The sequence below is a fragment of the Abramis brama genome (genome assembly GCF_963993115.1).
Source record: "Abramis brama genome assembly, chromosome: 5".
In the NCBI taxonomy this organism is placed as follows: domain Eukaryota; kingdom Metazoa; phylum Chordata; class Actinopteri; order Cypriniformes; family Leuciscidae; genus Abramis; species Abramis brama.
Genome location: NC_139967.1, coordinates 32,880,184 through 32,941,131, shown reverse-complemented (window position 1 = coordinate 32,941,131; position 60,948 = coordinate 32,880,184). Strand labels below are relative to the sequence as shown.

The window sequence follows — 60,948 nt, the reverse complement described above, 5'->3', positions numbered from 1 at the left end:
GTATGCTTTCTCCAGTTCAGAGAACTGTTTTTCTTTTGGCCTGCTGTACATGAGACCCCTACAAACCCCTGAGGTTTTCCCAAGGGCCAACCCTTTTCGCACAATCAAGGTGCCTTCATTCATTGACCATGTGAAAGAAGCCTTGGTTCCTATCCCAGGGTCCAGTCCTGGGGGCATTAGGGTTGGGTACCGTTCACATTTTAACCTGAAATGCGGTGCAGGTACCCAACGGTATCTTTTTTCTGTAATTTAGGCATGTTTACCTCAATAACTGTAAAGAAACTAAGTCATTTGTAGGGGTGTTATTCACATTATGCCAGAGCTGCCTTGATCGCTGTCTGCCATTGTTTGTGATGCTTGAATATTAATAAAAACAACCATTTTAGTAATAAAAAAAATAATTTCTATGAAATGTTTTGTTTTCCACAAATTCTGTTATGAATTTTCTAGTAATCAAATGAAGACATAAAACATTAATCCGTGTGTTAATGATATAACGATAGTTTTTCTTAAATGAAACTGTAAAATGCTGATGAACTTCAGTGACTCTCAGAGCGGCTCTGGAAATGAAGATCATGCATTCATGCATCCAGATGTGTTCTCAGGTACCGAAATTTGGCACCGATTGATTTAATGTGAATCGGTACTCGGTATACTGACGTAATTTGGTTGGTGCCATTAAAAGTACTGAGTTCGGGACCCGGACTTGGCCACGATTAAGTTCATTGCTCTAAAGATGCCGTTTCTGTTAGCAATTACATCGCTTAAGGGAGTAGGAGATCGCAGGCCCTTTCGGTTTCCTCCTCCTGCACTGAGTTTGCCCCGGGTAGGGTGAAAAAGTAATTCTCCACCCGAGGCCGGGATATGTACGTAAAGTACCCACCAATGTGGCCCCTGTCAACAGTCCTTCAGGCCTTCTATCCTCCTCCTCATGTGTTGGCGGAACAGGCAAAGCTACTTTTACTTTGCCCTGTCAGAGCTCTTGAGGTCCAAATAAGCAAAACTTCTCAGTGGAGGAAAACTGACCAGCTGCTGGTTAGCATTATTGTCAGGGGCATCCCTGCAGGAAGTTTGTGATGCGGCGGGGTGGTCGGGACAGCTTCACACCAGGACAGGCATGTGTCAGCATGGCGAAGTGGGTATTTAGTTCCCCAAAGCTTCAGCTGGGACGCAGCATGAGTTTTCAGGTTACGTTAAGTTAGAAATTATCAGCGTAAATGTCTCAGGTTACGCCTGTAACCATGGTTCCCTGAGAGGGGAACGAGACTCTGCATCCTCTTGCCATACTTCCTGCATGCCTGGGAGTGGCTTGATTCAGCCTATCAAAAGCTGATGCTGATGTCTTCCCTTTATAGGCAGGTGACACGGCATCAATCAAGACTGGACTAGTTGCACACATGCTTCAGACACGCTGAAGGCGCTCCCCAAAACATCAGCTGGGACGCAACGCCTCGTTCCCCTCTCAGGGAACCATGGTTTCATGCGTAACCTGAGACGTTTTGTTGAAATAAAATTAATTATTTAAGATTGCTGATTATGAAAAAAAAACAAGGTTTTACTGAACTGTCACTAGATATAACCTGATTTCTCCAGCAAGGTAAAATTACTTAAGTTTGATGTAATCTTTTTTGTTTTATAAGATTAAATTAATTCCTTGTGTATTTGTTTTATGATGTCAATTATGATTTTCACTTTGATGCAACATAATGTGTATAATGACCTTAAATCACAATTTTCGCCGATACAAAATTCGCCGATCAGCAAGGAGCAGCCAAACGCAAACCTTTCCTTCTTCCTTGTCCTTCAGAGCAGAAGATGTCATAGCTGACACGAGTTACGACTATACTGCCTCTAAGTGGAGTTTGTGAAGGAACTGCAGGGGGTTCGTAAGTTAATAAAGCAAACAATTCATTAAAACTGTAAATTTAAACATAAATGTTTTTTAACGAACATAAAAATGTACAATTTAAAAGATTTGAGCATATATAACTTTTTGAACATATAAAAATGGTAAGATTTTTAAAATATAAAAGATTATTTAGGGAAAATCAATAAATTATGAAAAAATACTTCCATTGAGAGTAACATGTAATCAATAAAAAAGTAACTGTAATCGGATTATGAGCATTTTAAAACATAATGTAATATAATTACAAGTAATTTTTGTAATTGAATTACAATCCAGATTACATATTATCAGTTACCCACTATAGAGTTAAGATCATTTAAACTTAAATCAGTATTTGAGATTTGATGTATTTGGTAAGTAACTTTGTGTCAGAGTCCTGATCACCTTGCCTGGGTTTATTGACCAGCTGTTACTGACCAGGGGACAATAACCAGCTGACTGTATCCTTTAATAAATGTGCAACAATCAATGTACTGAAAACAGACAAACATGCATCTGTCAACATCTGTCTCACACCTCTCTGTGTGTTTTGACAGAATTGTAAGAATATGTGTCTAAGGATGTAATGGTGGTTTTGGAACAAGGAACTTGTGAGCTCAACAGCTGCATCAAATACCCAGTAATTCAGCTCCATATTATGCTTTGGCAACAAGAAATGAACAGGCATCACGCCTCCAACAATTGGGTCTACCAACTGCTCTGTGAGTGAGAAACTTTTCCATGCCAATCAAACAGGAAGCCACAGGCTGACCATCAGGCATTTATGTAAGCTAACATGCAGACATGGGTGTATGCTATGTCTTTAAACTAAATTCATCCTTAATGGAGAAGATATTTTTTTTATTTTTGTCTATCCCAGCCCCTGAAATCTAAAATCAGGAAAACTGAAAAAGAAACCTGGCATGATACATGTTTGTTTGCAGTATGTGTGGGACGGAAGTTAATTGCAGTGTCCAGTTATAGTGCACTATTGGACTGACTATCCTGGCCAAATGACTTTCTGCACTGCTGAAGATCTGCCAGTGAAAACACAATAAACATGATAGCAAGCATCTGTTTTATCGCCAGGCTTACTAATCTAATGCTATTAATGTGTCAGAATATCATGTTGATCTAACAGTGATGCTCTTAATGTAATGCAATTACATAATTTATGAATTAATATGTGACTTTTTAACACAATGTGTGGCAAACTTGTTTATACATTCTGCTTATTTATTTGATACATATAAATCATTTTAGGCACATTTCATATCCTGTTTAGTGCTATTGGCTGGAACCAGGATCTGCTGGTTTTTATGGTTAGTGGAGAATTCATCCTCCAGCAATCCCATCATTCCTGTTCTTCAGGCTGTGTGTGGAAAAGTGCAGTCCTCCAAGCTAAACACATGGTTAGTGAAAAACCCAGGATCTTCACACAGGACTGCCTGAGAGAGGTCTTCCTGAATGAGGGGAAATTTATAGAACACAGTCCAAACTCACTCTCTGCGTGGCAACGGACATGTAGAGTGAGAGAGGAAAGAGAGAGAAATTACACATTATCCTTATTCCCCATTGCCTCTGTGTGTTGTGTACACAATATACTCAGTGATCTGACAGAACTGTCAATACTTAGGGGAGAGTGGGGTGATTTGTGCAAGGGGGGGAAGTAGTTCCACGCTTGTTTCTGGAAAACCATAGAAGAAATTGGTCATGTGACCACATCATTTTGAAAAGCAATCACTTTTACTCGTCCTCCAAAGAAGAGAGACACATGGCATGAGAGTTAAGCATATTTTAGTGCAAAAAACTGTTTTTTCCCTTTCAAAGTAAAATTTCTATGATTAAGGTTTTTTGATTGTAGTGTCTGAACAATTATAGACAAGTTTGAAAACATTTCACACATGTTTTAGTGCTTTAGTAGGCTACACAATGAGTCTATACAGTTAACATGATGTTAGCTCTTAACTGCTGGATCATGCTAGTTTTTCAAACTTGTGGGTCCGGGGTGATTTGTGCCAAAGGGCCTGGGTTAAGTTGTGCCAGATCCAGACCACCTAGACCTACATTCTCACAGGGGATAATCTTGAGAAGTGAGGAGATGGGCATGCCTCATCATTGTTTTACTTGGGCCTGCCTGTTATTTGTTTAATTTAGCTAACACTGATTTCAGTTTTGAGTTTGCACTATGTTATTAAAGAGAAGTTTTATTCCATTTTTAAGTGGCCTATGTCACAATAGGATGTTTAGAAATGAGCCTAGTCACTTTATTCTTATGTTACATAATTGACAGACAGCGCTATGTCAACAGGCATCTATTGCCAAAGCCTTTTTGCCTGAAATGATTCACAAATATCATATATTGTGTTGCTATGGTGCTCTAAATGGTTGCTAGGGCGTAGCTTGATAGCTTCACAATGATCCTGAGAGACTTATTGGTCGTCTGAGTAAAATGAGCCCGCCCCCTTGTCTCTATGACACTGTGATCCAGAGTTATGTTCAATACAAAATCCCTATGCAATTGACCATAGTAGGAAAAACGCATGCTATGGTATTCCAGGGTGACAATATCTAAATAAACCTTAAATGAGTAATTTTGTATTGAATTTATCTTGCTTTCATATAGCATTATGGTTCATAACATTAAAATGTTCTGTTTTACTTCAGAAATCACTGGCACAATTTACCCCCATTGTATTCCCCCAAAGGCACAACTTCCCCCGCACCAGGGGCAAGTTGTGCCATGAGACCACTTTTTTTCCAAGAGCTATATTTCTGAAACAATTTATTTCAGATCCAAAGTTATTGTTCTCAGGGATGCACCACATCCTGAAATATATGTACATCCTTAAGTTGAAGGCATTACTGCCGTGGCCTCACTTTAAAGTCACTTTGAGTAAAAACTGGCACAACTCACCCCACTCTCCCCTACTGACTGCAATTCTCTATCTATCTATCTATCTATCTATCTATCTATCTATCTATCTATCTATCTATCTATCTATCTATCTATCTATCTATCTATCTATCTATCTATCTATCTATCTATACAGAAACTATTCTAATAGTTTTATTTTTAGTTAATAATAACAATGTACAATGTGAGTTAAAGGATTGAGTGAAAAAAGCTCATATGACACAATCAATAAATATTTCTAAAATGCAGTGCATGTGTGTTTATAAGTGGAGTGCGTTCACAGTAAACACATGCAGTGAATCGTCCTGCATCAGACCCAGTCCTGTCAATGAACATAAAAAACTGCACCTAGGAATATATTTTCCACAATATTCAAACTAATTGTTTCTTTCCTTCTTTTTTTCTTCTCTTTGTTTTGGAGACGTTGGATGTTATATTAACAGTAGAAACCTCTACACGGAGGACAAAGCTCCACAGGTGTGATCCCTAGATGGGAATTGCCACAATCCTTGTGCATTTGCAGTGGATTTGTTGCTCTGTGGATCTTGTGCCTGCAAGGATATTGCTGTAAAAAGCAACAGCCTCATGAACAACATTGTTGAAAGCCTGCAGCTGGGTCTCTGTTGTTAACAATTCCAATTTTATTAGGCAGGTTAGAGAGAAGACTGTTCCTAACATAAAATCCCATTCCCACCATTTATAGTGTACACTTTTCTTTTTTTCTTTTTTTTTTAACAAAATGACTTTGTTGCTTTTAACTTCACCAGACATGAACCATGCACATAGCCTACTCCTGTGCTGGTACTTCCTGACCTTGCCAGTGGTTTGGTACAGTTAAAGACGAATGTTCCATTATCTCATGCTAATTTACTTAAAGGAAAATTAGGAGAAAAATGACATCTCTACTACTCCAGAAATGAGAATAGAAATTGTCCTGAAATTGTTCATATAGTCGTGCTCAAAAGTTTACATACCCCTTATTTGGAGAATCTGCAAAATGTTAATTATTTTAACAAACTAAGAGGGATCATACAAAATGCAAGTTGTTTTTTTTATTTATTTAGTACTATCCTGAATAAGATATTTTACATAAAAGATGTTTACATATGATAAGACAAAAAAAAAAAATGCTGAATTTCATAAAAAAAAGACCCCATTCAAAAGTTGACATATTGATTCTTAATTGGTAGCTACTGTGTGTCGTTACCTGCATGATTAGAATTAGGCCTATGCCATTTCTGCAGACTTTTACACAGTGTCAAACTCTATACTTAAGGGAGATCCATTGCCTGTACTGAAATAGAAACCTCAACAACCACTGCCTCCTCCCACTGTCTGTTCAGCACTGAGTCCAGAGTCAAGCATGGAGAGTGAATGCAGCGCTCGCAGTCACGCTGCCGTACGCAATCTGCGTTAGTGGAAACTTCACTCTTCCACTCCAGCATCCCTGCAACTTTCGCCATGAGTTTGCTTCACTTCTCAACCCTTCTGGGTAGGTCACTTTTCTTAATGGAAAAAAACTGTAATTGTCTGTTTGTTGCTGAATTGACTTTTTGTAGGCTACTATCCCAGATAGGCTATAGCTATTATATATCTAGGATATTATAACATATTATAACAGAGCGAGTTAACTCTTGTTAAAACGTTAGTTTAGTGTTTATCTGATGATATGTCATCCTCAGCAGTCGCTCTTCTAACGCGGGCTCAGACGCAGCTTTTGCGCGGCTCGTGCAGTTTTGACGCGGACAGCTGCGGCTACACGTCTGATCCAGCTTATGCTGCCTGGACCATCAACGAGGAAGGTATGAGTAGGGTTCAAGAACTTTTATATGTAGCCTACTGGTTTGCCAATTATTCTTTTTCTGCCCTTAAAGTGTCTGGCCATCAGAGACCGCAACTTGTAGAAATCTCAAACTTAAAGGGATAGTTCATCCAAAAATGAAAATTCTGTCATTAATTACTCACCCTCATGTCGTTCCAAACCCGTACGACTTACGTTAATCTTCAGAACACAAATGAAGATCTTTTTGATGAAGTCTGAAAGCTTTCTGTCCCTCCATTGATAGCTATGCAATACTACTTTGACACTTCAAAAAGTTCATTTGAGATCGTAAAACTAATCCATATGAAGTCCAAAATTTTCTGAAGAATCACAATTGCTTTATATGATGGACAGATTGAATTTAGCCTTTTATTCACATGAACATTCATCAACTTATGCAGCACGTTTGAGCTTTTGCAAGTTCCAATGAGGTTCATTCTTGTGTGTTACGCAGCATGTTTGAGCTTCTGCAAGAACCAGTGAGGTTCATTCTCATGTTATGCAGCACATTTGAGCTTCAAGAGGTTTGTTTTCGCATTTGATTCCTGCTTCCTGCTTAGCTACTGTTCAGACGCTCTTGCTTACTGCTCTGCACTTTGCTCTTGAGCTTCTGTTTATGTTCGCTGATCAATGTTTATATGTGAATAAAAGCCTAAATTAAACCTGTTCATCATATAAGCGATTGAGTCTCTTCTGAAAATTTGAATCCATTAATCCATTAATATAGATTAGTTTTACAATCTCTTCATGAACTTTTTGAAACGTCAAAGTGGTAGTTGCATAGCTGTCAGTGGAGGGACAGAAAGCTCTCAGATTTCGTCAAAAAGATCTTTGTGTTTCGAAGGTGAATGAAAGTCTTATGGTTTGGAACGACATGAGGGAGAGTAATTTTGGGTGAACTATCCCTTTAAGATTTTTCCAAAATCATTAGGCTGAAAAAACAGCCTTAAAGTCACTGTGAATTCAAAATCGACAATTGTTGTTGTTTTTTGACAATTGTTGTTGATAAATGAAATGAATTATCTGTGCACAGAATTATTTTTTAAAATGCATGTGCCCTTGTAATCTTTAATCAAGATAACTTTCCCTTCCTCTTGCAAGGACATCTCTTTGATGATGTGTTTATAGGCGTGAGGTCTGGACTAGTGCTTAATTTGTAAACTCTGAGGTCCCAGAACAATGGTGTGATGGATCCGGCAAGTTAGTGGGGTAGGGAAAGGTAACGGAACATATGCGCAATCAGTTGGGTTTCCATACAACTTTTTTACTGCCAATTTTGAAAATGCGCATATCCTGAAAAGAAACACTTGACATGCGAGTAAACTCTCCGAAATAAAGGAATAGTTCTCTCAAAAATGAAAATTCTGTCATCATTTATTCACTCATAATTTGAGGGTGAGTAAATGATGACAGAATTTTCATTTTTCGGTGAACTATCCCTTTAACATATACATTTAATGTACTAGACACCGATTATCTTGATGATATCTTGCGTTAAGTAAAGACATCTTTAAAATAGTTCATGTAACTCAAATTCTTCATTAGAGTCCAAAAAAGTATCCTCGTCGCTTCTTAACATTAAGGTTAAACCACTGGAGTCACATGGACTATTTTAACGATGTCTTTACTACTTTTCTGGGTCTTGAAAGTGGTCGTTGCGTTGCTGTCTATGGAGAGGTCAGAAATGTCTTGGATTTCATAAAAAATATCTTCATTTGAGTTCCGGAGATGAACGAGAAATGGTGTTCTTATGGGTTTGGAACGACATGAGGGTGAGTAATTAATGACAGAATTTTCATTTTGGGGTGATCTAACCCTTTACGGCTTGATGGTTGTAATCTGCACTTCACTGAGTGAGCCTGCTCTACATGACAGGGCATTTTCTGATCTCCATTCATGGGAACCAATGATTTCCATAGATTATTAATTGCACACTAGCCAGAGATGTTTCACAGATCATGCGTGCTATAACTCTTCTCAGTCCACCATCTCGCAAGAGACACATGTTGCAGGACAGCTGTCATGCTATACCTTGCATGTTACTTGTCTTTGTATTTACCTTAATATTATTGTACTTTAAGCACAATGAGCACTTTCCATACCTGTACTTTTCGGCGCTCTGTTCTAAAAATAAGCTTTGTTATCATTACTTAAATTTTGTTTCTGTCCTCTGCCAAAAACTATGATGGCTGGTGAACAACTGGATGGGCTCAGCTGTTCTGGGGAAAACAGAGGAGATGCTTTAGAATGACTGTTGACCGAAGTATGATGAAAGAAGTGTAATCCAGTGAACATACCGTGGGCAGTTGTCTGTTGTCTCCTGCTTTTGGAGTGAGTTTTTCCCCACAGGTCAATAAAACAAGACTGGGCAATGTGTCTCTGTTTGGTTTCCTAGACAACACTGACTTTGTACTGGAAACACAGCAGAGACAGACGTCTTAGTTTTAGGAAAATGAAGGAACTTTACAAAAAAATTTAATGAATGAATTCAGACAATGATCTATTTGCCATATAACTTCTCTGTTATTTGTAGGCCTGTGTTACTGTGTATCAGTGTGCCCACTCTTTTCTATGATTATAGCATAGAAAGATTTGCAAAACCAGCAATGCAGGTTTGAGAGGTGGCGCCCCGCCAATTCTCACGAGAATCACGACTTGCTTTACGGCGTCACATACATCAACAACATATGAAGCAGCCTCTATTGAAGACACTAGCACGCATTTCAGACGTGAATCATGGCAGAGTGGACGAAGAAAACGAAGAAAGTGCGGTCGGAAGAGTGCAGAGACGGCTCTGCGTGAGTGGTATTTATGACAGTAACGTTAAATACAAGTACTCCACAGCAACTCTAGGGGTCGCTGTTTGAGAAAAACGGAAACTGCACAGTGTGCCTTTAAATAATACCATTTAGAGCATCAGTCATATTCATTTATTAAATGTACAGGCAGCCAAAAACTATAAATGTAAGAGAACATTTCTAGAAGGAGTTGAGATGGAAATTATGAGAAAAAAACTGAATCTGGGGATCTGCTAACCTTGTTTCTTCAGACATTTTCAGCAGCTGTAGAAATCATTAAGGCATTTGAAGATGTACAGCAGACATTCACAGAGTTCATCTTAACATTTAACCCTTTTTCTTTTTAAGAATCAGAAGGAGGTGGGCTACTTCCAGCCATTGAATAACAGCTGCTGCAGTGAGTTTTGAGTGTGTAGCGAGAATTGCACTTTATCTTCACTAAATGCACTATATTATACTTTGGTTTTTAAGCGAACACTAGGCTAATCCCAAAGTATATCTCTTTTTTTTTATGTGAACACTAGGGTATGCATATAGTGTGCGTGATTTCATCACTGTAAAAAGTGAACAGTTGGATCAACTTAAAAAAATTACTTCAATTGGTAACACCTAAAGAAATTAAGTTTTCTCAACTTAAATTATCACGTTTTTCACGATAAAATGTGATAATTTAAGTTGAGAAAACTTAATTTCTTTAGGTGTTACCAATTGAAGTAATTTTTTTAAGTTGATCCAACTGTTCACTTTTTACAGTGATCATCAGGATGTTTGAATTAAGATGGCGACTTGTTTTACAGTAGAAAAAGAAACAACACCTATATATTTCCACAAAATGGGGGCTAATTTCAATTGGCCTTACAAAAGACATGACTTCACTATTTTAAGCACCTACCTCAGAAGCTGATGTCATGGGTAGAGAAGTGGGACATTAACGATTGGAATTTGCTCAAGGATTAAATATATGAGATCCCAAAAGAGGGACAAACCAAAATGTAGAAATTCTGTGTGTTTTTGCAAGAGGTCATAAAGAGAGAAGAAAAAAAAGGCATTGTTTTCATCTGGCACCTGGAATGAATCACCATGAGAACATCTGGAGGTATCAGTGATCACTGAAGCTAACGGCAGCAAACACACTTTTACATCATGTCGAGGTTTGATGCAGATTAAACAAGAGGAAATTGGATATGTTCATAACGTATATGATTACTTTACTTCTGACAGCTGATATTTCTTCTTTAATAAACTGTTTAAATGTCAACGTAACCTATTTCTGTGCTCTAAACAGTCGCTTTGTTAAAGTCAGAAGACTAAATGGACTGTTAAATTACCATTTGAGTATCCCATAAGTCTCAGTTTGATGTGACTGCATGCACTTTATTTTGGAGAACCTGATACGGATCACACCTGTTTTTTGACACACAGTTTAAAATGATGAAGCAGTCGCCCATTCATTTCATTACGTTTTTAAGAGGTTTCTGTTCATTACTGATGACCCCGTGAGACCCTGGATGATTAGATTGATTTGACTTCCAGGATCTGAAAACCCAGATCCATTGTTTTATCCTGCAATGAAAATAACAGAACTAAATGTAAACTGAATGTTACATTTTGGAAGTGTGTCTATTCTGTTCTTAGACTTCTGCATACATTTCTGTTCTCACCAATATTGAAATTATGACTCTTCTGTTTTTTTCAGGTCGCTTCATCACAGCAGATTCGTCATCTTTTGGTGAGAAAGAAAAGTATGTCCTGGTCAGCCCAGAGCTGGAGCTCAGAGACTGGAGCTGTATGCGGTTGGTCTATCAGATCTCAGGCTCAGGCTCTCTTCAACTGCACTTGCGACCCGAGGGCGAGAACTTTGACTACGTGTTATGGACGGCGGAGAAACCCTCAGACAGTTGGCTCATTGCCAGCGTGGACCTCCGTAATATGTCTGGGGCTTACCAGGTATCTGCCTGACATGGCACAGTCACTTCTGTGTTCGAATGCAAAGGAATTCAAGGGGGTTGTGTGTGTGACATAATGTAGTCAAGACTATTCATAGTTTGCTTGAGAACCATTAGCTTAAAAGAGAGTTTGAGTGGAGCTGAGTGAACAAAAGAGCCCTTTGTAAATACTACAGTGGATACGTCTCTCCCTTGATCAGACAAGCACTTGTACTACTACACAAATAGTAATTCAGTGTTTTTGGGAATTACATTTGGAAAGACAGACTGAGCGTAATACTTGTCCTTTATAAACAAAGGAATAGAAATTGACTTTGTTTAATAACAAGTGTAATGAGTTATGACTGGAAAGAAAGTGGATCTATTATGCTAGTTTTGACTTGAGATGTGTGATGTAAACCTTCTGATGTTATATTTACTCTAAAATTAGACTGTGTGTAAAACTGAAGCTGTGTTTGATTTATGATTTATAGAATCACTGAAAGAGAGTGAAGAGGTTGTGCTCTGTCATAATGAGTTAGATAAAGATTGTTGTATAGGTTTTGGATAATAAAATAAACATTTTTGTCTGTTGAATCGATAGCAATCGGTGCATGTTTAACTGTTGCAGCCCAAACTGTTTCATTTCTCTTTGTTTATTACTTTTTGACTTTTAATTTTAGCTATTATTTGAGGCTAAACCCAGCAGAGGAATGGGAAATAGCGTTGCTGTTTTTGAAATACACATCATCCCTGGATACTGTATAGGTAAGTCTTCAGATTTTATACTCTTAACCAGTACAATGGACCACAGCATCCATGATGCTTTAAAAATCCAAACTTTGTGCAGGAACACCATGTTGTGCAAATTTTTTTTTTGTCACGCCCTACTTTTTTAAAGTAGAAAAACTTCTGCACCCCCCTTAGTGTAATTTGATCTGATTTAATAATAACAACTGAAAGAAAAGCATGAAGCATAAAATTATCACAATTATGTTAAATATTTTTAATTGAAAAACTTCTGTAACATTAATTTTCTGCATTTAGTTCCAGCTTTATATTTTGAGTAATATCACTGAGTAACAAAAAAATAAAAAATAATAACTGAGCTTTTTGTAGGTTCTGTAATTTGTGTGTGTGTGTATCCAAACCCATTTGATTTTATTCCTGAAAGGTATGAGGGACGAGAGGATGATGATTGTAGCTGTAAACTCAAAAAACAAGTACCATATCAGCAGTCCATAACATTTATGTGCTACATTCCAAGTATTCTGATTTCATTTGATTGTTAAAAAAAGAATGAAATAGTTATTTGTTAAAACCCCTTGCAAGAGCATCTGAAAATAAGACACTGCACACAAACCTCATTGGTTAGCAGGGTAGATTTGAATGTACCTTGCTATACCACCACTCTTGACTCTTTGTGCTAATGCAGTTATACATTCCTCCCCATTCCCCAAAACACGTTAATAATAATCTTTCATTTCTGTTTAGAGTGCAACTTTGAGGAGCATCACTTGTGTGGCTACAGTAATCAGTGGAATCCCAATGTAAACTGGTATGTGGGTGGGAGTTTGGCCCGGGACCCTCAGTCAAACCTTCCAGATGACCACACCATGAACAATGAAAGAGGTAATAATACAGACTGACAGAATAGCTCCACTGCACATGTGCAAGAGATGGAATGAATCAAACCAGGCTCTCCAGCAAGACAATAGCTTTTCTCAACCCACAATTCTCTTGGTTTGGAGCTTGCTTACTCTTCTACCCTGAGGAATGTGCTTTGTGAATCCATTCTTTGTTTAATTTTTCCACTCTGAACTAGGTCACTACATGTATGTGGACTCAATTTATGCTAAAAGGTTCCAAGAGGTGGCCAAGTTGGTGTCACCAATGACTACCACTTCAATGGCAGGATGCTTGTCCTTTTACTATCAACGGGACCAAGCCATTGGGAATTTCTTCTCAGTCTTCACTAAGGACCAGCTGGGCCACTATGAAGAGATATGGAGACCTGATGTGTATGCAACCTCACATTGGAAGTTAGTGCAAGTGGATATAAAGGCACCACATCCTCTAGAGGTCAGTGAATTTTTTATGCATCACTGCATTGCGAGACAGATTTTGAGAGACAGTATGGTGACATTAGGCAAAAACACCACTTTAAATATAAACTATACGGCAACACAATAGAAAAAAAAAGGTGCATTTAGTTTCCATCAAAAAATAAAAATCCATTTAAATAATTTAATTGCTGTTAATTTAAAATAATCTCTTATAAAGTAAAATTAAACACAACAGGTATTTTAGCCTGGGATAAATCCAGGAGACCTTTTCTTCACAACTTTTTGCTCATGTTCTGCACTACAGGTCACAGCAAATGCATGAACCCAGTACAGAACATTCACATGTTGACACTATCCATATGTAAGCTTTCTATTTAATATATATTACAAGTTTTAATTACCCAAAAACATACTAAAGCCATTTGCAAATACACTATCATGGCTTAAGAGCTGTAGTTCCCACATGTATACGCAAGAACACTATCCTAACAAGACTAGCACCTATTTATAAAAGGGGCCTATTGCACGGTTAACATATATAAGACGTTGTGCAGACTTATGTCATGTTATAGATGGCAAGTTTAAGTCAAACAATTATGAATTAATGCTCTATGAAGGGTTCTTTACACCCTCTATATAAATATATTTTGAACTCCAGTAGATGAATGGCTAACACTTATGCAATAATTTTCAATAATAGATTAGCAAATTTTTGTTAAAGTACATTGAGTTAGTAACGAATGTCACTAACTTAGACTAATATTCATATTATGACATTCGTAACTAACTGGAATATACACTGTCGTTCAAAAGTTTGGGGTTGGTATGATTTTTAAATATTTAGCTTTTTTCAGTATTCTTTGAATAGAAATATATATACATGTATGTGTATAGTCTTTACCGACCAATTTAATGCATTCATGGAGTATACGTTTTTGCCGAAAACCCCTGAAAAAACCCCCAGAAAAACCTCACTGACTCTTTACCGTTCAAAAGTTTGGGGTCAGTAAGTGTTTTAAAGGTGTATATTTTCTGTAACCAAATCAAATATAAATAGTTTTACTGAAAACTGACCATATAAATGTAATCAAAACTGCTTTGATTATGAACTGTAATAATTGTAATAGATACCTTTGGTAATTTTCAAATATAGTTCAAAGGTTGATCTATTTCAAACCATACATAACGTCATCTCTGTACTGGGGAAAATGGGAGTGTTTATTTCGCATCTGTAGGAGTAGTATAAACATGAAGTGAAGAGCTAACGCTGTGGCTGCCATGTTTGAGTGTGAGCAGCCAACTCTAGGAGACAATGTAAATAATGAGAGTGGGAGTGTGTGTGGAGTCTGGAGATTCTCTCCAGCAGATGAGTTCACCGTCTGAAGTGTTAATACTAATGCACCACTCTTTGAACCTTTTGAAAAATTGCATTTATACTGAGTTACAAACTAAATCCATTTAAAACTTTTTCAGTTTTCAAAATTAATTAATCATTTTGGGGACTATTGTTCCCTTCATGTTGGGTACTTAATTTGTCTGATTTAGATTGATTGGTGTATTTGGATTACTAGGTGGTGTTTGAGGTGGCGTTCAACAGTGCCCGTGGTGGATATGTTGCTCTGGATGACATTTCTTTCTCATCAGAGTTTTGCCACACAGAGACAGGTCAGTGCGGTGCTGTTGCATAATAAGCACTAAACTTATTTATTTACTATGAGGTCTTAAGCAACTGTGTATAATCAAAACATCACAATACAGCTGTTTACAGAGCTCGAAACCACTAGCAAGTTTTATGGTTTAATTTCAACAGTCACTGTAACCTGGTAAACACATGTTATCTCTTTTGTAGACATGTATTTTTGTTTGGGATTCTGTAGTCACTATTACTTAAAGGTGCAGTATGCGATTTCTGAGAAACACTGCTGATATTTGAAATTGATACCCAAACAAACAGACTAAGGGAAGAGAAACACATCCCTCCCTTCATTGCTCCCAAAATAACGAACATGCTATGCAACACAGGAATTGCCCAAGTATGGATGAATCAGCCTTGATTCAACAACAACAGCAAACTGTACCTCAGCATATTTCAGTTCTGTGAAACATAACAAAACCAGTGTTTCTCATGTATTGAGCAGAAACAAAGCAACCTCGGCGACCATTTTCAGGCCTTCCTACTCTCTCATGTCTCTCCAGATCTAGAAAGCTTTTCCAATATTAATGGGGGTCCTAGCCCTCGCCTGATCGTAACCCTTCTTCCAATTGTATTCCTCTGACCTTTTACCTCTTTGGTAATATCTCAGCCTTCTCTCTTTCTATAGTCTTTCTACAAAATTTCCCACTTGCTCACTCTCTCTCCTCCCCCATCATGAGCATATGCACCCCTATTTCTGATTGGCTGCAAGAGTTTTTTGGTGCTCGGTCTGATCGCTCAATGATTCTGGTGTTGATTTCAGTTTTCAAACAACATTTCTCAGAAATCAATTACTTTAACCCTTAAATGCATGAATTTTTTGGCAATCATTATTACATATTCTGTTTTTTTTTTTTCACTAATATTTGATTGCGTTCAGTACTTGCTCTGCAGTAAATCGCTGAAGCATTTTTAGTTTTGCTGATGATACTTCCTATTCTTTTGTTTTCTGAAATGAAATGTCACTTCATCATTGTGTATCAGACATTGTCACCTTGTGGAGTAAAGGTGAATTGCACTTATTCAGTCATCAGAGACTCTATTGTTGTGCAGAAAAAATATACTTACAATGTTACACGCCTCGGGTCATTAGCAACCCTATACAATTTTTACCAAAAATGGATGGGAAAACAGGCATTCTTTTATCATTTTTTTCTTTTCTTTTCTTGTCATATTGTTTATAATTAATTGATTGATGAATATTAATAAGGTTGGTGTCTAACTTTAAAACATTTATGAGGAAGAGGGTAGTGAATGACGTCCCGGGTCACTAAAGACCCGAGGTATGCGTTTAAGGGTTAATACTTAGGGTTCAACTGGACTAAAGGCTCCTCATGGTAAAATACCTTTTTGATTTGATCGAATGACAACAAAAACCACCATTGCACTTTCTTGAACACATGCTTATTGCTATGCACTGCAAAATACTGATCTATGAGGTCATTACATGTAATAGGGAAGTTGAGGTAATTTTCAACAATCTAATGCCAATTTGCAGCTATTTTACGTTTTGGCGAATTGGTGGCTTATTCGTACAATCAAATTTTTACGATTTGTATGATCTGTGTACGCCCTACTGACGGTTATGTTTAGGGGTGAACATTCATGCTTTAAAAAAAAAAAAAAAGTGTACGTTTTTGTATGATTCACATTGTACGAATTCATATGAAATCGCCACCTCGTAAAATAGTTCCGCTTTCCTGTGAAATCAGGTTGTAATTTGATCTAACATGTAGGCCAACTTCTTTAAAAATATTTCTGATTTATGTAGCTAATGAGAATTGATGAAATTAACACATATTATGAGATTTAAAAAAAACTTATTTATGTGTTTCAGTGAATCAGTAATTTGTCAGTAATTGTTGAATAAGTGAAAGGCATTTAGGATAAAAAGTCCCCTTGAATAAAGTTACCTTCATGTTCAAAACAAACGTCTTACCTTTACAAAAATGTTGCTCCACCAATATTCAATTACAAGAAATATATTTTTTCACCATCATATACTTTGGGAGAGAAAGTAGTCCCATTTTTTTTTTTTTAGAGGGGCCTTCAGTGTTGTACCCTACAAACTAAAACAACCTACAAGTGGCTGTTTAAAAGGAAATTTTCTTGTTGTTGTCCTGTTATCGCAACCACATCGACTTTCCCTTTAGTCAGCAGTTTACATGCGTTTTACAGAAAGTGTGTGCATGTGGGAGATGCTCATGATGTGAGTCTGTTTCATGTGACTCATGTTTCAGAGCCAGCGTTTGACCCTTCTGTTGCAAACTGTGACTTTGAGGAGGGGCTGTGCCAGTATTATCAGGAACAGACTGGAGGTTCAGTGTGGAACATGGTCTCTGTGAAACCAAATGTTTACCGCATCGGTGATCACACCACAGGCACTGGTGCGGAAGTGAGACTATTTTTTTCATAAAATCACCAAATTTGTGACATATCATATATTTACATTTACTAGCTATATGATATTTTTATGCACATTTAAATTTAATTGTTTTCTTCTGCTTCATGCATATTTAATTTTAATTGATCAGTACTCATAATAAATAACTATTAATATGAACAAATAACCATATGACTATTTATTTAAAATGTATGTCTCTTATGTCTGTCGATTATATCCACAGGGTCTTTTCTGCTGACCAACACTCATTATTCCTCACGTCCAGGGTATGTGGGTCGTCTTTTTGGACCATCCCTGCCAGGGAACCATAAATACTGCCTCAGGTTCTACTATGCCTTGCATGGGTTCATGAAATTAGATAATGCTCTGGCTCTCTATATCTATGATGAAAACAACGTAGCTCAGGAGAAAATTTGGACCGTGTCTGAGAGGTCTAGAGATGTTTGGACAGAGGTGGAAGTCACCTACTTAAAGCCCATGTCTACTAAGGTAAGTGTAAAATGAATGGGTTGTTGGTAAATACGATATGTGTTTCTTCAAGACTGGGTTCTGTTGATGATCATGGCTGCTTTTATTTTTTTAATACTGTATACACCTCCGTTCCAAATTTTAGGTTCAGATTAAACTTTTATTCCACAAGGATGCATTAAATTAGTCAAAAGTGACAGTAAAGACATTTATAATGTTACAAAAGATTTCTATTTTAATAAGCACAGCTGTTTTTAACATTGATAATAATAAGAAATGTTTCTTGAACACCAAATCAGCATATAGTATTAGAATGATTTCTGAAGGATCATGTGAAAATTCAGCTTTGCCATAACATGATTATATATATATATATATATATATATATATATAGTTATTATGATTTGTAATATTTCACAATATCGCTGTTTTACTGTATTTTTTATCAAATAAATGCAGCCTTGGTGAGGATAAGAATCTTATTTAAAAAACAGTTGAACAGTTGTGTAAATTGTGTGATGATGAACAGCATGAAGGTTTAAGTGTTCTTCAGATTAGAGGTGATAGAAGGACGTTGTCCTGAATGACTAGTACAAATTCAGTTTTAATACTTTTTATTTTAGTAAAGTATTTTCTTGTCACTTCCAAATGATAAGCCCTAACAAATCTTGTCCTGCACTTTGTGTCACCCTGTGTGTGAATTCCTGTTGTAATCTCAGGGATCTCAGTTCTGATAACTGAAGAGCAAGACTCTTTTTAATGGAGAGTCTGTAGGCAGGCAAACAACATCAAAACTCCATTATTAGAGCTTCCATTTGTGGAATATTTTGTGCTTCCTCAAAATGTCAAAGCCATTTAAGAGAAAAACCACAGAAAAATCAAAAAGTTTTAAATTGAGTTCTGTAAATGTTAAATAAAAATAACCTTGGTTATGAATTGTCTTTTTTAAAATAATATTAGAAATTAACTATTTAAGTAACTCTTAAAGGTACACTATGTTTGTCCCTCTAGTGGTACAAAAAAAAAACTGCATGCATTTTGCAGAAGAACATTGTTTTGGTTGTGCTTTGGTTCTGTGCGGATGAATATGGTGATCCTACTGCTCATAAAACATTCACTACTAGGCTTAAGAGATATAATTAGTTTTGATGGAAATTGGAAAGTGTCTCAAGCTGCCTAGCTAAAGACATTACTGTGCATACCCATTATAAATTCCAGCCCAGCGCTACAACAACCATAATAAAATGATCCTTCACAACAGATAACGCTTCACAATGAACTCTGTTAGAGAGCTACACATGGCAATTTTATCTGTTCAATAAAATACCTTACTAATTCCACGTTGCTTTTACATTTTAAAATCCCTGAGTTCTTGCCATCTCCAAAAAGCAAAGTTAATGTTGATTCTCGTTTTATTACAAGCTGTCACATTCTTATTTTTGCCAACAGACTTTCATGTTTTAAAAAAACCCCTGTTGATTCCCCGGAGGTTTGAGATTTATCGTGCTCCATGTCAACCTTTCTCTCTTGCTGTGACAACTAACCTATGCCACTCCCACACCATATATGCATCAAAGTATAGCCGGAGCAACTTTTCTCTATTTACAGATATGATGACACATGCAAATGACGGATGTACACAATTTCCAGTTAAAAAAAAACAACATATATAAACACTTATAATAGGCTTACCATAGTGAATCAGGGTAATACAAAAACACACTTTGGGAGAAGGATTGATTATGTATTGATTCATTATTTAAATTTTGTTAATTTTTACCAAAATAAAAGTTAAATAGTGTACCTTTAATTAATACTTAATTGACTGTTTTTGCTTTTTTCTTGAGTAAAATGATGTGCTATATTACAGGAGTTTAGGACTACTCAACTATGATCTCTCTATTTTAGCTTTATTTGTCATTATGTAACTTTTTATTAACTTTCCTTTAAGGTAGCATTTGTCAGCATCTGCAGAAATTTCTGGGACTGTGGAGTTGTGTCTCTCGATGACATCTCAGTGACCGTTGGAGACTGTCGGGTTGCTACAGGTACTTCTACCCTTTTAACAGCGAAAAGCCCTATTCAGATGGCAGTTGTGTTCCATGGTTAGAGTTAATTCCAGCTTTTTTCCCTTTTTCCTCCCACCAAAGAATTTTAAAAACCTTCCAAAAGAAGGTTTTCACTAGAATTGTTTTTGACCAATAATTTATTGTGCTTTTCTTATGAACAAAGTTACCATCATTAACACTGACAAATGTTCACTGACTTACTTGGAGGATAATAACTGATAACAAATATAAAACTGATATACACAAGAGAAACAGATACACATACATAAGGAATAAAAATAATAAAAAACTATATACTGATGTTAGAGATTTACAGGCAGAAAGTGCCTGTTGAAATAAAGATTATTAAGGTGTCTATTAAAATAAAACCAAAAAAAGAGAACCTGCATTTGCCTTGATCTACATCTTGGTGTGCTCTCCTATCCTATAACTTTAGATCACTTAAGTTTTAAGATTAGAAATCAAGAAATCAAGCTGTCATGAGTTCGGTTCCAGTGCATAATTGTTGTAATCTTTGCTCTATTGATTAAGGCAGTGGATCGCTCCAAACGAACAATATCTATATATAAAATAGGACAACCATTGCTGTTTTGACAAAGAATTAGGAGGAAACCAAGAACTAATGATAGTTTTATTGGCAGCTGTTAACCCAGATAAGAAAGTCTGTTTTTGATTTAAAGTTACAGAGGAGACATCATTAAGAAGGAAAATACATGGCTCAGGATCAATTGTCAGTTCCAAAAGTTGTGATAGAACAGCAGAGACTTTAACCCAGAAGTTGAAGATCGGTGGACATTCCCAGAATAGTTGGAGAAAGCTGCCAATTGCCCCAGTGTTACATTTGTCACATACAGGGGAGGGAATAAGTTTCATTCTAAAACGTTTCAGAGCTGTATAATATATTCTGTGGATTACATTGAAGTTGATCAGCTGGTGGGCAGGGATTTTAGATGAGACATTTTACCAAATTGTTTCCCAATCAAAACTGTTTATCCTGCGCTCCAAACTCTCTGTCCCAAATTCAGGTAATACCCAGAGTTCCACATTTCTCCATGACGAGACTACCATAAATAATAGAGACCTTGGCTGTTTTCCCCTTCATGGATTCAAACCAATGAGCCATGGGGTGAGATGTCAAAGGTCTGTCAAGGAACTCTATAAGCCTTAAGTGAAAATACAAGAACCATGAGAATCCAGGTAGATTATAACAAGACTGCAGATCCCGGAGTGTCCTTAACCCTGTGTCCTCATAAATATTCTCTAACGTGTTAATGCCTCTATCTGACCACAGCGAACAAGTATGCTTTCATGTCTCGTAATAGGTAATAATTGTTCCAGATAGGAGACTGCATGCAAAATTTCGATTAATAATTAACATAATATTTTTGCACCAGATATATCATACCATACATATCATGTAGATATTGAATTAGCTATAATTGGGCCAAATTCTTTAGAGGCTTTTTAAAGTTTGATTGCTGAAAATAGCACATCCTGCAATCTATGAGGAACGCAATCTTTTTTTTACAAACGTCACTTTTCAATTAATAAAATTTCAATGAATAAATGTATTTATCATGTATATATTTCCACATGCTCACTTTAATGGAGAACAACTATAGATATAATGTGTGCCTTTTCATTCATATAAGCGTAAAGAAAAAAGTTATGCTTGGTATTGGTTCTTTCTTTTAATAATAAAACTGGCTCATAAGGGTTAGTCTAAAACTGTCCCCATATTGAGAATTGTACAAACGATAACGTGGTGTTTGACCCAGTTGTGTTGCTTTTATGGAAGTGAAACCCATGACTTGTAAAAGATTTAAGCAACTGATTGCTCTATTAAAGGGTAAACTCTATTAGGTTGCTTGGCAGAAGTTACTTGTCAGTTGTGAGCACGTTTTAAACAATGTGGCTTAAGAAATGGACAAGGCCCTCATCTAAGGTTCTTAAATATTCTGTTTATAGGCATATATTCCATGGCAAATGAGAACATCTGCCCTCACAAACATAGACATTAAATGGGCAGTGCCGGCTGCGGTGAATAGAAATAGACAAGCTTTTAACCATTTCACTCACGTATAGTGTGGTCATTTGAACTTTACTGTCCTAAAACAGGTCAACCTTTTTGTGCTCTGTTTAGGACCCTTAAATCCTCCTCCTGGACACTGTAACTTTGAAACTGGGGACTGCGGCTACACTGAGAAAAAGAAAGCTAAGAAAGGACATTGGTTGCGGATCAGGGGACAGACACCCACATCTTACACAGGACCCAAGGGGGACCACACCTTAGGGGTAGGTGAGTCAGATTTATACTTCAGCTTGAAATGCTTTATTAACTGCTGATGTCATGAGACAGCGCACACTAAGTCTTTCCTGCTCTGACTTCAAGGCTACTTCATGTACATTGAGGCATCTCACATGTTACCCAAGCAGTCAGCCCGACTGATGTCCACTGAGCTGAGGGGTTCGACCAGCCCTCAGTGTCTGATCTTCTTCTACCACATGCATGGCTCAGGCACCGGCACCCTGAGCGTCCTGCTGCATAAGGGGGACAAGGAGAGATTGCTTTGGACAAGACAAGGAGAACAAAGTGTGTCCTGGATGAAAGCCACAGTGGATTACGAGTGTTACACAAGGCATTGGGTTAGAAACACGCTCCTACTCCCTTTCTTGTTGAAAAATGTCTTTAAAAAAATGATTTTATAATGTTCACATCAAAGCAACCATTTGATCACTGAGAAGATGGTGCTTTAAGTGCCAGGAAACCGATTGAAGGTCACTGTGTTACTTTTTTTTTGTATGAGAAATAAAGTCATGTGTCCCTAATTGTTTGCAGATTATATTTGAAGCCATTAGAGGATCTTCAGTGAGGAGTGACATTGCAATCGATGATATTGTGTTTAAAAAGGGACCATGCAAAGGTGAGTGAACAAAACTGTTTACCATAACGACAACACAATGGTTTTTAAATATATTTTTAAGTCTTATTAATATATTTTTAAGTTTTAAGTCATTGTATGTGTGAACTGCATTTTTAGGTATTTTATATTTGTATTTGTATTTTATATTTTATTTTTGTATATTATTAAACTTTTTATATTTTTGAATAAATTAATATATAGGATTAAAAAACGTGTCATCGTTTGTGGGGCCAAACATCATGGCCCCACAAATTCTTGCTCTAAGATTTAATTCATATGAATGGTTTACATAAATGTCTTCTTGTGTGCTGTAGTATGTGAATTTAAATACATAATCTGAAGGTTGAACAGGAAGTGTCAGTGATTCATGCATCGCCTCATCCTCAGATTGTTTTATTTGATGTATTGCAGTAGGTTGTGTGAGGTCAGTCGACTGCACTGCAGTAAAAGGCAGGTGGTTTCTTCAGGGAGGTTCTCATTGGAGTTTGACTATGGAGGGATAACATACTGTTCCTGTAGTTATCTGATTCTGTTTACTGAGGAAGCAGTAATATGGGACCCTGTAAGAGATATGTTGTTTATACTGTGCATAACTCTCTCTTTCTTTCTCTCTTTCTCTAGATCCTGGAGACAGTGTCCCATACTCGGGCTTCTCTGAAAATTTTAATGAAATTGAGTACTAAGCGATTCCCAGGCTGATATATTTTCATTTGTGTGTCACTGGGGACAGGGAGACTGGGAGAGAGAAAGGAACATTTGTTACCTAGACTCAACAGTGTTCTGCAGATTCTAGCCATGCATGACTACATGGAAAGACACACGTTTCATTGTTCCTTATTATAGGTAGTATGATGTGTCTATAGGTCTTGATATAGTCACTATGATTTTTTTTTGTGTGACCATTGAGACAGTTTGGGGACTGTCTTATTTTTGTGTATTTTGTGTAAGGAATATCAGAAAATACTTTTTAATTTTTGTAACGTGTTGACATTGCTTAGCGGCATGCTGCTGGGTAGCAATTTTCAGTTTCTGTTTGCTGAGGTGAATGTTTTCTTATTTGTTTTGACACTGATCAGTGTCCAGAGTAAAAGCTTGTTTGGACTAATGGCAAAGTTCAGGTCATGGGGTTGTATACAGTACATTCTCACTCACAATGTTACATTTATTAAACAACTTTTTAAAAATGAAAATGTCTTTGTCAGGTCTTGTATATTCCCATCAGAATCACAATACTGCTAACTCTCTTGCAATCTCCCATCAAACCATCAAGAAATACAAGAGAAGCTGTCCTCTGTCGTTTTGATTTACAATGATCAGTGTTGTGACGTTCATTTCCTCTTATTATTCACCGCCATCTAGTGGAATATGTGTGTTATGGAAAACATAAAACCTGGTTGAACCAATACTAACCAGATTCTGGGAAAATACAGTTATAAACAATGCTACTAAATATTTTTTCTGACCTATATACAGAGATTTCGTGTTTGCTTTCCGTAGTTTTGTGTAATCATCAAATAAAAGACTTACACATCTCACAATACTACATTACCCATGATTCACAAAAACAGGTCGAACTTGCTTTTGCATTCATGAACGTTCAGCAAGAGCATTTTGACCGACGTGTAGTCCTAATGTCGTTATCAGATTAAGGTTATTTCTTAAAACACTTTTATGATGTTTCTGAAAAGTTTAATTTCGTAGTCGTTGTGTAGGCTAACCCGTTTCAGAAGATGTTCGTGAATCCTCAGACGTCATCAAGGCGAGTAGGCTAATTGTTGAGTGGAAGTAAAATATTCACTTATTCATTGTTTTGTATTGTAGCAGGCCTATTTCCTTCCGAATTATCTCATCTGGACGCAAAATGTAAGTAACTTGTGAAAATATATTGCTTAATGTAGATTTATTTAAGGTCATAATAACATACAAATAAATCTGTGTGCTCTCTCAAGTGAATACCTCAAAAACTGTAGAATGAAAGTGAAATACTATCATGTGCAAGACACTTAATCACTATAGTTATCTAGCAGCAGTGTTACTGTAGGCTACTTTAATTTGTCAAGTGATGTGTCAGAGAGCACTTGTTAAGTGTTGAAATCTTTTTTTTCTGTGATTGGTGCTAAGCAACTAGTAGCTAATTCCCACAATTACACAACATTGAAATTGTAAATACAATTGTTTAAATTACAGCAGAGACTTTTATTCGGTTGCAAATGTCCATCAAATCCATATAGAGTGTGCCTGTTACTGGACATCACAACCCTGTATTGGCAACTATGTTCAATACATGCCTAGAGGACTATTCAGCTGCTGTAGAGTAAAAACAACAGCTTAAATCTGCTTTTGTGTCTCACAGATGTTGAGAATTGTGGATTTCCCCATGCAGTTTATCATGTCTACAAGGGATAGTTCACCCAAAAAGGAAAATTCCTTCATCATTTACTCACTCTCATGTCATTCCAAGCCTGAATGACTTTTTTTTCTTCTGCAGAATAAAATTGAAGCTGAAGAATATTGATATTTTGAAGAATATTGTAACCACATTTTTGTTACATTGACTTCCATTGGACAAAAAGACAATAAGACATTTCTCAGAATCTTTTACGTATTATAGAAGGAAGAAAGACAAACATATTTGGAACGACTTGAGGAATGAGTAAATGATGACAGAATCTTAATTTTCGGTTAAACCATAAAGAGGCATGATAAATTGCATTATATTCCCTATACTACTATATCACTTTCAAACATTGTATTTTTGCATGAAAAGAAGAACTGCATATTTTCATATTATTCCTTTAAAATTGTCTCAATATGTCTAGGCATGGCAAATTTTCAAGTTGTCCTGGCCAGCTGCTGCTTCAACCATGTGCAGCCCATGTGCAGCACACCTAAAACAGTCTGCTTTCTGCTCATGAGTTAGAAACATTTTACTGAAGGCTGTGTGCACAAAAGTGTTGTAAAGATGTACCAGATTGTATCAGCAACTGTTGGAGATATTGGCATTGGCGCCATGAGCCATTACTCGACACCTAGGCGGAATAGAGTTAGCAGACCAAGCCGCTCGGTGATAACAGCAAGTGCGCTCGGAGTCATACTGGTTATTGCTGCCATGGTAGCATGGTGCTACTACTACGCTTCTCTTCAAAAGGCCAGCCGTCTGACGACTGAACGGTTAGACCTTAACAAAGATGGTTTTGTCATCCGAAACCAAGCTGGTGTTGTCATTTTCAAAATGGCATTCAGGTATTTTTTTTAAATGTTGTTGTTTATGCTTGTATTTATGATTACTTATATATTTGATTAATTATGATTATGAATCACAGTGTTTTTCTTTGTCCATTTTAGGTCTGGAACCCTTGATCTGGACTCGTGTTCGAAAGAGGGACAGATTCTCACCTGTGACAAATCAAATGCAGGGAATATAAATTTCTTCATAGAAACAGTAAAGCCTAAAGACACAGTTGAGTGCTATCGTGTGCGCTGGGACGAGCTAGAGGAGCATCGGTTGGTGGAGCATGTCATGTCCTGCAGTGGATCACATTGGTACGGTGGCGCGGAGACTTGGTCGCAGCATTGGCCAATAGTTTTAAAAGGACAGCAAACACCCAAACCTTTCATTACAGGTGATATCCGTTACAATCACCAGGCGTTTGGTGGTATCTTAGAGCGCTACTGGCTTTCTTCCAATGCTACAGCCATAAAAATTAACAATTCTGTTCCTTTTCATCTTGGCTGGGATGAAACAAACAGAACTCTGTGGTTCCAAGCTCGATACGATGACAGCCCTTATAGGCCAGACCCTGGTAAACCCCATCATGTGACACTCAGCTATCGAGTATGTGTCGGCCTTGACGTCACCTCTATACACAAGTACATGGTACGGCGATATTTCAACAAGCCCAATAAGATTCCCTCAGAAGTTGTCTTCAGTCAACCGATGTGGTCTACAAGAGCTCTAGAAGAAGTCAACCAAGAATTTATTTTAAAATATGCATCTGACATACAAAAAAATGGCTTCAACTGCAGTCACCTGGAGCTGTACGATAGATTTACTAGTGGCTACGGGGATTTTGAGTTAGATCCAATCAAGTTCCCCAATGCTTCAGCCATGTTTCAAAAACTAAGGGAAGATGGCTTCCAGGTTACTCTGTGGACTCATCCATTTGTCAACTATAATTCTGTCAATTTTGGTGTTGGAGTAGAGCGAGGTCTGTTTGTAAGAGTGCCTGATAGCCAGCTTCCCGCTTTGGTGCGTTGGTGGAATGGTATAGCTGGAATTTTGGATTTCACAAATCCAGAAGCTCGGGACTGGTATGCCTTGAATCTCCGCACCCTCAAGAACAAGTATGGAGTGGCATCTTTCATGTTTGATGCAGGAGAAACAAGTTACTTACCCCAGCAGTTCAGTACCTTTGTTCCTTTGCAGGATCCCAGTACTTTTACCCGCCGCTACACTGAGATGGCAATACCGTTCAATGACCGCGCAGAGCTGCGGTCGGGCTATCAATCTCAAAACATCTCCTGCTTCTTCAGAATTATTGACCGTGACTCTCAATGGGGATACACCTTAGGCCTCAAATCTATAATCCCTACTGTACTTACTATCAGCATTCTAGGCTACCAGTTTGTTCTACCAGACATAATAGGTGGAAATGCACATTCAAACCTCACTGGACTTCCAGATCGTGAGCTGTACATCCGTTGGCTAGAGCTCTCAGCTTTCATGCCAGCCATGCAGTTCTCACTTCCACCATGGCACTATGATGATGAGGTGGTGAAAATCGCCAATAAGTTCATTGCTCTCCATAAGTCTCTTGTAGCCCCTCGGGTTCTGGAGCTTGCTGGGGAAGTGCTGTACACTGGGGATCCCATTATTCGCCCTCTTTGGTGGATTGCAACAGATGATGAAGCAGCTTACAAAATTGACTCTCAGTTCCTTATAGGAGATGACCTTTTGGTGGCTCCTGTACTTGAACCAGGCAAGCAAGAAAGAGATATATATCTTCCTGCAGGCAGATGGAGAAGTTACAAGGGAGAGTATTTTGACAAAGGTCCCATATACCTTACTGATTACCCAGTGGATTTGGATGAGGTTGCTTACTTTGTGTGGTCAGGATAATTGTAAGTGGATAGGGGATGGACCCCCAAAAAATCCCCAAGAGTGCTGAATACTGATATCTACCCATACTGTAAATTATTTGTACAATCACGTGACATTTAAATAATTGTTTTTTATGATAATAGGATCAACAAGGTTTATGTGGTACTTTATCTGTATGCTGATATTACATAATGCTCAAGAAAAAATACCACAAATTGCGGGTTAGCGGGTGTTTATTTCATACTCTTTGAACAATGGTAGCTTATTTAATGTATAAATTAAGGTATATGTCCATAAAACTGGTAAAGTCATACTTTTTTTAGTAGTGGAATAGTATCATGTACTTGGTGTAATAATCTGTTTGGTTGTAAAATGAATTACCTGTATGAAATTAAATCAAATGTAGCTATACATGTGGAGTCGTTCACAGACCACATATGCAGTTGTTCAACTAATAAAGATCTTCATCGCTGACAAACAATAGGATCGTTTGCCGATTTGCTTTCAATTGACTGTAGGTCCACAGCCACTTCATCCAACACTCTTGATGTCCTTAAATTTCCTAGTACGACTCCGAGTGAGAAACCGCTTCAAACGGTTCAGTGCGTGCAGGAAACTTAACAAATAATTCAAACTGATTCACAAACCAATTAAGACTTGTTTGATCAAGTTTGATTCATTGGAAATAAATGATAAACAAGGAAAAGCTAAAAAAAGTTTTAATATATGGTGTTTGTTTGTTTGTTTGTTTGTTTGTTTGTTTGTTTGTTTGTTTGTTTGTTTGTTTGTTTGTTTGTTTGTTTGTTTGTTTGTTTGTTTGTTTGTTTGTTTGTTTGTTGAATTAGCATAGAGGATACAAGGGGAATTAGCTCAGATGGTAGAGCGCTCGCTTAGCATGCGAGAGGTAGCGGGATCGATGCCCGCATTCTCCAATTGAGGCTTTTACATTTATACACCCTATTCTAATTATACAGTCTGGGCTTGTTACAGTACAAATATAATCCATAAACAAGCTTTTGAGGGTGGTTGTTTTTTAAAACGTTCTTAAGATTGGGTCCTGCTCACATGGTGCAAAAGCACAAGAGAAGGTCCCACCGAGATTTGAACTCGGATCGCTGGATTCAGAGTCCAGAGTGCTAACCATTACACCATGGAACCTTGTAAGAGGTAAGAGATATCCATCAGGCTCAGAAATATAAGTCACTCTCTCTTGAACATAAAGGTGGACAGCCAGAAGAGGGTTTGATCCTAAAGCCATTTTTACTCAAAACTGTTTGGAACTGTCAGAGGGATCCCATGCTAGAGCTTCTTTAGATTTCATCAGCACAAAAAAAAGGTTTCCATAAATGTTCTTGCCACAAGCAAGCAAGAATCACAATATAGAGTGCTAACCTACTCTCTTACCATGTTCTTTAGGAGGATAGCTTGGCTCTGTGAAATGTACAAGAATAACTTGTTCAAAACCTGCCGAATCCCGGGATCGAATCAGGGACCTTCAGATCTTCAGTGTAACGCTCTCCCAACTGAGCTATTTCGGCAAGCGCACAACATTAAAAAACCCCACAACACAACAAGTAAAAAATATCGGGCTCGTCCGGGATTTGAACCCGGGACCTCTCGCACCCAAAGCGAGAATCATACCCCTAGACCAACGAGCCACGACTACAGTATGCTGTCTGGGCTAATGTATTTCTTGGCAACCCTGATGACCAAGAACACAGTCTACAACTGACAGTATAACTGCCAGTATTGCAGCAGTGTTATCATGTCTTGGCAGTAGGCTATTGCTGCTAGTACATGAGCTTGCATTTTGTATTCTCCAAAACTTACCTGTGAACATAATTATATATATATATATATATATATATTCCACATGTAAACTGTTTAGCTTAGCCTAGATAAACCAAATCACGTTGCTCACTATGCATGTGTTTATATGTTTTATATACCCATAAATGTCTTACTACAGGGCAGAACTGTAATTCCTTCGAATATCCTTATTCTCACAGATGTTTTCATATGAAAATTGTGCTATGTTTACTAACTGGTCGGCAACCGTAAGCGTCAGTGCACATTTTCGACTACTGGCCCAAAAGGGTGTAATTAAACTTAGCTACCAGCAGGTGGCACTTCTGCCACATATATCAACACACCAAAATCTAATATAATCACACAATCGTCCGTTGAGCCTCCATTCATTTTAATTTGTCCACTTCAGTTTATAGCTGCATAATAACTTTTTTGTGATCATAGTAAGTTTTGTTTTATCATGGGAGACAAACCCAGTGGTTTTGTGAGGTAAAGATGTCATGGCTGAGGTTATGCTGTGTAAACTCATTTTTAGGTTTGAAGGTTTGAATGAGAGTAGCCTGTCTTACGGAGGAGAAGGTGGGATACACATGGCAGATGAAGTTAAAAATGTTAATAAATGTTAAAATGTATTAACATTTTACCCATGTGTGTTTCTATTATCCTATTTTATTTGTGGTTTCGTTTTGTGTGTAAAAAAAATAAAATAATCAAAATCAAAATCAAATAATTAATCAGTTTTCATTAAATTATTTAGTAAGCCTCCCTGCACTTGCTTGATTACATGTGTAAAAGTAGGCCAACAACTTGCCAAAATATGGTGTTGTCTATCAAACGTTGTATATATTTTCTTTTTTCAATCTCTTTTTCTTCTACAACATAATTTTACAACAAATACAAATATTCCACTCTGTGAAGACAACCAAGGACTGGATTTCCTTTTAAAACAGCATAGCCATTACATATTACATAGATAATGTTTGTAGATATGCTTCTCTTAGCCCATGCTGATAAAACATCTCGAATTGTATGGCCCCTACTCTGTGCTTTTCAAAAGCTCCCCTCTTACAGGAGAACAAAGAGAAAGCTGACCAATCTAATCTAGCTTCACAAAGCGGAAACAAAAGGACACAAAACAAGAGATTTGACCAACCCCAACACAGCAGCAAATATTTCAGCTTGCCTGTGCCAAGTGTACGGTTCACTGTCCGGTCACATGAATCTGTCAGTTTAGCACGTCTAAAGCAGCAATCAGCACCTCGCTCCTGTGTGGATGCCACAGCTCGAGGCCCCAAACATTGCCTGGCTCATTATTCCCCTAGGAAGGTCATGGCCCTGCCCGTCAGACCGGAACTTGCCCACTAATTAAGCACGCTGTTTTGGCACTGGACGTGTCATGTCTGTGGGACGTTTTATTGGGATTAAGGCTTCTCATGTTCACTTTTCATAAGTGGACAGCCGAGCAGATTTACACCAGGGCCTCCTTCTCTTAAAAGAATGAAACCTCAAGGCCTTGCTATACTACAATGGAGAAACCAAATAGAGAAACCAAATAGAGACTTGATTTGCCAGTTGTTTTAAAGTTTAAACGCTGCCATGCTGAAAATACACAGTCAGTGTTGTAGGGCTGATCTGTTGACAATGCTCTGCCACACAGGGAGAAACATGAGGGAAGAGATGTTTTTCTTGTTTGAGGCGCACAGTGTCTGGTGTGATGTGGCCCTTGAATCCCCTAGCATCTGGAAATGTATCCTGTTATTGATTCCATCTCCTCTCTCTCTCTCTCTCTCTCTCTCTCTCTCTCTCTCTCTCTCTGCATCTGCGCAAAAGAGAGACAATTATGTAGGCACACAAGCTTGGCCTAGTTATTACAGAGCACTCTCTTTTGCAACTAAATAATCTATTTTAGGACTTTTGTAAAGACAATTGTCAGAATGCTTGCCACAATGTGTCAAATTTATATGTAGACTATTCTGCGAACAACGTTTCAGATAATTAAAGGTATTCTGTTATTTTTTATTTAATATCAATATTTAATATAAATATATTGACATTTTTATTATTTTTTATTTATTATTAATTAATTTTTATTTCCGTTTAAATTTATTAATATTATTTCAATGATTTGCCAAGGCAACATTTCTAATTTTAGTTTAGTTTAAGTGTAAATATGTTTATATGATTTCAGATATCAATCAACATTTTTTTTATTTTTATAGTTTTAGTTAATGACCCTAAACAGAACTTAATGCAGAACTTATTAGCTTTCTGAGCATTAAAAAGCACTAAAGCCAACAATCCATAAAGCCCACCCTCAGTGTCATCTGCTGACAGTGGTCTGTTGATCTCTGCATTCCTCCTCAGTAATGTGCATGGCCTCCAATGAACACAGACTTTGGGCTTCTGAACACCATTTCAATGACAGCTTTGAAGAGTTGGCTGTTGTGAAGATGTTTAATTTACAGATTCCTAATTTTCTGCCAAGGGCGAACTACAAATGTGCAAAACAAAGGAAAAAAAAATGATTCTGCTAAAGCCTATAAGAAAAGGAATGTGAGGAGACAAATGGTGACTCAAAAGCTTCTGGAACAGCAGGCCTCATGATTTCTGTTCACTGTAATGTTTTGACTATGTGTAACGGACGTAGGCCAGTAAGAGCTGTGAGTGTAAACCTCACTCCCCTGGCCTCAAGAGGTGCGTTAGCAGCTGTGGGCTTCAGCATCTTTAACGCCTCCCACGCTGGAGACTCTGGTTTGAATCCCGCTCGGAGCAGGGTCGTGTAGGACAGGTTACATTTGGTGCTGTGACACGGATGGGAGTGAGGTTTAGGGGGGTGAGTATAACAGATGTAGGCCAGTAAGAGCTATGTGCGTAAACCTCACTCCCCTGGCCTCAAGAGGTGTGCTAGCAACTGGTGGCTGCGGTGTTTAGCGTCCTTGTTATTGCGCCCGCCTCCCACGCTGGAGACTGAGGTTCAAATCCCGTTCAGAGTGGGTCAAGTAGGACTAGTTACATATTCAAACATTTAATTTGCTGATATGCTCTAATTGTTACTAAAGGAAAATTTTGTGTAAAAAATGTACACAAAACTCGGGCTATAAAGTGTAAACATAATGTTTAGACTAGTTCATGCTTTAGTCATTTTGTGCCTAGATTGCACTCTTCCCCTAGATTGTCTATTAATTTGCCTGTTGTTTCCAGGCCATCTTCAGAATTGGGTCAAGTCAAAACGATACAAAGGTCAGTATCACTTGTAGAAAACCAGACGCAGACTCTTTTCATGAAACCTAGACAGGTAGGCCTCATATTGTCTCTTGTGAATCTCTGGTCTAATCTTGTTTCCCAACACTGAATCTCAGCCAACTTTTGTCAGGAATTCCATAATGTAATTTGTTTTCAATTTTTTGAAAATTGTAGAGTCCGTCCCTAGAGATGTTACCCAATGATATCTATTTCTAGCAAGGTTAAGGCTAGAGGCTGTCTTACTCTTGCCCTTGTGTTCTCATGGTTTTATATTCCCATTCCTCTCATTATGTAAACAGTGATCATGTTGCATCAACTTCCCTATGTATCTACACTGATAAAATACAATGATTTTTTTTCCAATTTGGGGAAAATAGCTGTGGTTCTAGATCTAACTGTAGCTCTAAAGCTTTTTTTTTATCAAATATTATTTATTTTTTTGCATTTGGTTCCACATATCATGTACATCTGGCACTGAGCAGCTCTGTCTGAATGCTCTCTCAGTATTTTGTTTCTGCCCCCCTCATACAGAACAGACAGTTAACAGAAGTTGGCAGAGATCTTTATGCCAGTCTTTATGGGTCCTTCACCACTCTTAGCATAGAGTCAGGTGTGGTTCAAGAAAAACCAGGAAACCAGTTGTTGACTAAGGCAGCTGTGTCTGCCGTCCTGGCCTCTACCAGACGCCCACCGTGACTTTGCATGGATTAGCTGGAACGGTCTTTCCCACAGCTCACACGCCGTGCACAGCCCAAGCCAGATGTGCCTGTGAAAATCATTCATCACACTTTGTGCTCTCGTTTTTTCAGTCATTTCATCTTTTTGTTTGGAGGCCGTTCAATGTGAAGAACAAAAGGGCTGGTCACTTTCCGCTCCATTCTCATCTCGTCTCTTGGCAGCCATGTTGAAAAAAGTTGAGATGATTAGGTCTGATAGGCTGTCAGTCCATTGGAAAATGGGAATTAGGTTTGGTTTGGTATTGGGGTTGGGGATGGATGACTGAAAGGAAGAGTGAGAAAGGCAGGGGGCTGAGGTCATCACAGGATGTTCGGCACATAAATGATCATTAATCGCTAGCTGACTCCACCCCTAATGTCTCTCTTTTTCTCTCTTCTCTTGGTGTGTATTTTTCCATGGGAATGCAGCATGGTTTATGAAACAAATGTAATAGACTGCTGGAGCTCTGGGCTTTTTATTCAAACAAAATTAAATAATTAACAGTGACAGGTTGCTAATATTGAATCAAATATGAGATTTTCTGTTACGCTGGAGCAGAACGGCTTTCCCCTCCTAGTTACTATAAGTTCAAATGAATTTAAATTGATGCAAAAGCTTCCAGTTTTCTACTTGCTCAACAGAAATCTGATAATTAAAATTAAAAGGTTTAATATTAAATCCAATGGGGGAATTTATTACATTTCAACTGCGCCTTTGCAGGGCTACGACCGTGTTAGTGATAACACTAATCCACCAATAATGCCTTGTTCATTAAAATAAAACATTTGAGTTGCAAATTGCTAATAATCTCACAGCATAGAACAGAGCTATAGATATTAATGCATTCATCTGAGACTGAATATTGTGAGTTGCCTACTGGAGAATTTTTGTTTACTTTCAGTTAGGCCCTCAGTCAGATCACCTGTATTCATTAAAGATGGCTATTGTTTCCTTTCCAGGTTGTTTTGCTGCTTGAGAGCTTGTATAGTATCTGTAGCTTTACTGCAGTCAAGATGTGGAGAATGCCCTTGATCTCTTATAGAGAAACTGAGGTATGCTATACTAGTAGCTACTGTTTGTGCAGTGCGGTATCTTGAATACAAATGCATTTTTTATTATTTTTTTTACTTCCCCTCAGAAAAAATAAGCCACTACCTTTAGAGAAACTAAAACAAAAAGAATGTTAAGTTTTATTAATGGGATGGGTCATCTAAAATTAAAATTGTGTGGTTTTGAGTGACAGAAGGCATGCCATTATCCCGTTCTGCCTTCCACCATTGGCTGTTATACTTTTGTTTTTTTACTTACTCTATTTTGTTTTGTTGGTAATAATAACAAACAATACAAATTAGAGTAAGTAAAAACAAAACAAAAACCAATCATCAGAATTTGTAAGGTGCAGGTAATCCCCTTAATCACATCAGTCCTTAATTGTTGCACCTCAGTGTGTTCCTTCTTCTTTGGGAACTTTTGGCCCTGACAACACACTTTTATATGTAGTTCATACTCTAACTTGTGTATTTAACTTGTCTAGACTAGTAAAAATGTTCAACAGTTGATATTTTTCAAACAAATATTGAAATGGTTTATGTTTATTATTTCACTCATTTATTTTTTAGGTTATCATGGCTTTAAACATGTAAAATTGCATTAAAATAAAACATTCAGTGCCCAAAGTTGAAGAAATATGAAATATTTAGTGTGCATAATCTTCAGATCTGGAGAAATGACTTGATATACAGTGCACTATTGTTCAAATGTTTAGTGTCAGTAAAGGTTTTTCTCTCGGAAGAATGCATTTATTCAGCAAGAATGCATGAAATTGATCAAAAGTGACAGTAAAGGCATTTGTAATGTTATACAAAATAATTCTACTTTTCGCCTTTCTATTCATTAAAGAATCCTGATTTTTTTATTTTTTTTATCATGGTTTCCACAAAAAATGAATCAGCACAACTATTTTCAACATTCAAAATCAGCATATCAGAATGATTTCTGAAGGATCATGTGACACTGAAGACTGGAGTAATGATACTGAAAATTCAGCTTTGCCATAACAGTAATAAATTACATTTTAAAATATAAAATAGTTATATGTTGTTTTTTTTGTTAAATAAATGCATTCTTGGTGAGCAAAAGAGTACGTTTCTTATTTCTCCATTTCCTCCACTGCTTTAGTGTCCATTAATCAGATGCTATGCTAGGTGATGTTTTGAAGCAGTAACTACACAGGAATATGGCCGTTATGGTAACTCTTGATGTTTTGCAGCTGATGGTGCTACAATCACGGCTAATGGCAACTCCTCATTATGTTTCAAATAATTATAACAAATTACAGGTTGAGCACAATCAGCTTCTCTGTGCTCATACCCACTTTTGTGAGTGTAGGTGCTTTAACGTATTGTATCGTCGCACTAATCATCATCATTGTTAGTCAGTGGTTGCTGTGCAGTTTCTGAGTGGACGTATTACTGATCTGCAGTCAGAGAACAAAAGATCATCACCTCCTTCAATCCTGTAGATGGATCTCTTACAAGTCCTAACATTATGTAGCACAGAGTAGATGATTTATCCTCCTTTGACTGATCTAGGATCTGTTTGTCATTCTTTATCTATCATATCGCTCTGTTTTTCAGCATTACCATCATTGCTTTGCTGAAGCAGGAATGATGTAAAGCCCACCTCTGCCCCAGATAATAACACTTCACAATGATAGAACGTCCTGTTAAATAATAGGCAAGGTGTTATTACACGCTCTATCATCTGCCTGCTCAGAGGGGATTTTGTATACCTGTCAGGATGAAATAATGGGATTGTTTTGAGAGACAATGTTTTCCTACACAGGTGTCATCCTGTGCCAGTGTAGAGGACTTGTCTTGTACATGGAGACGGGGCTCATTTCAACTCCCTGTCTGGTCTTTCATTTTCTTTCTTCCATTTTCCACTCCAGCAAGACTCGGGAGAAGCAGACCACTCTGAAATCAAAGGCACAGAAGAGTGCGAGAGCTTTTTGAGCAATCATTCTGCCGCTTTAACGCGACTGCCTCGTTCTCGGGCTATTTTATGTCTGCGCAGCGGCTGTTAGCTTCATCTAAAGAACATCTGCCTTTATCCTCCTCCTCCTCAACAGTGGCGAGAATCTTGACTACACATCGCTTTGACAAGCACATATTGCTGTGTTTCTGTGTAGAGACAGGTGCCATATTGTGTTTCTGTGCCATCTGGTTTGACAGTCTTGTTTTATTATAATTGAGATATTATTATAGTTTAATTCATATTTTGAAATTTCATTTTGATTTTCTGCTTTCATTTTTATTTTTTGTTATTGTTACTTTTAGTAATTTTGTTGTGTTTTTATCTTTTTCATATTTGTTATATCTTTTTTTTTTTTTTTTTTTTTTTTAGTACATAACTTAAACTAAATCAAAATGAGAAATGTATATTTTAGTTAACATTTATTTTATTTTAAGTAACGAAATAAAATATATTTTTAGTTAAATATAATAATGCTGATCCATGAGTGGATCTGTGAGTTAAAATATTTATTATAAATGAGAATATCAGATGGGTTGTTGCATCTGTGTGTTTGAAATACAGTGTTCCTTGGTTTTCTGTTTTACTCATTTAAACCCAGTATTAAATGCGTGATCTCTCATCGCTCATCTCTGTTGTAAGGCATCTTTTTCATTTCATTGCGCTTGTCATTTGTCTGTGCTTTTTTTTTCTCTTGCTTTCCATCAGCTTAATGTCCATGACAAGCTCAACAGTGTTCCTCCCCTCCCCACTTCCAGACTTGATTTCAGAATCATTTGCTCACAGACTGATGCAGGATAGGTTGAATTGCTGTTGAGAGAGGCTTTCACAAGCTCTGTAATTGAAGTAATTATAGGTTCCATCTGCTCCATGTTGAACAATGCTCTGTAAACATTGTCACAAGTGAAATTATGTGAGACAAGCATGAGATCAAGTGCTTGTGGATGCGACTACTTCTTTTTCAATCTGTTTGAAGCGTCCAAAAATGGTAATTTCAATATGGTTTGCAATTCTGATTTATGGCATTTCCCATTTACCTGCAATCTATTGTTGGTGACGATTGGATAGGCAATTTTGATACTTGTGCTCTGATAAAAGCACGACCACTTACCTATGTTTGGACTGAGAGTGGGAAAAACGCATGAAAAATGCTTCTTTCATCTTTTGAATAGACTCAAATGGTCAGCAATTTGCCTAATTCAATTTAGTTTTCTGTCAAAATGCTGAAGAATTTTGGAGTTTGCAAGAGAAATACATTGTTCAAATACATAAATACTGCGCATATGATGCATGTTTTAAAGTTGTTCTGGAAATACCGCTTTGCTAAAAAGCTCTTAAGACAAATTCTGCATAATTGTTTGGCTAGAGCCATTTTTTCTCCCCTCGGATAAACTATTAAAAACAGTGTTCTTATTTACAGGGTCCTTGGTCACATGCAGAATAAACTTTCAGACATACAGACAGACAGACAGACAGACAGACATCATAACAGTTTTTTTTCTTAATGAGAGCAGTTTGTTGGATGCGCCATGAGGATTTAAAGGAAATGTGCTTAGTATTGCTATATACAAGGCCATATTTGGTGTGTGGCTTTCTCAGATGGCTGTAGCTGGGTCTCTCATCTCCTTTACATCTGGATTTCATCAGATTAATGTTACGGCTTGTTAAAGTCACACATTTCCTCCACCAGATCGCTGATTCGTATTAGGAGGAGAAACTGGGACAAAGAAGTTTCTTATGTTTCTGAAACACCAATGTTATAATCCTGTATTTATATCAGAGAGGGTGAAATCTAAGGTTCAATCGTTCTATGTAGCGTGATCCTCATACTGGTGGTTTTATAGACTGTGAACGTTATCTGACGCAGAGACACTTTATTTGTGCCTTTGGGAAAAATTAAACACACAATGGACTCCATTGACAGTCAAGGAAACAAACAGATAAGTGTAGACTATCATCTTTGTGATCCTCTGTTTGATCATAGCAAATTTATGACTGTTTTACTTGGAACATTTTTTTTCAAAGCCCAGCTGCGTTTCAAATGAATCTAGAAAGTGAAAAGAGATCTTTCATGGTATTCCATTCTGACCATCAAATTGCCTTGATACACTAAGTGCCTCATCAGCCCTTGTTCTGCAATGGCCCTTGGTTTAATTTTCTGGGTCAATGACATGTAAGAGTGTCCATGATAAAGAAAAGTATAAAGATCTAGTAGAAAACATATGTGCCAAGTTCTTTGAAATGTGCTCTTTGTATTCATCTTGGTTCACAATGGTTTTGAAAAATCATTTTCAAGAAAAGTTTAAATTTAATGACTCTCTGTGTCATGTGGTATTTCCGTCATATAAAAAGTAATAAGATATTTTCCATAAATATCATGCAAATCTTAATTTTATTTGGCAAACTGCTTGATCTGAAAAAACATTTGAACAATTTCATTATTTTTCAATGAGGCTTTACTCTTCATTATTATATCAGGACAGTTGTATAACCCTGACATTTCTGACTTTGTGCAAAAACTGAAAGAAGTGATAATTAGTTCAGTAATGAAAACATCCTCATCATAAATGATGTGTGTTTATGGCCCGGTTTCACAGACAGGGCTTAGACTAAGCCAGGATTAGACCATAGATCAATTAGGACATTTAAGTAATTTTTATAAACATGCTTAGAAAAAAACATTACCGATGTGCATCTTAAAACTAAAAAGGCACTGATATATTTTTAAGATCAGTCAGTGCAAGTTTATTTCAGTGGAAACAGCTCAGACTTACATTTTAGTCTAGGACTAGTCTTAAGCCCTGTCTGTGAAACCAGGGGTAAGTCTTTGTACGTATGAATGGTATTTAAAAAATATATAGTATTATGTCATTTTTGCAAAAGCATGTCACTTTGTTAATGAATGACCAAACTTAGGAACTTGGGAGATGTTTAGAAGATATTTGAAGACATATCCATTAGGGGTGTGACGAGATTAAAACGCGACGAGATTTCTCGTCGAGGTGAAACTTTGTCTCGAGTTGTTGTGATGTCAGCGTGATGGAGCGTGAGGGTGAAATTAGTATTGAAGATGCCCCTGCCACTTTTAAATCATTTGTGTGCCGGGCCAATCACACACACACTCCGCGCACACACACACACACACTCACTGTCCCTCGCTCACTCACTCACTCACTCGCGCGCACACACACGCTCACTCGCGCGCGCACACACGCACACTCACTGTTGCTCGCACTCTCACTCGCGCACACTCACTCTCGTTCACACTCAACCCGTCGTGGAGGACCGTTAAAATTAAACATGCTAGTCTTTCTGTCGTGATGTCCTGAAGCATCGCAGACGCGTAGGTTGTCGCCCACTATGACACACTATACGAAATGAAACGATCGAATCTTGCGTCCCGACGCCCGTTGTCCTTTACGAATCTCCACGAAACGGATCGTGCCAAAATCGCGCTAAAATAGTGTAATCTGAACCAGGCAGGTAATAAACATTTGACCTATCGCGCAAAGAGCCTATTAAAGCACTAAGACATGGGAACAGTATAGCTAACATTCACATATCACAAGTCATATCGACATCGCAATATTAAACAATGTTATCGCACATCGCAGCTTTTCCTCATATCGTGCAGCCCTAGTTACTGCCCAAAGGTCTCAACTGCTGCCAGAAATCGTCGACATGCTTATATTCTTGAAAAAGAACATGACCATAATCTTAGTCTGTTCTGTGTAGTTAATTTATCTCTTTTTCATGCTTGAAGAAATTTTTTTTTTCTGTTTGAACTTGTAGTTTTGAGAGAGCAGTAGGCTACTTTGATTATGGATACACACTTACTGTTTGCATTTAAAGTGTTATTTCAGTTATTTATATTAATTTTATTTATACTGTTTTATTTTTTTTATGTTCGATTTGTGGAAAGGAGTTAGATTTCTCATATGAAATCGTACAGGGGAGAAGCCAGACGGTAGAGTTTATAGCAAAACATTTTGCAGTGTTTGCATGTCCTTTACTGCATAGAATTCATTAAAATAGAAGTAAAATAACATTCATTACAAGTTGATTTCAAAATGCACCTAAATTGTTTTGCATTTTGTGATTTTCAGTTGAATAAAAGACTATTTTCCATTCATACATTTCATCATTTAGGATTTCTTAAAAATTGTGTAAAAATCTCGTCTTGTCTCGTTCTCGTGAACCCAATCTCGTGTCTCGTCTCGTCTCGTGGAGTAAGCGTCTCGTCACACCCCTAATATCCATGTATCCATGTAACTCGAGAGAGCGGGACAGCGTTTCTAAGCACTATGGTGGAGATGTAATGTCTTGTGATAAGATGCAGAGTATGTTGGGAGCTGTCCATGTCGATGAATTGCTGGCAGTAAGCATGGCCTGGCAGAGGCCCTTGTGTCAGGAAGTGATCAGAGCGAGTGAGGCTTGCTATTGACTCGAAAAGATTCCTGTTTGCTGCAGTTGCTGGGCCAAAGCTCATCCGTGGCTCATGGATCACTGTAATTACTGGGCCGGGCAAGGCCGGTTATTAGTTTAGGGAATGTCATGGGCGTATATCAAACCCAATTTGCTCTCTGGCTTGAGAGGTCACTTGTCTTCTTCTCCTTCATTGCCTCTTTTGGAGCTGCAGAGCTGTTGTGCTTTGTATTTCTCTCTCTCGCCAGCATGTTGCCACTTTGTTTTTACCATAATAGCTTGTGGTATTGTGTGAGCTCACTTGATTGACTGTGTGTTGCTGGATTTTATAGATCCAAAACTGCATAACCTTTATAAAAAAAATCGGAATTTTATTGATAAGACTTCACTCATGTCGTTGTTATCAGAAGAGCAAATTATAATCACTACTTTGAGTTGATTATTTAAGAAACCAATATTTTGTTAAAGACCACATAAAATGGCTCAGTAAGCACTGTTTTATGTGTGTGTGTGTGTGTGTTTCCATATTTCCTTTTGAAACTGGAAGTTTGGGTGCTTCGTAAAGCCAGCAACAGTGTTTTAGTTTGTCACAGCTTAGCCAATGATCTTGTAAAATGTATAAGTGGGAGGAATGTTCTCAATCTAGAGAGCCCTGAGTGCAAGATGACTCAGCGATGTTTGTGGTCCATTTCCCCGGAAGAGAAATGTTGAAGTTAATTTGATCAAGTTTTAGAAGTACACTTGCATCTAGATGGCCTTAAATAAGCTAAAAGCTAATTTAGATTTCATGGCTGGCTTCTTAAATTCTGTAAAGTCACCTTTCCAGTGATATTTCTTGTATCTGTCAAAAAAAAAAAAAAAATCACCTCTGCTTCACAAACTCTTTCTTTGGTATCACACCTTCCTTTGAAGCCTCACTGGTTTTGACTGTTTTTGCACCTTTATGCAAATCCAGTGATGTATGCTGCCAGGTGGTCTCAAAGGCGACTGGTGTGGCTGCCGTCTTTGTGATGACTGATTGAAAGCTTGATGGTTGCCCTGGAGCTTGAAGAGGAGAGACGGGGGACCAGGAAATGGGCTCTCTCCCCAGCCGTGAGTGCTCCTGCATGGATCAGAGGACCGCACCAGATGGTGGACTTGGCACTGCCACAGGGGTGCTGGGGAATGCTGAGCCTTCGCTTAAAAACGGTCTGCCGCCCATCAAATGCCTCTCAAGCTCCCTGGCAGGCAGTGTGGACAGAGTTTTTTTTAATAAGCTTGGTATGTGGGAATATCTTTTAACAGTACAAGGTGATCTCATCTGTATTCACTGATATGTATAATGTTCATAGAAACGTATACAATGTCAATATATTGACAGCATCTAAAACAATTTGACAGACACTTTTATCCAAGCATTCAAGTTATCCTTTTTACCAAATCTAAATCTCATTTATAACAACCACAGTTGACCAATGTGCTGTACAATGTTCTTAAAAATACACCAAAACAATCAAAAACAATGAATAATTTATATAACAGACGTAGGCCAGTGAGAGCTGTGCATGTAAACCTCACTCCCCTAATCTCAAGAGGCGCTCTAGCGGTTGATGCTAGAGACTGTGGTCTTTAGCCTCCTTGTTGGAGCGCCCGCCTCCCATACGGACGGTCCCAGGTTCAAGTCCTGCTTAGAGGGTCAACAACAAAGGACATCACAAGTAATAGGCTATAATGAAGAGATATGTTTTTAACTTTGATTTAAAAATATGTAATGTTTGTGCAGTTCTAATATGGATCGGTAAACTGTTCCAAAGTTTAGGTGCCGCTATGGCAAAAGCTCAATCACCCCTGGATTTTAACTTTGACTTTGGAACAGTTAAAAAACTCTGGTTGGCAGACCTAAGAGTTCTCACTGGATAGTATTCACATAAGAAGAAAGGTAAGAGGGGGCAAGGCCATTTAAACATTTAAAAACAAGCAGAAGCACTTCAAAATCAATTCTAAAGTGGACTGGGAGCCAATGTAAAGACATTATAACAGGAGTAATATGTTCGCGTTTGCGAGCACTGGTTCAGAGACTTGCAGCCGTGATTTGGACCATTTGTTATCTAGATAATGATGGATTGTTTATTCCCACATACAGGAAGTTACAATAGTCAATTCTTGAAGAAATTAAAGCACGAATTGCAGTTTCAAAGTGCTTAAAAGAAAGAAAAGTCTTCACTTTAGCCAGCGCTCTTAGTTGGGGTAAAAACTTGATTTGACAGCTAATTTTATTTGCCTATCAAATTTAAGTGCACTTTCAAATAAGAAGCCCAAATTTTTTTACCCATTATTTAAGGCTTTGACATCGGAAAGACAGGCACAGGGGAGCCATTTTTGTGCTTCAGGGGCAAATAAGGTTGTGTATCGTCTGCATAGCAATGATACTACAAGCTATGCTTTTCAAAAGTAGAGCCTAAATGAAGCATATATAGAGAAAACAATAAAGGGGATATAGAATAGAGCCTTGGGGGACCCCACAAGTCAGGGGGACCATACCCGAATGGCATCCTCCTACATTGATCGTGAAACTTCAATTTTAAGGTATGACTGAAAAAAACTTAGTGCAGTTCCTCTGATGCCCACAACTTGCTCTAGCAAAGAAAGCAGGACCTCATGGGCAACTGGATCGAATGCAGCACTTAAATCTAAAAGTACCAGTACATCAGAGTCACCTGAGTTAGTGGTCATTTAAACATAATTTAAGACTTTTACAAGTGCCATCTCTGTAGAGTGAAATTCCTCAGCAAACCTCCAATGGGCCGCAGGGTGACTTAAAAGTATTTCTGTCATGACAATTCTCTGAGAAATTGGCATGATAATGGTGGAATAGATCTGCTACGTTGCTGCAGCTGCTGTTGATTATTGCTGCTGCAGAGTAAGTACAGAGACTTGCTACTGCCAGTACATTCACAGACATGCTGCTGTGAGCATGTAAGATATGCTGCTGTACATATAACATACATGAAATAACCCCCATAGCAGATCTATACAGGTGGTGCTGGGGAAGGTGGAAACAATGGAAAGTATTTGAATGTTGAGCAGCAAGCTCATTGGCTGCTGATGCCGCAGCAACCAATCAGCAACTCTATGTAGATAACGATGTGATCGCTAACAAACTGAGTTAAGGACCTATCAGCCTGCGCCATCTAGAGTTTCATGACAGAACTTTGTATTTAAATGAATAAAATATTATTCATATATTAAAATAATCTAACTCAAATGTAAATTAAAATGCTAAACAATCCGACATTAAATTAAGTTTTTGTCATGATTACACAAGAAATATTAGATATATTGAAAATTGTCTTTGAGTCAAAAAGGTTGAGAATCAATGTTAAAAAGAGCATTAAGACCTCATTAAATAAATAAAAAAATAAGTTTTGTGTCTTTTAGGCCATCTAGTGTACCTATCAAACAAGCAATTTACTTTTAGCAGATACGTTCATTTAAAATTTACAGTCTTGCTTATCCTGGAAAGCTAAAAACTATTTGGATGACTCATCTTGCACTACACAGATTTTTGTCCAATCAAATGCTGTCTAGAGTGAGAATGTCCCTCCCACTAATACCAGCACCTGGCACCTTTATGACTGTGATGTACTGCCTATTGGCTTTTTTTAAAAAGAGGGACAAAGACATTTCTCTACACAGTCTCTACACTGTTAACTCTTAAAGCCCTATTCACACTGGATTAGTATTATGGGGACCTCGTGTGATTTAGAAATGACCTACCCACATCTGAATTTCGTGTGGCACATTCGCATGTATAAGCGAAGCCTGTGATTTAAAAAAAAATTATATACGACCCCGCCAAATCACGGAGATGCCGATTCGCACAAGACTAATATTATCACAGGACCTCGGTGTTCGGTGAAATATGGTAGGTCATTTGCGGGGGAATTTTTACTTTACAAATTAAAGACATGGCCGATTCGCGCGGGATTAAGATCACAGACAACCTCCGCAATTATTACAAATTACTAGAGGTCACCAGGTAATACTTATCCCGTGCTGTTACTGGATCCACTCAATCATTTGATTGAAATTCAATCATAAATATCAGTTTATTTGCTTTAGCACGAAACGCAAGTAACTTTGTGGGCGGGTCTTGGGCATTGTTGCTATGATACCGGCAGGATAAATGACTCTTGCGCCCGACGCAAATCTAAAATGGGTTGGTCTGAAATAGCTTCATTATTCATAGGTGTGGTTTGGGCGTAACGTGAAATAAACCAATCAGAGCGACATCTCACATTCCCTTTAAGAGCAGGCGCGCTTGTTCCATGGCGGATTGCTATTATAACGGCGGATTTGCCAGACACACGCCAGGAGCGGTTCACAGCCGAGGAGACCGACGTTCTCGTCAGGGCTGTAAAACACAGAGAAGTGACATTGTATGGGGATGGGAGAAACTCACCCAAATTAGCTTCGGTTAAACAGGTGTATAAAAATTGGGGTAAATGTGTAAGCTAGATTTATGACTATTTTTCACATCTTCATGGACACAACAATGATTTCCCTCATGTGTTAATATTTTTCCTTGTAATAATGTATGGTTTTCTACAAATGAGAACTGCTGCGTCTGTGTGTAGATGAGATAAGCAAAGTGTATGCGCGTTGTGCACACGCTACATTGATTATGGCCAAGCATGCGCCCTTAAAATAGCATATGAATAACATGCGGAATTGTTTTCTAAATCTGCGAAATAGCACCAGGGAACGTTTGCGCTGGAACACGCCTCCTCTTTGCGCTGAACCGCCCCCGGGAGAGCAAGTTATTTTCCTAATTTACCGACGTGCGTCTGTGGAGGGAAAAGTCCGCTGTGCGCGGGTGCAAAATAGGAATGATACATGCATCGGTGTACAAAGTCAATTGCGCTGGGTGCAAGATAGGGCCCCAAGTGTTTCAGCTGCATGGCTGTTTGTGTGGTTTGTGTGTAAATATTTTTGGTATGCAGAATGTTGGCCGTGAGTCCTACTACCAAAGAGAAGTTGTTTACTATGAATCCTGACCTTTCACAAGTTGTGAGCTTACAGACAGCAACTGGCTTCCACAAGGGAATAAGCACTATGAGATTTATGTCTGTTTTTACAGGTTGTTTTTCTTACATCCCAACTGGCAACAACTCCTGCTTTGCAAGTATAACTAGAAAACTACATTTAAAGAATATCGATTCGGAGCCACAATAAAAACACGCCTCTTTGACCACTGCCTGATATTGCTTCTAGTATGTAATTTGTGTTTTTATGTCTTGTTTTAAACTAAATTCCTTTCTGACACTAAGACATAGTAGAGTACAATGTCAGTTGAACAGATGGATTTCATTGTACAGTGTGTTCAGCACTCTAGGTGCTATTATATATATATATATATATATATATATATATATATATATATATATATATATATATTTATATATTTATTTATTTATTTATTTATTGATTGCTGTATATAACTGCACTCATGCACTGCCAGTGCTCAGGAGCTCACCACGTCAGTTGGATTTATACCATGCAAAGAATGTACTAGCCCCAGGCATCATCTGTGCTTATAGCACTGCGAATACATTTTTTTTTTCTCATTAGAGCTGCCTGCGACAGCTAGATAACATGTTCTCAAAAACAAGTTAGTGAAGAGGTATAACAAGGACAGGGCTGGAATAGTCTGTTTAAAAATTATAACATCCACCACATTATGATGTGAAATCATTCATTACCTCAGGTTGATGAGGATTTACTATAGAGCGTCAAGTGTAACCTGATTAATTTCGCGGACTGAATGAATTACATCTGCTGAATGTGAACAAAATGCATTTTGTGACATGCTGAAGCAAGAAATAAAGCATACAAAAACATTGTGTGGACAAAATGCTGTATGTGATCCAGACAATCCTTTTCAAGGAAAAAATAAATAAATGAGCATTTTGTAATATTTTTTTCAGTTTTTTTCTTCTTCTGTAAGCCATTAAAATTACTTTCACCTCAATGCAGGGATGCAAACTTGTCAGCATTCTACAAAAATCAACATTTTGGATCCAAAATAGGTCATTTGTGTGATGCCTAGATCTGATGAGTTTTTGAAACAGGGTGTGGGTAGAGGGGGTTGAGTTGTCAAAAGTTGTTTTTCGCAGTAAATGTTGCTCCACAAGAACTTCATCTCTGCAAGTGCTGTGAGTTTAGGTTGCTTTTAACATGCATTGGAAAACTCAACATGCACCAATCATTCTGTTGTCAGCAAATGAGAAGCTTTTAGTTCTCCCTGTGGGAAGGAAATAAACTTAATGGTGTAACGTTTGAAACCTAAAACATTAGAAATTATGACAGCCACAAATATCAGATCCAGATCCAGACATGAAACGTAATCCAACAAGACACGAAACCAGAACACAGGAACTCAAGATGGGACACGAGGCACGGGAACAGGATCAGACAACACAGAGACTTCATACAACGATCTGACAAAGGAGATGAGAAAGTGGTGAGCATTTATAGGAGATGAGATGAGTGGCAGCTGGTGATGATGAGTGATTGCAGCTGGATACTGATCAACTGTAACGATCCGGACACACCCACTCACACACACATGTAAACAACAAAGCACGAGACTAGAGAGAGACATTGGATCTATGAACCGTGACAGTACAAATAAACGATTCGGTGGGCAACCGACCGGGGGCGTTACCCCTTCTAAGGCCTTCTTGACCTTCGATTCGACCTCCCATACGAGTGTGGAGATGAATAGAGTCTCCGGTAAAATGCACTCGGGAGTAGACGGGCGTTCGGAACGATCAAAAATGCGCGATAAAGAATCGGGTTTGATGTTTTTAGAACCCGGGCGGTATGAGAGAGTAAAATAAAAACGACCGAAAAAGTGCCCACCGAGCCTGCCTGGAGTTCAATCTTTTAGCAGTCCGAATGTATTCTAAGTTCTTGTGATCGGTCCAAACGATAAAAGGTACCCCCGGCCCTTCTAACCAGTGCCGCCACTCTTCCAATGCTAACTTGACTGCCAACAACTCTCTGTTCCCAATGTCATAATTGCGTTCGGCAGGAGATAGACGATGAGACAAAAACGCGCAAGGATGCATCTTGTCGTCTGAGAGAGAGCACTGGGATAACACTGCTCCTACCCCCACCTCTGACGCATCGACCTCCACCACGAACTGACGTGATGGATCAGGGGTTTTCAGAATGGGGGCTGAAACGAAGCAACCCTTCAGTTTGGCAAACGCAAGACCGCTGGACTGTTGGAAAGCCCGAAAGGCATAACCAAGTATTCAAAGTGTCCCCTGGGGGTGTTAAACGCGGTCTTCCACTCATCCCCCTCCCTGATGCGGACCAAATGATAAGCATTACGTAAATCCAATTTTGTGAAGATGGACGCTCCCTGCAACCTCTCGAAGGCTGAAGACATCAACGGCAAAGGATAAGTATTCTTTACCGTGATGTTGTTCAACCCCCGGTAGTCAATACAAGGTCGCAGAGATCCATCCTTCTTCCCCACAAAAAAGAGGAAGGGCGGATGAACCCTGTTGCTAGAGAATCAGAAATATATTTCTCCATAGCCTCCCTCTCTGGTGTCGAGAGTGAATATAACTTGCCCTTGGGCGGAGCCGTACCTAGTAATAAGTCTATGGCACAGTCATAGGGACGATGCGGAGGGAGAGAAGCAGCCCGAGACTTACTGAACACCTCCTTCAGGTCCAGGTACTCCGCGGGCACGTTAGACAGATCCACTGCCTCCTCCTGCAACACAGGGACAGAAACAGACGGACAGGCAGACAATAGACAAGACTTATGACACTGATTACTCCACGAAGACACAGACTTGAGCTGCCAGTCCACTTTAGGGTTGTGACGGGTGAGCCAAGGGTGACCAAGGACAATGGGTGCAAGGGGAGTGTCCAGGATATAGAAAGAGATGATCTCGGTGTGGTTGCCTGATGTGATGAGGGTGATGTCTTCTGTGGCAAAAGTGATGGTGGGAAGTTCTTGTCCATTAAGTGCGTGTACAGCAATCTGATGTGTGAGGGGTTTGAGGGGAATCTTGAATTGACGTGCGAATGAGTGATCCATGAAATTACCTTCTGCCCCGGAGTCCAAGAGTGCTTGACAGTCGTGAGTGAGTGTTGACCATCTCAGTCTTACCGGAAGGAGGGTAGATGTTGATGAGGTCTTCTCGGCGGAGATCCCACCCGATAGTAGCCTCATACTTACTATCGGGCTTGGCCTTTTACCGGACAGTTGTAAGCATAGTGTCCGGCTCCTCCACAGTATAGGCAAAGGCCCTGGGACCTCCGCCTTTCCCTCTCCTCCCGGGAAAGCCGAGCTCGACCCACCTGCATGGGTTCGTGAACGTCGACGGGGCTGACCGCGTCCCCGCCTCCAAATCGTGGACCCTCGGCTCCTGCCAGAGGGCGTCTACTCGTGGCGTGACCTCCAACTCGGGATAGTCGAGCATCAACTCTGAGGGCTAAAGCGATGAGTTCATTTAGAGATTGAGGCAGGTCCAAAGCATAGATCTCTCTCTGGACGCGGTCAGCCAGCCCATGCAGGAACATGTCCCACTGCGCCTCCTCGTTCCATTTGCTCTCCGCTGCTAGGGTCCGGAACTCGATCGAAAAGTCTGACACTGATCTCTCTCCTTGACGTAAATCAGCCAGCATTCGAAGGCGACCTTGGATCGCTCGGTCTGGAAAGTCTTGGGTTGGAGAGAAAAATGCATGGAACACCGGGTTAGAAAAGCTCTGCAAAATTTTGGATCACCTGAATAGGGCTCTGGGGCTGGTAGGCGTGGCTCCGACTGGGATGGGCTCTCCGATGGTGTGGGGGGAGCGGCCGGTGTGGGCGGCGCAGTGGGAGCTCGTAGTTGTTGGATCTGCCGGGTGAGCTCGGACACCTGCGCCACTAACGCCTGAACAGCGTGACCAGTATAGTTTAAATTCTTCTCTTGAATGTCCAGACGAGCCATACTGTTACTCAAACAGCCCATCCCAGTCCTCCATGGTCGGCGCTGATGTACTTGCTTTATCCATGTTTGGTCAGATCGTTCTGTTACGTCAGAAACGAGGACACAATATGCAAGTAAAAGCTCTTTATTAATAGTCAATAATGATGATGATGATGATGATGATGATCCGGGTGATGCAGGCGGTGGCGCAGGGACTTTGATGGTCAGACACGGAGTGATGGATGAAGTGCAGCGTGCTCTGATGAGTGATGACGTGATCCAGACATGAAACGTAATCCAACAAGACGCGAAACCGGAACACAGGAACTCAAGACGGGACACGAGGCACGGGAACAGGATCAGACAACACAGAGACTTCATACAACGATCTGACAAAGGAGATGAGAAAGTGGTGAGCATTTATAGGAGATGAGATGAGTGGCAGCTGGTGATGATGAGTGATTGCAGCTGGATACTGATCAACTGTAACGATCCGGACACACCCACTCACACACTCACACACATGTAAACAACAAAGCACGAGACTAGAGAGAGACATTGGATCTATGAACCGTGACATTAGCTGGGCTATAAAGGTTTTTTTCCCCTCCACCCTTTTGTCTTTCTTTTCAACTCCAAAATGAAGCAGCCCCAGAAGGTCCTTATTCTTGACAACAATTAAATGGAAGCAATTTCTGTATGCATTTTTACCCATCAAATTAACTTTGCTAAACATTGGTAAACTACTTGATTATGTGTTGTTCAGTGCCCCTATGGCTTAGTCAACATTGATAGATCCTTTTATAATAAGCTGCAAATGGATCTGGTAATCAAAAGTCCACTTGAATTCTGAAGATTAAAAAGCTTTCATCTTTACACATTGTCCTAGTAATTGGGCTGAATGAAAGTGAGGTTCTAAGATCCTACAACATGAAAGTAACAGAGGGAGAGAAAAAAAATCAAATCCATAGGTGTCTACAAAAACAAGAGGCTGAGAAGACCCCAGCTGCTGACTAGGTCAAATGTAGTCAAGCATCTCTGTATCTCTGCTGTGGCAAGACAAATAACTCGAACCTTCTGCAAGTGGCAAGTCCATTAGATCAAAGCCTCTGGAGTAATATTTCTCTTTTGGCAGGGAGTTATCAACAATTTGGCCCTCATCCGTCTTTGTCTGTGATTGTTGACAGTCAATTTATTGGAGGCTAGATAAAGTGTAAAGATTGTGTCCCTTTCTGTTTTAATTGCAAATAATATTAGACTGTAATTGTTTTCTTTCATTATGTGGAACAAATAGTTTTAACAACATCCTGGTCAGAATCAATCCAGCTTCCAGTTGCATCAGGATGACATAACCGAGGAGGCCAATGTCCTTTGTTCTGCAGAACGCAAAGTTAGATATTTTGGGTTCAAAAAACACTGGGCCCTGTAGGGCTTTCATTGTATGGACAATGAACAGTTCTTAACATCTTTTATGTTCCACAGAAGAAAGTAAGTCATACAGTATTGGTTTGAGGGTGAGTAAATGATGACAGAATTTTTTGGGGGGGATGAACTATCCCTTTTTTTTCACCCTCAGCTTTAAACACAACAAAAACAAAATCAATCTATACTCAATCTGTAAACTGTCATGTGAGCAGCCACAATGCCAAAAGTGACACCTGTAAACATTTTGTCATTACAGTACAAGTAGCACACATGACAGTGATGATATTGAAGAGTCATAAAACTGGAACCAACCAAATTGCAAACCGTACATGATCTCAAAGCCATAAGAGACAATTTTGGCTTACCATTCAAAAGACTCGTGGTATCCTTTATTCTGTTTTGGACCTCTTAAGAAGTTTCTGATTCACTGTTGAGTTTGTGTTTCCATATGAGCGCCTCTGGAACTCACTGGTTTTGAATTGTTTTTTAACATTCTTAGATCTTTTTCGATGTGTTTTATTGCAATTGCCCTAACAACAATCAGAGCCTTTTAAATAAGATGATGTGTCTGAGTGAAAAAACACTCCCTGCTGTGCTCCTCACAGGATGTAATGTATTCCTCCTGAAATGTAATGGCATATTCAACAAGCGTGCTCTCTCTCTCTCTCTCTCTCTCTCTTTGGCTCTCTTGGGGCCTACCTCAAAGCTCTTCGTTGATGGTTTAAAGGCTTCAGGCAATCAGTAACTTGAATCATCTTGAGACAATCTGTAGGCCTGCCAGATTTTCAGGGGAATATGGTGCCTTCTGGGGAAGAGCTAACTTGGTATATTTAATGGGTTTGGGCATCGTCAAATATTTCGTTTCACTCTTCAGTACTGTGAACTAAATAGTCATTGTTAATCAGTGTTTCCTGTTTACTGACTATATAAATATACACATACACATTCCCATCCATCTGCCCGTCCAACTGAGGCCGGATGGTTTTGGAGTGATAAAATATCACTGTTGATATACCCTCCATTTTGAAGGTTAATAGATAAATTGGACACATTTTGTTTGAGTACTGCATTTGAAAATAAAAGCAAACTGCTCTTATTTGATTCAGTCAAATTATTCCACCAAATATTACTCTTACCTTACTTAAAGTAAGGCAAAAACTTACAATAACAAATATCCTAACATCATATCCAATAGATATTGTAAATAGCTTTCATGCATGGGTGCCCAAAGTCCTCTACTATCACCTGACCCCAAATATTTAACAAGATCAATATATCAATTCATGTTCAATATATATGTAAGATCTTACATATGTAGAAAGTTACTTCTTTTTTTCAGTTTTTCTCCAAAGGAGGAGTTAAAAAGTGACTCTCTCAGTGGACTCATGGCCGATATTTTCCTGGTCCATGACAGAACTCAACCTGTTCTCAAGACCACTCGCGATTTGCATTTGTTACTGGCAGTATCAGGAAGAACACCTCGGTCACGTATGTAACCCTTGTTCTCTGAAGGAGGGAATGGAGATGTTACATCAGAGACTGACGAATGGAGGTTTCACTAGAGTTATTAGAAAATGAGCCAATGGTATGAAAATACCATGGGTCTGCGGAATGTGCATCGCAAACTTAGAGAACTCAACTGAGTAAAATAGCGCATGTATCCAGTCTGTGGAGTGGAATGGCGCAGCAAGCGATGGCACCAAGCAGGTCCTACTTACTGGCTAATGGAAGCGAATACACGAGAGGACACCGGCTCTACACAGAGATTATAGAATCTAGCGAAAGTGTTACGTGTCGTCCAGCCTGCAGCTCTACAGATGTCTGTTAGCGAGGCGCTAGAGCCCAGGAGGAAGCCACACTCCTGGTGGAGTGTGCCTTCACCCCTAGGGGGCATGGCAGGCCCTGCGCCTGATAAGCTAAGACAATGGCGTCCACTATCCAGTGAGACAACCTCTGCTTGGAGAGAGCCTTTCCCTTCAGCTTCCCACCGTAACAGACAAAGAGCTGGTCTGAGGTCCTGAAACACTGCATTCTGTCTACATATGCACGTATTGGACAGAGCAGTGCCAAGGCAGGGTCTGCCTCCTCCGAGGGCAGCGTTTGCAGGTTCACCACTTGATCCCTGAAAGGAGTGGTGGGAACCTTGGGCACATATCCAGACCGGGGTCTCAAGATGACTTGAGAGTTAGCCGGCCCGAATTCCAGGCACGCTTCGTCAACCGAAAATGCCTGCAGGTCCCCTACCCTCTTGATGGATGCCAAAGCAACCAGGAGCACCGTCTTCATAGAGAGGTACTGAGTGCAAAGGCTCAAAGGGAGCTCTCTGCAGTGCAGAAAGAACTACTGCGAGGTCCCAAGAGAGCATATGAGGGGGGCGGGGAGGATTTAACCTCCTGGCCCCCTTAAGGAACCTGATGACCAGGTCGTGCTGTCCTACCGTCTTAGACTCCACGAGGTTGTGGTGCGCAGAGATCACAGCCACATAAAGCTTCAGGGTGGAAGGAGACAGCCATGTTCGTTCCAAACATTCTTGGAGGAAGGAGAGCACAGATCGGGCACAGATCGGACATTTTCTGGGATCTTCTTGGTGAGAAGAACACCAGGTGACGAAGAGGTTCCACTTCAGAGCATAGGTGTGTCTCGTGGACAAGGCTCTAGCTGAAGTGATGGTATAGCCACCACCTGAGGTGTCACGCACGCATGACAGGGGCATTGCCACCCACCATGGGGCAGACTGAGGGGGTTGCACCGACGGCTGGGTGGAGGCAGCAGCAGGCCGTCGGGGCAGGATGTGCTTTACAGCCTCAGTCTGCTTCTGGGCGGCCAAGAACTGTTGGGCGAAGTCCTCGACCGTACCGCCGAAGAGCCCAGCCAGGGATATGGGGGAGTTGAGAAAACGAGTTCTCTCAGCCTCCCGCATATCGGCCAGGTTGAGCCACAGATGACATTCCTGAACCACACAGGTGGACATCACCTGACCCAGGGATTGCGCTGTGACCTTCGTCGCCCGTAGAGCGAGGTTGGTGGCAGTGCACCGCTCTTGCATGAGCCCCGGGTCAGCCCTTCCCTCGTGCATGTCCCTGAGTACCTCCACGAAGATCACTGAGTCTTGATCTCAGTACCGTGACGGGCATGTTCCCGCAATGAGAACATGACTCATCCACGAGCGCTGCCTGAGCGTGATTGAAGCCCAAAACACGCTAGGCAGCGCTCGTGAACGTCAGGCGGATGGACCAAGCACCCACATCCAGAAACACATGGGCGAGACATCTTTAAAAAGACGTGCCTGTGCAGCTCTTTTAGAAGAGAAAAAAACTCTTTCAGCAGTGCCGAAGCGCCCAGGGGAGAAACACGAGCCGTGTGCAAGTCACTGCACAGACAGGCAGCAGGATCGTGAATCCGCTGAAAACGTGCCGTCACACCAACACTGACTGAGAGAGACGAAGGTGAGAAGAGAGAAGACGCTCTGATGAAGGCGAAGGAGAAGAACATCAACACTTCAGCTCCGAAGCAGAAACATAACGGGCCCTATTTTAACGATCTGAAACGCAAGTATCAAACGTGAAACGCAAGTAACTTTGTGGGCGGGTCTTGGGCGCTGTTGCTATTATACCGGCGGGATAAATGACTCTTGCGCCCGACGCAAATCTAAAATGGGTTGGTCTGAAGTGTGGTTTGGGCGTAACGTGAAATAAACCAATCAGAGCGACATCTATTGCTCAAATATTAATACATGCAGTAAAAATGTATATTGTATATTGCATAATGCATATAGTTCATAAAAGCTATAATACATCCTCATTAACAAATGGGACTTGCAAAGTGTTACCTATGAAATTTACATATGTTTCTAGGTTATAGCTGAAGAAACAAGAGCAGGCACGCTTGTTCCATGGCGGATTGATATTATAACAGCGGATTTGCCAGGCGCGCGCCAGGAGCGGTTCACAGCCGAGGAGACTGACGTTCTCGTCAGGGCCGTAAAACACAGAGAAGTGACATTGGGGATGGAGAAACACACCCAAATTAGCTTCTGTTAAACAGGTGTATAATAATTTGGGTAAATGTGTAAGCTAGATTTATGCCTATTTTTTCACATCTTCATGGACACAACAATGATTTCCCTCATGTGTTAATATTTTTCCTTGTAATAATGTATGGTTTTCTAAAAATGAAAACTGCTGCGTCTGTGTGTAGACGAGATAAGCAAAGTGTATGCGCGTTGTGCACACGCTACATTGGTTATGGCCAAGCATGCGCCCTTAAAATAGCATATGAATAACATGCGCAACGCGCCACTGACTTTAGACTAGGTTTTTCCTGGTCAGTGGCGGAATTGTTTTCTAAACCTGCAAAATATGTTTGCGCCGGAACACGCCTCCTCTTTACGCTGAACCGCCCCCGGGAGCGCAAATGCATTTGCTAGTTTACCGACGTGCGTCTGTGGAGGGAAAAGTCCACTGCACTGTAAAAAAAGAAAAGTTGACTTAACTTAAAATTATAAGGCAACTTGCTGCATAGATTTTTTGAGTTGACTCAACTAATAGAGTTTAATCAACTAGAGATGTTATAGTTGAGTCAACTCAACTATAGAGATGTTTTAGTTGAGTCAACTAAAAAATCTGTGCAGAAAGTTGCCTTTAAGTTAAGTCAACTTTCCTTTTTTTACAGTGTGTGCGCGGGTGCAAAATAGGAATGATACATGCGTTGGTGTACAAAGTCAATTGCGCTAGGTGCAAGATAGGGCCCAATGCGAGATTGCACTTGCGGCTCCTTTTATACCCATGCGGTGGGGGCGGAGTTCGCAATGCAAATTCCGCAGACCCATGGTATTTTCATACCATTGGCTCGTTTTCTAACAACTCGAAGGTGATAGGGATCTCTAGCGAAACCCCCATTCATCAGTCTCTGACGTAACTCGTAGTGACTGACTGAAAGGGAACAAAATCCATGTTGAAATCCATAAAAATAATTCGACCACTCAAAATGTCAAAAGTAAAACCATTGTTGTTGTAAATTATTGTTGTAAATAGCGCCAATCCATTATTAGTTATTACACTTCCAATAAGTTACATACCTTTGCATGTAAAAAAAAAAGAAAGACAAAAAGTTCCCATGTGGTGAAAATCAAGCTTTTAATGTTGTTTAATGTTATTTTAAAATGTATATGTGGTCTTTTTAATATGCTTTAAGACAAACCATGTGCAAATTCACATGTCAACACCATTGCTGAGTAAACACTGTTTGACATTGCTGGTGTTTCTGACATCACAAACTACCTTGTAACCAATCACGTTAACGTGTGATCGTCAACAAGTGGATCTCTGAGCTGGTGTGAGTGAGTGGAGGTGGGGCTAATTTGCATATTAATAGAATCGCGCATACTAAATGAGGCAAGGATGTAGAGTTACATTCAAGCTATTTTAAGGCATGAAGAATTTTTTTCAAGGAAAAAATATGTAAATATGTTAATATGTAATTTTGGTGATCAAAGATGAGTTTTAAGGGATAAAATTGACTACAGGGAACTTAAAAAACCTTTTAATGTTTTTTTCACCACTATTATAAGTATTTAATCTCATATACGTTTATTATTTTATCTAGAGACACTTAAAATAATAGAAGCCTATGTTTTGGTATTATTGAATACATTAGTGTCTACTGTGTCACACAATGGAGCATCGTCTATGTACATCAGTATTCAGTTTGTGAGTCTATATGTCATTCACAACTATGACATGGAATTGATGTGCGGGATTTTCTGTTGATGTGCATGTTGGTTGGAGTACTTCTATTGGTCTCTGGATAATTGTTTGTCAAGTGGTTTGTCTCTTTTTCTTATACCTTACTGGAGCTTGACAAATATTTCATCATAAGTCTGCAGTTCATTTACCATTTTAAAGCTATTTCAGCTTCATTCCCCATGCACTGTGGCTACAATAACAACAGGGAATCCCACAAACCAATTTGAATTTAAAGTAGATTTTCCCCCAGTCGCCTTCCCTGGAGAGTTGTGGCTAGTATTGAATAGAGAGAGACTGAGCACCTTACAGTTAAATTCATTGCATTCTTGATGAAATGGAGAAAAGTCTTTAACCTCACCAAGTGGTACTATCCAAAACATTTATTGCAAAAGAGTACTGGCCATATTTCCTTCTAAAGCCATATTAAGACCATTTTCTGTTCCCATCATGATTTCTTATCACTGAAAAGATCAAAATATAATGCTATATCAACACTTTTTATCATTCATCTCAGTAGCTGTGATAGTAAAAACACAGCAAAAGTTTTCACATGACTGCCACAATTTCCCAATAGATACCCAATAGAAGCAGTGGGCATTTACATTGAGGTCTTAAAGGAGACAGTGTGTTCAAATCAGAGGGCTAAATCAGGGTAGAAAAAAGGCCATTTATTTTATGTTGATGTAAAAATCATACTAACTAAGGTGGCCGAGCTCAACGCGCTGCAACTGAAGAAAACATATGCAAATAGAAAAACATCTACTAATTAAGAAAACATCTTCATCAGTTTCACAACACATGTGTGCTCCAAACCAAATACAGAAACGCGCTGCAAATAGCACAGACCTCAACGGAAATGTTTCCAGGTGACCCCAATAAGTGACGAACCCGGCTGGGACGTGCTTACAGCTCAAAGTCTACTTTATTTATTTTTTTGGCAAAACATACAGAGATGGCATGTTTATGACATACAACTTTTTGTACAATATACAAAATGTATTAACAATATGTTCAATGTCATCAGAATACTAATGAGACAAGAACAATGAGCTGAAAATTAATATAAATAAATAAATAAATAAAAAAGATAGAGAAAAAGAACATGAGGGAAAGATGTTAATCTATACATCGGTTACATTGTACAAATGTTGTCATGTTATGTTTAAATAAGTTTCATAAGAAATGTTAGGTAAAGAATGGTCCAAAGATGAGATGGAAAGTTTTAAAGTTGAGACACCCACACACAGAAATATAACGCATTTTTTTTAAATATTTTTTTTATTTATAAAATGTTAATTTATTTGCAACAGTTATGTTAACAGCAATAATAATATATTTCTGTCGTAAGAACAGCTATTCAGCTGATGGACACCATGGTGCGTTGTCATGGGAACATCCCAGGTGAAAATAACGAGGAAATTACTTTGTCTTTTGTTGCCCCTTTCATCAAGTGCGTTCAAACGGCTACATAATGGCACACAAGTGCCCTGCTCACTCCAAAGTCCCCACTTTAGGGGCTCTGCCATCTGCCCTTCGAAGGGAGTAGGGCATAGGGATGCTCACGAGCAATAAGCATGTCACAGCCGGGTCCGTCACTTATTGGGGTCCCCTGGAAACATTTCCGTTGTGGTCTGTGCTATTTGCAGTGCATATCTGTATTTGGTTGCGTTGAGAACTTTTGCAGCGCGTTTCTGTATTTGGTTGTGTTGTGAGTATTTGGAGCACATATGTGTTGTGAAACTGATGAAGACGTTTTCTTAATTTGAGGGTGTTTTTTATTTCATTTGCAGCCTGTTGAGCTCTCTTGGCCACTAACTAACACTATAAGTTTATGACCCCTTTAAAAAAATACTTTATTGAACCTAGTCAATTTTCACATCACATAAGGCCATCATATTCTTAAACTGTTGTGGTTTGATGCACAAATTGTGATGCATCAATTTTAAATACTATTAAGGAGCAAAACTGGTAGCACAGTTTTGGTAAACTTAGCACTGTTAACATAGTCTGTTTTCTAAATTAATATCTGTTCTGCTTCACTGTCTACATAGTCAAGGTGTCTAGTGATTTCCAGGAGAATCCCCATTGCACCTTGAAAAGCAGGGAGTTGAAAGCAGACTGGGATTTTTGTGCGTGACAGGACAGATGGGAAGCACATGTGGGTGGACAGGCTTGATTTCTGTGATGGTCTTTCCATTCTTGCACATAGTCTGGATGTAAAAACCCTCTCTCCTTCTTTGTTTCTCTCCAGTCTCACCCTTCACCTACATGGTCGGAGTGGGATGACTGTGTATTTGCTATGGGCAGAACAGACTAAGCTTTGAAGGTGAATGTTTCCCCCAACCCGATCTTCATTTCCCAACTATATTCTACAGCAGCCCAAATTCAGCTTTTGTAGTGATAAAGCATTGCTCTTATTTCAGTGCTTTTTGAAGGTCAAGTCAAATACAAAATACAATTTTAAAGAGATGCTTATGTGCATTTTCTATTGGACATAACAGCAGATGATGGAGAAGAGCGCAATGACTGGGCATATATCCAGATGCGTAGAGCACTTTATGCATTTTAAAGAGCATATTTGGGATTGCAGTGGTAGAGCGTCTGCCACAACCCAATATTCACAACCAACCCACAATATCTGGAACTACACCCTTTCAAATTACATTTGTGCCATTACATGATTTGCATAATTCCTTTAATGAACCGGACATTTAAACAACACATACAGTGTTTATAAATACAATTTATTGTTACTATGTCCATTGGTTTGGACAAAACATACTTAATTCTGCACAAAATGCTGAGGTCTGCTGCTTTAGGGGACGTATCTGTAAAAAGCAAAGTGAGTGTTGTGTATGATTAAGCAGTCAATAAAATCATCATTCATCATAAAATCATCATCAATTCAAATATTGTGAAATATTATTACAATTTAAAATAGTATATTATATTTAAATATATTTTAAAATGTAATTTCTTCCTGTGATGGCGAAGCTAAATTTACATTAATCAGTCAGTCATTCAGCATCATTCATCAGTCAGTGTCACACGATCCTTCAGAAATCATTCTAATATGCTGATTTGCTGCTCAAAAAGCATTTTAAAAGCGCTACATGTGCTGCTTAATGGATTAGCTTTGCAAATGTTATATGTATTATTAACATCTCTGTTTGGCAAATGAAACCAGGCAAGAAATTGAGTTATACTAAGCTCTCATGTTCATCCTACAGAAAAAGTCCAGTTCACGCACCGGATAAGAGCATGATAACATTTGCTTTTCTATATCCTCTTCTAAATTCTCCAGCGGGCCTAGCAGACCAAGAACAAGCATACTTGGCCTACCTTTAGCCACTGCTGGCTCACTCTCCCATGCTTAAGGCTGTGAGCACTTATAAGGCAGTTAGATACGGTGGAGGTGAGGTATGTCATCTGGAATAATTTCACACTTAAACGTATCCCAGCCAAAGCAGAGCACCATGTGTGCCCACTAAATCAAGTCTTTG

General features: G+C 38.9%; 2 protein-coding genes across 5 annotated transcripts; both read left to right on the top strand.

The window, feature by feature from the left end:
- The first annotated feature begins 6,138 nt into the window (after positions 1–6,138).
- mamdc2a (MAM domain containing 2a) lies at positions 6,139–24,153 on the top strand. 4 transcript variants are annotated; one of them, XR_014606139.1, is made up of 14 exons: positions 6,139–6,297; positions 6,488–6,607; positions 11,122–11,372; positions 12,034–12,118; positions 12,845–12,982; positions 13,176–13,432; positions 14,988–15,081; positions 17,350–17,496; positions 17,737–18,002; positions 19,933–20,029; positions 22,194–22,345; positions 22,443–22,696; positions 22,890–22,974; positions 23,596–24,153. XR_014606139.1 is itself a non-coding variant. In XM_084113404.1 (14 exons), exons 1-14 carry the CDS (start codon positions 6,180–6,182, stop codon positions 23,655–23,657), a joined length of 2,130 nt encoding a protein of 709 aa, XP_083969530.1. In that variant the 5' UTR covers positions 6,139–6,179; the 3' UTR covers positions 23,658–24,153. The 4 variants fall into 4 exon arrangements, 2 of the variants coding, with proteins under 2 accessions (XP_083969530.1, XP_083969529.1); XR_014606140.1 differs by having other exon boundaries at positions 17,737–18,006; positions 19,937–20,029; XM_084113404.1 differs by having other exon boundaries at positions 22,194–22,349.
- Positions 24,154–24,518: 365 nt separating this feature from the next.
- On the top strand, positions 24,519–28,550 carry LOC311083843 (myogenesis-regulating glycosidase). Its single transcript, XM_084115577.1, has 3 exons — positions 24,519–24,837; positions 25,794–26,217; positions 26,320–28,550. The coding sequence occupies exons 2-3, from the start codon at positions 25,937–25,939 to the stop codon at positions 28,091–28,093; spliced, it is 2,055 nt and encodes a 684-aa protein (XP_083971703.1). The 5' UTR covers positions 24,519–24,837; positions 25,794–25,936; the 3' UTR covers positions 28,094–28,550.
- The last annotated feature ends 32,398 nt before the right edge of the window (positions 28,551–60,948 follow it).

What these genes read in the sequence shown, in the direction of transcription:
- LOC311083843 (XM_084115577.1), top strand. Translation starts at nt 25,937, where the DNA reads ATGTACCAGATTGTATCAGCAACTGTTGGAGATATTGGCATTGGCGCC. An exon ending in ATTTTCAAAATGGCATTCAG is followed by an intron (nt 26,218 to 26,319) that starts GTATTTTTTTTA and finishes TGTCCATTTTAG; the next exon opens with GTCTGGAACCCTTGATCTGG.
- mamdc2a (XM_084113404.1), top strand. Translation starts at nt 6,180, where the DNA reads ATGCAGCGCTCGCAGTCACGCTGCCGTACGCAATCTGCGTTAGTGGAA. An exon ending in CATCCCTGGATACTGTATAG is followed by an intron (nt 12,119 to 12,844) that starts GTAAGTCTTCAG and finishes ATTTCTGTTTAG; the next exon opens with AGTGCAACTTTGAGGAGCAT. An exon ending in GTTTTGCCACACAGAGACAG is followed by an intron (nt 15,082 to 17,349) that starts GTCAGTGCGGTG and finishes CTCATGTTTCAG; the next exon opens with AGCCAGCGTTTGACCCTTCT.